The sequence below is a fragment of the Helianthus annuus genome, chromosome 7 (assembly GCF_002127325.2).
Source record: "Helianthus annuus cultivar XRQ/B chromosome 7, HanXRQr2.0-SUNRISE, whole genome shotgun sequence".
In the NCBI taxonomy this organism is placed as follows: Eukaryota; Viridiplantae; Streptophyta; class Magnoliopsida; order Asterales; family Asteraceae; genus Helianthus; species Helianthus annuus.
Window position 1 is genome coordinate 22,095,841 of NC_035439.2, and position 72,089 is coordinate 22,167,929.

General features: G+C 38.5%; 2 protein-coding genes and 1 non-coding gene across 4 annotated transcripts; 1 reads left to right on the forward strand and 2 right to left on the reverse strand.

The window, feature by feature from the left end:
• The first annotated feature begins 2,612 nt into the window (after window positions 1-2,612).
• LOC110868078 (soluble inorganic pyrophosphatase PPA1) lies at window positions 2,613-6,057 on the forward strand. The gene is made up of 9 exons (XM_022117166.2): window positions 2,613-2,883; window positions 3,457-3,564; window positions 3,935-3,963; window positions 4,074-4,139; window positions 4,378-4,485; window positions 4,609-4,674; window positions 5,441-5,561; window positions 5,639-5,720; window positions 5,828-6,057. Exons 2-9 carry the CDS (start codon window positions 3,465-3,467, stop codon window positions 5,868-5,870), a joined length of 615 nt encoding a protein of 204 aa, XP_021972858.1. The 5' UTR covers window positions 2,613-2,883; window positions 3,457-3,464; the 3' UTR covers window positions 5,871-6,057.
• Window positions 6,058-7,730: 1,673 nt separating this feature from the next.
• LOC110868077 (serine/threonine-protein kinase AFC3) lies at window positions 7,731-12,187 on the reverse strand. 2 transcript variants are annotated; one of them, XM_022117163.2, is made up of 13 exons: window positions 11,899-12,187; window positions 11,721-11,832; window positions 10,448-10,474; window positions 10,207-10,360; window positions 10,068-10,116; window positions 9,774-9,888; window positions 9,590-9,681; window positions 9,352-9,499; window positions 9,109-9,173; window positions 8,906-9,003; window positions 8,630-8,732; window positions 8,258-8,422; window positions 7,731-8,022 (listed from the first exon to the last, which is right to left on the reverse strand). In XM_022117163.2, the coding sequence occupies exons 1-12, from the start codon at window positions 11,971-11,973 to the stop codon at window positions 8,276-8,278; spliced, it is 1,185 nt and encodes a 394-aa protein (XP_021972855.1). In that variant the 5' UTR covers window positions 11,974-12,187; the 3' UTR covers window positions 7,731-8,022; window positions 8,258-8,275. The 2 variants fall into 2 exon arrangements, with proteins under 2 accessions (XP_021972855.1, XP_021972857.1); XM_022117165.2 differs by having other exon boundaries at window positions 11,721-11,855.
• A 36,253-nt stretch (window positions 12,188-48,440) lies between these two features.
• LOC118480623 lies at window positions 48,441-48,547 on the reverse strand. Its single transcript, XR_004863603.1, has one exon. It is a non-coding gene; the product is annotated as a small nucleolar RNA R71 (small nucleolar RNA).
• Window positions 48,548-72,089: the final 23,542 nt, after the last annotated feature.

The following is a 72,089-nucleotide window of genomic DNA, read 5'->3' on the forward strand; positions in this document are numbered from 1 at the left end:
GTGTGAATTTCTGACACAGCCCGAAAACCCGACACGAACCTAACACGAAATTCGCGGGTTTAGGTTTAGTCTAAACAGGTTCGGGTCAGTTTCAGGTTGAACCCGCGAACCCGTTTAGGTTAACGGGTCGGGTTCGGGTCACCCTGGTCGGGTTGACGGGTTGACCCATTTAACACATTTATACTATATTATATTTTTACAATATATTTTATGTCATAAATTAAATGAGGTGTGCATTTTATGCCATGATTATAACTTAAAAAAAGAAATTAATATAGATTTTATAATTTAAATATGATATTATTATATACATTTGTGTTTTTTAAGTAAATTTTAATTTAATATATTAATTTCAGAAAAAAAAAATTAAAAAATTCGGGTTGAACGGGTCGTGTTTGGGTCAACCCACGAAACTTCGGGTTGCGTTCGGGTTCTTATGTATGATACGATTTTCGGGTTCGGGTCGGGTTTGGATTTGTGTAAAATTTTCGGGTTCGGGTCGGGTTGAACCTGCTAACCCGCGAACACGACCCGTTTAGCACCCTAGGATGAGTTTATTAAGAAATGGGTTAGAATGGGTTTAGGTCAAGATGGATTTGAGCATGATAGGCTAAAAATATAAATAAATAAAAAAATCAAAAAAAAATTAAAAATCAAAAATCAATATTGTCATGTCTTTTATCACAACATTACTGAAATAAAATCAGCCCAACCCAAGCAATCAGCCCATCCTGGCCCATATTTAATTTTATATAATCTCAATACAACCCATCCTGACCCATTATCAAAATTGCTCTTACCCAGATTGACCCAACATGTCATTTACAAAGACCCATATTGACCCAAATTTGGTTGTCCGGGTTGAATTTGCCAGGCCTATCAAATCATTAAGTTATCCCACATTTGTATTATTATATACGATTCTTAGTTACATGTTTTAAAATAGGATAAATTACACTTTTCGTCCTTTATGTTTGTACTGAATTACAATGGATGACCTTTAACTTCAATAATTACAGTCACGGTCCTTTATTTAAAAAACTCAGTACACTTTTCGTCCTTTAGTAGTAACAAGGTTAAATTTTTCGGTTAAGTCTAATCATGTGCCTTACACATGAGGGCAGATTGGTAATTTTACCCATATATTAAAAAAAAAGATTAAAAAATATAAATGTATGCACATAAATCCATATGTGGTCATCTTCTTCCTGTCTTCAACCCCACCTCTCCCTCCTCAACCAACCTCTATCACCACCACCACCATATCCCAGCCGCCGCCATCAAATCGAGCCACAACACCACCACCGACTGCATCTTCTCGACCCTCACACCAAGCATCTCGCTGGAGCTTCAATACAAACCGATTTTAGGGCTCGAATATGATACCGGAGATGATAGTGGAGAGGTTGTTGCGGATTACGGCAGCGATGAGGTGGTGGGAGTGTCGGAGAGATTGTTGCGCAGATCTGAGGCAGGTTGAAGGAGGCCTGAAACATATTTCTCTGCGCAGTTCTGAGGTTTAGATCTGATGCAGTTTGAAGGAGACCTGTCACCTCTCTTGCCACAATATCATCTGCTTTCGGATCTTGTTGAGCCGATGATGGGATGTGAATGCTCTCATATGTTACACTCTTTCCCTCTCTCTTCTAGATATGTATCTATATCTACACATCTTAATCTCTCTAGGCCAATGAAGATCTTGTTCTTGTTCTGCTTATAATAATATTTTGCAATTCAACGATACCCACAAAAGTTTCAACAATATTTTGCAAAAATTGGATCTTTTTTATGAGTATTCAACAAAACCCATAAATATGTCACCCAATTTAACAAAACCTACAAACAATTTGAACAAATATTTATAAAAATTGGTTCTTTTTTATGAGTTTTAACAGTTCTTTGATTGATGGTGAGAATATTAGGAGCCCTAATCTTGCGTCTCTCAACATCAACAGATTTACTCCGGCGAAACTCTGGCGCCGACATCATTGAGGGAACCGATGGAACCGATGGAGGTGTGTAACGCAGATAACTTTCTCATTGGGCTTCTGTATGAAACTGATGTAAAAGGTAATTTGGTGGTTAGCTGGTGATTTGGTGGAGGTAGGGGGTAGCTGGTGATTATGGTGGTAAAGGTGGTGGTAGCTGGTGCTTTTATGGTCAGGTGGTGTTCCCTGAAGAAGAAGAAGAAGAAGAAGAAGAAGAAGAAGAAGAAGAAGAAGAAGAAGGAGAAGAAGGAGAAGAAGGAGAAGAAGGAGAAGAAGGAGAAGAAGGAGAAGAAGGAGAGAAGAAGGAGAAGAAGGAGAAGAAGAAGAAGAAGAAGAAGAAGAAGAAGAAGAAGAAGGAGGTAGTTCTTGAGAGAGATTGAGTTATATGTTAAAAGTTTTATTGTTCAAATTTATTAAAGATAAATAAATGAGTAAAATTACCAATATACCCTCATGTGCTAGGCACATGTCAAACTTAACTGAAAATTTTAACCAGGTTAGGGCTAAAGGACGTAGAGTGTAATGGGTTTTCCAAATAAAGGACTATGATTGTAATTATTGAAGTTAAAGGCTATCCACTGCAACCCGCTACAAACATAAAGGACGAAAAGTGTAATTTATCCTTTAAAATATGACAGTTGTTATGAATGGGCACGTCTGCAATTGGTGGCACTTGGACGAGTGGGATAGTCATGGAAGACAAAGTCTATGATCCAATGTTTTTTAGTACTAAACCCTAACCTAACCTAACGTAGCCTGCCTTCCGTCATGTTTCCACGTTCATTTGACTTCCTCTCTCAAACTTCTATATATATATATTTCCCCAAATCTTCTTCCCCTTCATCTGTGACCATTTCAAAATCTTTCAATCATCTTCTATCCTAATACAACCCAGGTATGAACCACTCATCTTTTTTTATAGTCTCTTTGTTCACATTAGATCTCAAATATTTATTTTTCCATACCCCATAAGCTGTAGTGGAAACAAGATTGTAAATTTATTAGATTAGAGAAAAGGGTATTAATCTTTATTCATGATGACTGCCTTTTGATGCTGATAATGATACCATTTTAATTTAAAATCAGTTGTTTTTGATGATTTGTTGTTTTATTGGGTGTGAAAAGTGTTGTGATGCAATTTTGAACTCAAGTCTTTTGTTAGTTTTTTTTTTTTTTTTTTGAAATTTTATGAAAGATATAATGATGGTAACAGGATTGTAAATTTATCAGATTAGAAAAAAAGGGTATTAATCTTTATTGATGATTACTGGCTACTGATGCTGATAATGATACTATTTTAATTTGAAATCAATGTTTTTGGTGATTTGTTGTTTTATAGGGTGTGAGTGCAGTGGTACCATGTTGAACTTAAGTTTTCCATTAGTTTTCTTTCTTTCTTTGTTTTTTTATTTTTTTGGAGATTATGAAAGATAGAATGATGATATTGATATCTCTTTTTGTGATGTAGAGAGAGACATGAGTGAACAGAAGCGTACACCCCGTTTGAATGAGAGGATCTTGTCATCCTTATCAAGGAGATCTGTTGCTGCTCATCCATGGCATGATCTTGAAATAGGTATCCGTATACGTGTTTTTGAAAGTGATTATGTGATGTTAAATAATTAAGATCGGATTTTCGGATTAAAAAGAATATCTTTGGATAGTTGTAATGATTAGATGCAGAGTGTTTGACAACTTCTGATTTTTTTATATGAAATCACCAAAAAAGGACAACTTCTGTTATTTTTATATTTATTATGTAATTATACATTTAATAAAAAAAAATTACTATATCTATTAATAGGAGCTTAGTGAAGCTCGTGCTCAGGCCCGTTTAAGCTCCGCTCAATTCGAACTTGTAATTAGTAGGTCTCGAGTAGTTCAAGAGCGACTCTGTCCATTTACACTCTTTTTTTTTTATTACTGACACTTCCTTGCCTACACAGGACCTGGAGCTCCCCAGATTTGCAATGTGGTATGTAAATCTTGTCATATGTATATTTTATTCTATTTATGCTCACTAATAATAACTTCCCTTTGTTTGGCTGGGTTCATATTGAGATGTAATTTTTATTTTTTATACAGGTTATTGAGATCACCAAAGGAAGCAAAGTGAAATATGAACTTGACAAGAAAACCGGCCTCATTAAGGTAAATTACCGGCACTTTGAAGGTTGATGCACAACGTATATCTTGTGGTTATATCAGTGCCGGACCCATGATTTTTTTACCGAGTCGCTCCTCCAATATATGTGGTGTATCGGATTACTATTTGTATATTACACATTAATGAGTTTTGGATAACACATATGTCACTTAACCCGGTTGCCTGTGCCCGAGTCCGCCCCTTATATTAATCTAAAATTAAATCGTTAATATTAATGAGCAGGTTGATCGCATCTTGTATTCATCTGTGGTTTACCCTCATAACTATGGATTCATTCCTCGTACGCTATGTGAAGATAATGACCCGATGGACGTACTAGTCCTTATGCAGGTATTTATACATGTTTTATTTTTCATGGAAAAACTTGTATTGTCAGGTTGACCCTTATACATTATCTCTATTATTATTGTGATCACTTTAATCAGAACATCTCCTAAAACTTGTGCGTTGTAGGAACCTGTGCTACCTGGATGTTTTCTTAGAGCCAGGGCCATCGGACTAATGCCTATGATTGATCAGGTGCGTCTATCATCGTCATCATAACGGTTAAATATATGGGCAAAAGATCAAATACAAATAATCTTAACATACTAAACATACAAATTGAAGGAAAACCCAAAAAGACAAGGTGGCATTTTTGTAATTACCACCAACTATCAAAGTTACAACAAAAAATACCTAAAAAAACACAATTTTTTTTTTAACATTTTTTATTAAAAAATCGCTACTTTTAGTAGCAGCAAAAAATAAAATAAAATAATTTGTGTGTTTTTTTTTTATTTTTTTAGATTTTTTAGGTTTTTTGGGGGTTTAGTTTTTAGCATTTTAGCTTGGGTGGGTGGGGGGGGGGGGGGGGGGGTTAGGTTTTTTTAGGTTTTTGGGGGTGGGGGGGGGGGTTAGGTTTTTTTTTAGGTTTTTTGGGGGGTTTAGTTTTTAGCATTTTAGCTTGGGTGGGGGGGGGGGGGGGGGGGTTAGGTTTTTTTTAGGTTTTTGGGGGTGTGGGGTTAGGTTTTTCTTTTTAGGTTTTTGGGGGTGGGGGGGGGGGGGTAGGTTTTTTTTAGGTTTTTCGGGGGTGGGGGGAGTGGTTAGGTTTTTTTAGAGGTATTTGTAGAGTAACTTTGATAGTTATTGATAATTACAAAAATGCCACCTTGTCTTTTTGAGTTTTCCTTCAATTTGTATGTTTAGTATGTTAAGATTATTTGTACAAGAACTTTACCCTAAATATATGTCAATTATGATTTTTTTTTTTTTTTTTTGTAAAAAAACATGTTTTTGGATTTAGGGAGAAAAAGATGACAAGATTATTGCAGTATGTGCTGATGATCCAGAGTACCGCCACTACACTGATATAAGCCAGCTACCTCCTCATCGTTTGGCTGAGATCCGACGATTCTTTGAGGATTGTATCCTTTTAATTTTAGAATATTTATTTAATTTTTTTTGTTTTACAAAATAAAATTTTCTTGACAAATGAAATAAGATAAGAAGAATGAGAACAAAGAGGTTGCAGTTGATGAGTTTCTGCCTTCAAACACTGCTCATGATGCCATCCAGTACTCCATGTAAGCCTCATTTTGATTAATTTGGGAAGATTTATATATATATATATATATATATATATTTATATGATGATAATTGTGACTAAAATGTTTGATTTCGGGCGTCACAGGGATCTTTATGCCGAGTACATCATGCAGACTTTGAGGAAATAGACGGACCGGTTCGATCTAATGAGGATGTTATATTTTTAACATTTCAAATTGAAGATGAAAGACCAAATTATTGCTGTTTACTTTTACTGTTATTGATACTGTAATATTTTGAGAATTTTGTATGAAATTACTCGATGGATTACTGGTTATCTTTTTTACTTATTGGCATAAAAAAATTCTCAAAATAGTTCAAAAGAGAAACAGGTAAATATGATTACAACTTTTAAATTACTTGTTTACTTGGTGGCATAAAAAACTCTTAAAATAGTTAGTTCAATAGAAGAGTAAAACAGGCTAATATAATTAAAACTTTCAATTGCATTAATAAATAAGGTTAGAAAACTGATTTTAAAAGTATGCTTTCTAGTCAATAGTTGTACATTTACATTTACAATACATACAAACATAAGTTTGTAATGTAGGCGGGAATAGTTGTGTTTGTTGGTTGGCCAAAAGTGGCGGCCAACTTTTCTTTCTTTCTTTTTTTTTTTTTTCATAAAATAGTTATTTATAGGTCCTGCCAAAGTACGATTTTATTCTCTGTTTAAAATAACGATCTTACCCCCTGCCAAATTACGATTTTATCCCCTGTTTAAAATTACGATCTTAACCCCCAATTAGAAATTAAATTTATGCTTTGCCCCCAGCTTAAATTTACGATTTTGCCTTGGTTAAAAAAAAAATTATACTTTTGCCCACCGATACAATCCTGCCAAATTACAATCTGGTTCCCAGTTTAAAATTACAGGTTCAAAATAAAATTTTTGTTTTGCCGCCAGCTAAAAATTACGATTTTGCTATCAGTAAAAATATTACGATTTTGCCCCCAATTCAAAATAAAGAAATAGTTTTGCCCTCAGTTCAAAATATTATTTTACCTCCATTGCAATGTTGCCATAGATTTTTTGGGCAAAACTATGGTAGTGTTTTATTTTACTTGATTTACTCAATTTAGTTTTTATTCGTGTCAAACAGCTGCATAGCACTCGCTAATTGGTCCTGACAAATTATTGTTTTGCCCCCAACTCTAAATTACACGCTTGCCATCGTTTTGTTTATTTTTTATCATAACTATCATAGTGTTTTTCTTTATTTGGTTAACTTGATGCATCTTTTTTTATATCGTGTTATAAGTAGCATGTATAACTAACCGAAATAAATGCATACATGTTATTAAAGTAAGAAATATTTGGTTTAGCGTCCCGCAACGCGGACGGTGCATAACTCTAGTTATATATATAACATGACGAAAATATTAAAAGGCCAACCCAACATATTTGTGTGTTAAAGCAACTCCAAACAGTACCCCTCATTTATCAAAATGAGTCTTTAACCGTTGTATGCGGTCATAAACGAACATGGTAAATGAAACATGTCAAACAAAACAAACTGACTTTTAACACAATCAGAGGCCAGTGTCTAGCGCACCAAAGCGTCTCAAACATACACATAGCAATGTTGTTACCAGGTGCATGTGAGGCGAGAGGCGGGGTGAGCGCCTTCATCTAGTGTATCAAACAGACGCAATCAGAGGCGAGTGTCTAGCGCACCAAAGAGTCTCAGACATGCACAAAGCAATGTTGTTACCAGGTGCATGTGAGGCGAGAGGCGGGGTGAGCGCCTTCATCAAGTGCATCAAGCAGACGCAACTCGCAAGGTGATTTTCTTATCAGGTGCATGTGAGGCAAGACAATGTGATCGCCTTTGTCCAGTCTGGCGCCAAACCTAGAAAAAAAAAACCAACCTGAAGCAGACCAAACTAGACTTAACCAGCCATATGGCTCCTTGTGCCAAGTGAAGACAACTTGGAGAAGATAAACAAAAATGAGAAGAAAACAAAGAAAAGTAGTGAATACTGAATGGTCAAAAAAACACTTGCTAGATACAAGTTTGGAATTTCTTATATTTTTCTAAACATGAACAAAGTCTACAACAACTACAGTTCAAAGATAAAAACATGAAACCCTAAAAATATAATCAACACAATGATAGTTACGCACAGACACTGGTTATCAAAACCGTGATTATATCATCTTTAAACCAGATAGACTACGCCATGCGTGCAGCAAGATCATCTCGTCTATGATCACTCGATTGTCCATGTCACCGCGACTGCTCTGAGGCTCATCATCAGTTGCAGAATCATAAGGACCTGCAACCAACAAAGTTGGAAGGACAGTGAGATACAATCTTGTATCTCTAACAAGTCAAATGGGAACGATGAAAAAAGTAGCTTAATGCGTATATTTACGAAAATGAGGTCAAACGGGTTGAATTCAGAAAACACTAATATTACTAGTATTGACGAGTTTTGTATATACCTGATACACTATATTAATTAAAATTTACAACCCACAAACAAATTTAAAAACAGCTGTTTTGGGTACCAGAAAACTGCGGTCAGCTTATGCAGGACTGTTTCTGAAAAATGGATGGTCAAGAGCTTGTTGAGCGGTGAGACGGTCTGCGGGATCAAACTTCAATAAACCGTGTAGCAGATCAACAAAGTATGATCTTGATCCTCCAACTGTCACACACTGTGATATCATATTCTACATTGTAAGGAAACAGATAGTTAGTGAATCTGTATGCCAAAAAATAAAAATAGTAAAACATACAAGCATGTAACAGTTAAGCGCTAAAAGCCTCATGAAAAACATATATAAAAACAATTGATGGATCCTTTCACTTTCTATCGTATATAAAACTTTAACAAATGAGCTATCTTTATGGGAAAAAAAGGCAAAGTAAAAGGGAACCTTGAGCCGATCTAGCTTCCTTACTGCTCTAATACTCTCCCTAGAGACAGCACCTTCCGGCCAGTTTAATCTTGATCTTCGGAAGTATTTTTCAGCACCCCGACTGTTTTCACAATTAATACAAAGATATAATAATCACAAAATTGATAAAAAAGTAAGAAACAGTGTCTAACAAAAAAGCACGTTTTCAAGCATGCTTTGTTTTTTTTTTTTTTTTCTGCAAAATGCGTATATACAAAAAATAAAATATTTAAAATTTATAAAATTAAACCTTACCTTGCTTTTCGAATCATGTGCTCCGGTAAAGGTCCCAATACTCGCTCCATCATTGCCAGATGTTCTAAATTCTCGTGAGTCTGAAACAAAGCTTCGCCCTGAAAAAAAAAATTACGTATTACAAATACCTTACAAATAATATTAGATGATTTCACTTTATAATAGCACATGACCGAAAACACGAAGAAAAGAAGAAGACAAACCGAGCATAATTCAACAAGTATACACCCCACACTCCACATATCACACGGGTAACTCCATCCAAGTCCTGAAATAATAATCATAAATATAAAAAATTGAAAAAGAATGCAGAAACGTCTCGTAGAGTTGTACGTGAGATGATGAAAACCTCAATCTACTCTAACTAATTATGGGTTTAGGGATATAAACTTATGGATTAGGGTTACAAAGATCAATGAAAAGAACAAACACGTGTGACATTTCACCTAGAATAACTTCAGGTGCTCGGTAGTGTCTTGTAGAAACAATGGAGCTATGATTTTGATTATCATAAGCAGTACTGCCAAAATCAATCAGCTTAATCTCACTCGATTTTGGCAACCACCTATAACTAATTTCACCCTGTGAATTTCTCTGCAACATTTCAAAAACTTATTCAAAACTTTAAAAACCATCCACCATCTGTAAAACAGGTCCAACCTCAAAAGTCAAACGGTCAACTACCTTGTGCCCCGGAAGCTTTATAAAATCAGAAGACACAAGAAGTATATTTTCCGGCTTCAGATCAGTATGGATTAAGTGTAAACTATGCATATCTGCCAAGTATTATATATAACAAAATAATGTTACCCAAAAAGATCGTAATAACTAACAACTCTTTCGTTTTAGGGCTAAAAAATCTACACACATGCTACAGACTCCAAAAGCTGACGTCCGATTTCCCAAACAAGATCCACGGGAAACGGGGAGTATTTATTTCTCTTTAGAAAATCAAATAAACTCGGTCCAAGCTTCTCAAACACCTGATGATCACCAGTGAAAATGCATGCTTTCATATAGCAATCAGCCTCCATAAATTTATATTTAAAGTATCACATACACTCAAACTGTAAAGCACCTTATCATCATGCAGAGAATGACAAAAAAAAATGAAAAAAAAAAGTACGGAATCAGAGAATAAGGTGGTCATTGAGGCACTTACTATGCAGATATGATTGCGATAATCAAACCAGTTCCTGATTTGCACACAGCTGCAAATATAAACGAACAAACGAATCAGACGATATTACATTATTGCCGATGAACTATATGAGATCTGATATGAAGTGAAAGAAACATACAGTGATCTGCCTTTATTGTTCTTAGCAAGCTGTTCGAGCACATCAACTTCGATCATTGCAGCATCACGATACTTTCTTATGCTCCGGACTACTTTGATAGCTACATATTCACGGGTTTGGCGATCCCAACACTCCAAAACTCGACCAAATGTGCCTACAGCACTAGCAATTTGCTGATACCCACAAAAGAAGAGTGATAAAAATATAAGATTTTGCAGACACCGGACACTTTACTGCTAACCTTCACCCATCTTGCTTAGTATTTTATCTGAACAAAACGTTTAAAGAGACTCCAATGGTTAGTTGCTAAAATAAAAGATAAAGAAAACAAGCAAAGGGTCAGTAAATCATGTTCTATTCTTATATTATTTGTTCTGATTTCCCCTTAGTTTTAAACAGCGCGAGGCACACCGAAGCGATAGGGTCTATAACCGAAGTGCAAAAGCGCACCCCTTTACGTACGCGAGATGCAATTTATTTAAACAACTTTTTTTAACTCTCATAAGTCTGTAGCATCAGTTACCCAAATTTTAGACATAAACAAGCAATATATGGTTTAGTTATATACAACCTATATGTACAATCTAAAAGGCTATATGTACAACATCCTAAGGCACAAAACCTTCCCTGTACACTAAGCGCACCTCATGCCAGTTATTGTGTGCCTCGATTGGGCTTTTCGTACACCCCTTAACTTTTTTGTAGTCTAAAGCTCAAGCCAATGAGCCTTAGGTCGCCTTACGCCCCTCAAGAAAGCTTTTTAAACTACATTCTTACTGGCTACTACCTAAGTATAGATTTAAGTTGCCAAGTTAAATGTCATTTTAGTCCCTGTGGTTTGGGCCATTTTGCCAGTTTAGTCTAAAGGTTTCATTTTTCGCTTGTGGGTCCAAAAAGGTTTCACTGTTGCTATTTTAGTCCACTAGGTTAACTTCATCCATTATTTCTGTTAACGAGAAGGGCGATTCGGTCATTTTATATCGCCGAATTGCCTTTCTAGTTAACAGAATTACATATAAAAATGACCGAATTGCCCTTCTGGTTAACAGAAAAAATGGATAAAGTTAACCCAGTGGACTAAAATGGCAACGGTGAAACCTTTTTGGACCCACAGGAGAAAAATGAAACTTTTGGACTAAAATGGCCCAAACCACAGGGCCGAAAATGGCATTTAACTCTAAGTTGCCCTATGGTATATACAAATAATCTATATGTACAATGTAAAAAAACTATATCTACAAGTACAACATCCTGATTCCCCGCACGAAAGGCGCAGCACAAAACTGCACCTCGTCGGCTCATCCCAAATTTCTGTGTGCTTTCTGTCCACCCAGGCTTTTTGTGTTCTGAAGGATTTCCCCAAATATATAGATTTGAGCTGCCCTATGGTATGCAATATGCATTAATCTCTAATATTACCATACTCACATTTAACTTACAAAAATGTTCTCAACTTCAACATATCATAAACTTTAACAAGCAACACAGCCGAACATTAACAGCAGAAAACTCACATCGTGGAGTTAGATTCTCCCCTAAAGTATACGTATAATGTCCCTCTCGATCATCCTCTCGTTTTGGAGGCGAGTTGTGGCGACACAACACAGGCTGCTGCCGCACTTGACCCTGCAAACATAAACACAATCAACCTATTATTCACGATATAATAATATTCACAAGTCAAAAACAAACCTCTTGCTGTGTAGGGACATCCCATGCAAGACGGCGTCGTTTGGTGTAGCGTTGCTGCTCCTTCTCCTCAACCATTGCAGGATGAATCGCTTTCTGCAACCAAAAACAGATTATAATAACATGGAGGAGGTTTGTTGCCTGTAAATTGATTTAGGGTTTGTAAGGAAGAAGGAAATAGGGGTTTTGGAGAGATAAAGTGGCGGTGTGTGCATCGTAGTCGAGTGACGTAACACGGTCGGGTCTCGAGATGGGCCTGTCATAACCGACTAGACCAGCCTCATGTCATACGGACACAAGCCCACAAACTACCATAACGTAATGTCAAACTAGTAAATTTCCTCGTGCGTCACGGCGAGTTCAAATCAATCGTACTTGTACCGTCAAGTTCTGAATCTTTTCTGAACAAAAGTTATGTCAAAATTTAAATAAAATGAAAATGTACATAAAAGAAGCACGAAAACTTATTATGTTTGACCTGACTTTTTGTAAAACAAAATTTATGCTAAAACTGAAAACGTACATAAAAAAAACATATTATATCTGAGCCAACTCATTTTTAAAGAAGCGTAATCAATTTTAATTTATACCGACATGTACATTAAAATAAGCATGTAAAAAATGATTATAAAGTTTTTAGAAAGTTGAAAGGTTGTAAGTGACAATACTAAGACCACCGGTAATGGTGAACAAAAATAATGCCCCCACCATGGGGCATTATCCGACATGTGTCATCCTAGTCAGCGTTGGGCATTATAGCAAAAGAGGTGTAGTGGGGCATTATTCCAATAACGCCCATATTATTTTTAATGCAAAAAAAAAAAAAAAAAAAAAAACGAAATGTGGGTAGCTCAAAAAGTTGTCAGAGACATGTGGGGTGGCTCAAATGTCATTGGGTGGACAAAAGTGATTGTCAGATACCACAATGTTGGAGACTTTTGATTGGCCCTTTTCAAATGTGCAAAGCGTTTTAATTAAAACGCCAATTTGATTTTTTTTTTTTCCAAAATAACGCCCGGAAACGCCAGGTGTAATGGGGTGGGGGGCGTTTTCCGGCGTTTTTTTTGAATTTTTTTTTAAAACGCCCCACTACGGGTGGTCTAAGCGTTGAATGGTAAAGGTTCAAAAAACAAAAAAAAAAACCATACTAAAAGACAAAAAAAAAACAAAAAAAATTGGCCCACTTGAAGTTACTCTATATGTACTTCTTAATTGCGGCGGCGTTCAAACGTGAAATAACTCAAATTTATACGTCTAATGAAAACATATTATATTTGACCCGACTCTTTTCTGATTAAGATTTATGTTAACACGTAGACCAACCGAAAACATATATAAAAATAAACACAACAACTTATTATATGACTTATTTTTTGAAAGAAACTTATGTCGAAATGTAAACCAACTTAAATTTACACTGACACGTAAATAAGCATAAGCCCACAAGAATATAATGTTCTTTTAAGTTAAAGAATGGTAGAGCATGTTGCAGCGACGTTGAAAAGTAAAGCAACTTGAATTTATACCGTCAAATGAAAACGTATTATACTTAACGTGACTCGTTTTCGAACCAAATTTATGTCAAAACTTAGACCATCTGAAAACATATATAAAAATAAGCACGAAAACATATTATATTTGATTTGAGTGGTTTCCAAAAAGAGCTTACGTCGAAACGTAAATCAACTTAACTTTATAGCGACACGTGCATAACAATAAGCACGTAAAACTCGATTACAAAGTGTGTAAAAAGTTGAAGGGTTATAAGTGTCAATACTGAAAGTTGAAGGGTAAATATACATAAACATAATAGTAAACTGCCATTTTGGTCCCTGATGTTTGGTCACTTTTGCCACTTTTATTCCAAATTTGAAACCTTTTGCATCTGGGTCCCTGTGGTTTCATTTTTTTGAAATTTTGGCCAAAAATGAAACCAGCTCATATTTCTCAAATTAAATCATGGTTTTTGTCCTTTTCCCCAAGGGAAAATGGTCATTGTGAGTTTTGATATAACAAATTATTAATTAAAATTATAAAATTAATTAACCCCTCTCTCAACTTACTCTTCCCCCCCCCCCCTCTCTCTCTATCTCTCTTTCTATCTCTAACACCACCGCCACCTCCTCCCCTTCTCACCACAAATCCAGCAAATCTAGTAAACTAGCCCTAGGGTTTCATCATAGTTTGCAGCATAATTACCGACAAAAAATCGAGAACTTGCATGTATTAATGGCGGATGAAGATGATGATTACATGGGTGACCTCTCAAAGTTTCGATCTTCCCAACTGGAAACCTCCACAAACCTTCCAGGAAAAAAAGGTAACCTTTTTCACACACATAAAAAACCATATGTTTCAACTTTCAAAACCCTAACTTTTCAATTGGTATCAGGTTTATAACACCAGTAGCAGTAGTAAATCAACTAGTTTAGGGCCTTCAAAGAAGAGACAAAAAACCCTAAATTGGCAACAACAAAGAAAACAAAAGTGAGAAATTAAACAAGCACAAGAGGATGAACAAACCCTAGCTAGCTTAGAATCAGCAATACCTCAATCCAACATTGGGTTCAAGATGTTGAAACAGATGGGTTATACCCCAGGGTCTGGGTTGGGTGGGTCAGGTCGGGTTGAGCTGGTGGAGATTGAGATACGGAGGTCGAGAGCTTGGATCGAGCGGGAGGATCCGATAAAGGAGAATATGATAAGGGAGGAGGAGTTGGGGTTGGAGAGTAAGGGGGAGGAGGTGGCGGTGGTGGAGTTCATGGTGGCGGTGGTGTTAGAGAGAAGGAGAGAGAGAAAGGGGGAGAGAGTAAGTTTAGAGATAGGTTAATTAATTTTATAATAATAATTAATAATTTGTTATAATAAAACTCATAATGACCATTTTGCCCATGGGGAAAAGGACAAAAAACAGGATTTAATTTGAGAAATATGAGTTGATTTCATTTTTGGACCAAAATGGCAAAAAAAAAAAAAAATAAACCACAGGGACCCAGATGCAAAAGGTTTCAAATTTAGACTAAAGTGGCAAAAGTGACCAAATCTCAGGGACCAAAATGACAGTTTACTGTAAACATAAACATGTCACAAAATGACAAAAAAAAGTTGCCACTGTACACCAAACTTGTTATTGTAACTGTATACAATATGTCTAGTCGGTCACATCAAAATTTGATAAACGTATTAAAAATACTTATTTTACCTTCAACCCTAAAAACCTTACTAATATTTACATTTCCACCTCATACCTTTTACATTTATTAATACTCAACATTTTTTTATAATTTATAATGATTTAGAAATCATTATTACTAGGATTTTGACCCGTGCAGCGTGTTGCGACGGCTACGCCGCGTTATTGAATTTGTTTCACCCGACACAATGATGTCATTAACGTGTAGTGCGTGCACGTAACATTACGCGTTTTTTACCTTGTTACACATGTTACTTCGTGACATTAACGTCATTAGACATAGATAAAAAAGAGTAGGGGTGAGCAAGAAAACCGAAATAACCGAACCGTAACCGAATAACCGAAATAACCGAACCGAAAAAACCGAACTGAAACAAAAACCGATGGTTCGGTTTTCGGATTTTTAATAACCGAAAATTTCGGTTCGGTTTTCGGATAAACTTTTTCAATAACCGAAAAAAACGAACCGAACCGATAAGTTACAATCCATATATTTTTATGTTTAAGTTTAAATTGTTTAAGTGTTTAGCCCAATGCTAGTAGAAAATGTTAATTTTATTCTTGAATGTTAAGTGTTTATAATAAAAACATTATAACTGAAATGATTTATTATTACCTATAAGATATAACAAAATTTAATAAAAACTTTGAAGAAACATAAAAAAAGATTAGAAGGTTAGGTTTATGTAAACAATATTAATTAAAGAGGTTAACTATAATAAATTAAATGTAAACATATAAAAAGATTGTTATAATATAATTTATACTTTTTATTTTTTGAATCTTACATAATTTTGTTCCAAAAACCGAAATAACCGGAAAACCGAACCGAACCGACGTAAAAACCGAAAAACCGAAACCGAAAAAAACCGAAACCGAACGGTTTTTAAAACCCGAAAACCGACATTTCGGTTTCGGTTTTGATTTTACCCAAAAACCGAACCGAACCGAACCGTGCACACCCCTAAAAAAGAGTGTCTCGGACGTTGCAGTGTAGTCGTAAAAGTAATTTTGACATTAACGTAGTTAAGCAAGTAATATAAACTTGTCGTTGTTGGCAAGCAAGTTTGCAATTTTAGTTTCTTGTATGGCAGACATTATATATATATATATATATATATATATATATATATATATATATAGAGAGAGAGAGAGAGAGAAAGAGAGAGAGAGAGGAAGGTTAACGTACATTACGGCTTAACGTATATCACGTACGACAGGTAATTACGCACGTTCATTTTAAAATCACGCACATTATAACTCAAAAATCCAAAATCACGCATGTTGAAACACAATAATCACGCATATTGAAAACAATAATCACGCATGTTATAGAACAAATCACGCATGTTGTTGTACGTGAAGTACGTTAAGCCGTAATGTACAATATACTTTCTATACATATATATATATATATATATATATATATATATATAGGCTAATTAAAATGAGAAAACCCACCCCGATTCAGAAAACTAAGAAAATTCTTTATATGGACAAGGTTAAGCCACATGTCCATTGTTACATATGCGCAGAAGGGTATTATAGGAACAATTTTTGTGTGTACATAAGAATGGCTGACACTTTTTTGTTACACATTACTTTTGCATTAAATAGGTGAACTTGTATTAATTTTTTTCATTTTCTTTTTCTATTTTTTTTCTTTTTGCACATTCCACACATTTTAAAGAGATTTAATCTCATCAACTCCTTTTTTTCCATTTGCAAGAGACATGTTCTCCTTATTCCTTTCCTTTATCTCTCTCTCTCTCTCTCTCTCTCTCTCTCTTATTCCTAAAGCAAAACTCATGCTTTTTCACCTCAATTTCTTCTTTCGATCTAATTGCATTTTATCAAATACCATGATTGTATCAACAAAATCTCAACAAAACAAGGACAATAATAGTAGTTGAAAACAACGAGATTGATGACGGTGTCTAGGTGGTCAGTGGTTTCGGTTCAAATGGCGGAGTTCAAGCCGGTTTGAGTCGTGGAGGTGACGGTGGTTGTGGTTGACACTTGGATCACATGGTGGTTTGGTTCCATGGCTACATATGGACATCAAAAGATCATCATCCAGATGCTCCGAACCAAAAAGATGCTCCGAATCAAAAGATGATCCAGATCCAAACGATGATGTTTTATATGATGGTTGAAGATGCTCCAGATGCTCCGGTTGAAGATGCTCCGGAAAGATTCTACCGGATCTAAAAGATGCTCAAGATCCGGTTGAAGATGTTCAATGTTGAAGATGATGTTTTAGACGACGGTTCGATGTTGAAGATGATCCAAAAGATGTTCGATGTTGAACATGATGTTCTAGATCTAAAAGATCCTACAGATCCATAAGTATGTTTGTTTTCAGTTTTTTTTTTCAGATTTGCAATTTTTGTGTTTTGTATATCTTATTTTTTTATGTTTTGTAGATCTACAACTTTTTTTCTATTTTTTATTCAAGAAGATGAATGTTTTTAATTTCTTATTTTCTGGATATGTTGTTTTTTTATTACCGATTTTATCATTTTTTTTGTTTAAAATTTGTTTTCAGATTTGAAAAATGGAAACAATTTGATTTAAGTTCCTATGTATTGGATTAAAATCTAAGTTACTTTTCTTGTTTATTGTTATGATTATTGAATCTAAAAAATCTGTTGTTATTGGATTCTTGTTAATGAGTTATATTTTTATATACATTTTGTAACATTGCTAGTTACATTACTTATGTTGGATTATTGTTAATGAAGTTTATATTTGATATAACAATTCTCATAACAATTCTTTGCGTCTTAGTTACGAACCTCCAAGATCAGTGGCGAAGCTTGAAATTTTTTACGGGGGGGTCGAAAACGTATATACTCAAAAATTTCTATAGAACCGAGGGTCGAAAACATATACACCTAAAAATTTCTATACGAAAACTACATATATAACACTACTGGCCGAAAAGTTCGGGGGGTCGGGCGCCCCTCCCGGCCCATTCAAAGCATCGCCCCTGTCCAAGATCTAGACATTTTTTATGTAACACTACGTAACCGGGTCCTAGAAATGTAACAATTGAAGCAAAAAATGGTTGTTACATTTTACGTGTTATAAAAATAATTGTAAAGTGCGTTGTTACATTTTTTCATATTATTGTAAAAATAGAGTGCGTTGTTATATTTTTTGTGTTGTTACGAAAATAAAGTGCATTGTTACATGTTATTAGATTTTTTATGAAATTTAAGTGCCTGTTACAGAAATAAAACACGTTGTTACATTTTTTGTGTTACATAAATAACTTGTACCTAATCATGTAAAAATGTATGTTACATTTATGCAACATAAATGATATAGTTAACATTTTTTTTATATTACTGTAAAAATAGAGTGCGTTGTTACATTTTTTTGTGTTTGTTGCAGAAATAAAGTGCATGTTACATGTTATCAGAATTTTTATGAAATTTAAATGCCTGTTACAGAAATAAAATATGTTACATTTAAAAATGTATGTTACATTTATAAAATTTGTGTTATAGAAATAATTTGTATCTAGTTATAAAAAGTATGAGAGAGGATATAGAAAATGAAAAAATGGAGTACACATGAATTTTTTTTTTATGATTGTCAGTGATTTGAAAACAACAAATTTTTTTATTCCCATATTACCTTTATTGTACTTTTTGATATTATTTTAGTAAAGTGATATCACTTTTTACAGAAATTTATCACAACCATCCATAGCAATTAATCAAGGGTAGATATATGGTTTTCAGAGTTTCTTTATCTCAAGGAGGTTTTCGATTTGTCCTTGCCATATATATATAGAGAGAGAGGCCGGTTATCATACAATATATGCCTAATCGTACATTACGTACACTATAACCACAACAGTCAGATCATCTCAATTAAACCCCGTGCTTAACTATTAAATTAATCAAATTAAAAAATATATATATGAAATAGCCAAGGTTAAAATCGTCCATTACGAAATAAAAAACCCCTGATAATCAGCAAACAAAACCTCAAAATCATACCGTAAGATTCTTGTTCAAAATCGTATTCGAAAATCCAACAAGTAAACAAAAATCGATCGATTCTTATTCACCAACTCCTTCTGTGAATTGAACTTCTGCTGAATTTGGAAGTTTAGAACTGAAACAAATCGATAGACCATCTATCGAAGAAGATGATGCAGGATGAAAATCTAATAAAAAATGCGAAATACATATTAAACGTGCGAAAAACATTTCAGACAAAAAGAAAGGTTGTGTTTTTTGTAAAGTTTGCGATGTAACACCCCGTGTTTCGAAAGTCAAAGCCAAAGTCAAGATTGAAGTCAAAGGAAGAAAAGATTGCTAATTGCGATCTGTCACTCCTTGCTCAATTCCTGTTTTGACTTCTTTGACTTGTAGTTAACCTAGTTAATTGTTTATGTTAGTTGTATTATGTGAAGTATTTATTAAGGATCGAGGTTTATTCGCTATTTATCGATATTCATCGCTGTTTATCGCTTTATCGCTTATCGCAATCGCGCTCGCAACTCGAATTATGTGTTCTGGATATTGTTTTACGTGTGTGTGTCTATTATGTGTTACTTGTGCATGTTTACTTATGTTTATGTGTGGTGATTAATCGAAACGCAACCGCAATCAAATCGCAAACACTAAACGCAAGTTATTTAGAATGATTGTATGTTAGATATAGTAGTTGAGATTAAAAGTAATTTGAATAGGAAACTCTATCGCATCGCAACGCTCAACACGCGAATCGAAATCGCAAAACTCATCGCGTCGTGCCCTCCAATCGAGTGGCCAGCCGATCGAGCTGTCACCCGATCGGGCTGCCACCCGATCGAGGTGCTACTCGATCGAGCAGCCACCCGATCGGGTTACCACCCGATCGACCAGCCTTTTTCCCCCTTTCCTTTTATGGAAAGCCTATAAATACCACTCATGTCAACATCATTTGATGTTGACAGCACTCTCTCCCTCTCACTCGTTCCAGCTCGCTTTTCTTCAGATCTCTCGCGATTCTTGTAAGTTTTCCATCTAAATCTTGTATTTTCGTAATCTACATGCACTCCTACACCTTTCTATCTTTTGAATCTTAACTTTTAACCGAGAAATCACTAGATTTGAGGTGTTCTAGGATGATGTCATCATGGTGTTCTTATGAACTTCATGTTTTGACTTCAATCCACCAAGAACAACTTAGATCTGAACAATTTCCACACAAATAAACAAAGATCTTTCATAAATCTGAACATATTCAAGGTGAAAGTGATTGAAAGATGGTTTTCCAGCCTTCTTTCAACTCTTTTACACTCAATGCACTCAAAATTGATAGAATCGGAGCTCGTTCTGATCTTCTACTCTCTCTTGTCGAAGTGTTGGTTCAAGATTTGGATTCTATCCATGAGATTACCGATTTCGGGTTAAACATGAAACACCGTCTCGAACAGTTAACTGGTCGGATTTGGGTAGTTCCTGTCCGATCAGATTACCAAGTGTGGACGAGGTTTCTGTTGTTCAGCACGTTATCAAATCATCTCGATAAAATTTCAAAACTATCAAAACAACCAAGGAAGAAGACGATCAGGCCGACCAGGACGGAGTGTCGCCCGATCGGGCTGCTATCCGATCGGATTGTCACCCGATCGGGTTGCCACCCGATCGGCTTGCACCTTGGGTCCCACACTTAACTTTCATTTCCAACATTTAAGGTTTGAACATTGAACGAATTGCTGTCCGATCGGATTGTCACCCGATCGGATTGCCACTCGACTATGTGATGTTTAGACCTCAACACTTAAACAATTTTCAAACATGTTCAATACAAGCGGACTGCCACCCGATCGAACTACAATCTGATCGAGTGCCAAACTGCTGTGAACTTGTTCTCACTAAGTGTCCAACCTACCGGATTGTCGCCAGATCGAACGGTCGTTCGATCGATCGACATGAAAGGTAGAGATACTTCTATGTTTTCAAAATGCTACAACAAAAACTTCAAAAGTCAAGCCATCATACACAAACCCATCCTTCCCAAAGGAGGAAACAATCCACTCGAAAGGTCACTCGATCGGATGATTGTCCGAGCGGATTGTCACCCGATCGACCGGCCACCCGATCGGAGTGTCGTCCGATCAGAGTTGTAACACCCCGTGTTTTCGAATGTCAAAGTCAAAGTCAAAGTCCAAGTCAACTTTGACTTTCTTTGACTGTAGATAGTCGATTTTATGTTTTAGTTGTATTATGTGGAGTAAGTGTTGTAATCAGCAAGAATCGAAGTAATCAAATGTGTTTTAAAGTGAACCGATCTACGACTGTGAATAGTATTTAGTAACAATGCGATAAAGTTAACTAATCAGTAATCAAACCGATCTAACAATCATCGAACTCGAGACTCGAATTATGCGAATTTTGGTATTGTTAAACGTGTGTGTGTGCCTTATGTGTTACTTGTGCGTGTTTACTTTATGTTGGGTATAGTATTCAAGCAAATCAATCGAAAATCGAATCGAAACTCGAAAGGCAATCAAACTCAATCGAAACCGACATCGAAACGCAAAAAGTAGATGCTTGTATGTAGATATAGTGGTTGGGATTAAAAGTAATTTGACTAGGAACCCTATCGTATTCGTATCAGCGTCCATCGAAATCGAAACGTCGAAAATCGTCGCAAAATACTCGAAGTGGGTCGCGGATCGAACAGGAAGCATCTGGATCGAACAGGCCAGCCGATCGGCTAGGATCTTGCCAGCCGATCGAGCAGCCCACTCGATCGGAGCTCCTGGCTGATCGGTTGCCACTTTCCTCTTTTGAAGCCTATAAATAGGGCTGTCATTGTCATACTTTCCATTTTTGGAAAGCTCTGACCGAACCAGCTATCTTCTTCACCTTTTCTCAGATTTCTCTCAATCCCGGTAAGATTTCACTCTAATTCTTGTACGTTTTTGATCATTACTTGATTCTACACCTTTCTATCTTTCAAAACATGGATTCTAACCGTGAAATCACCAAGATCTAAGTGTTCTTGGGTGATGTCATCATGGTGTTCTTGAAGAACATCATGTTTTGGCCTCATTCGACTATGATTAGCTTAGATCTAACCGATTTCCACATAAACAAGTTAAGATCTATCAAAGATCTAAACATCCACAAGTTGTGAAGGATTGAAAGAAGGAATCCCAACTTTCTTTCAACTCTTTTACACTCAATGCCTTCAAACCGATAGAAACGAAGCTTGAACCGGCTAACTAATCATTCTAACAAGTTAAAAGGTTCAAGATTCGGATTCTATATACAAGGTTCACCGATTTTGGGTTAAACTCTAAGCCGACGTTCCGAACCGCTCAACGGACGGATTTGGGTGATTCCTGTCCGAGCCGGAGAGACAAGTAAGGACGAAGGTGTCATAGTTCAACTCATTATCAAACTACCTCGATATAACAACAAGTAACCAGACAACCAAGTGTTAGACGAAAGGCCGACCAGGTCAGACTGCTGGCCGAACAGCTAGGCTGATCGAACAGCCCAGCCGATCAGACACACCAGCCGATCGACCGGGCCAGCCGATCGGCTAGCACATGGCGTCTCACCTTTCCAAACTTTTGAAGTATAGTATTAACGAAGTAGTGTTCGATCGAATATGTCACTCGATGGGTGAACATTACTGTTCGGATCATGAGATACTATGCTTCAACACTTAATCGTTTTCACAACTCGTTCGTAGTAGGGAATGCCAGCCGATCGAAGACATTCAGTTGAGGACCAATTCTGAAGTTTCTAGCCGATCGAGTGAGCTAGCCGATCGAACGAACCGTTCGATCGATCGACTTGAAAGGTAAGAACACTTCACTGTTCTCATATACTACAACGAAAACTTCAAAATTTCAAATCCCCAAACACAAACACACCAGAGGAAGAAACAATCCACTCGAATGGCCCAGCCGATCGAGCCTACCGGCCGATCGAACAGGACTGTCCAACCAGACATACCAGCCGACCGAACAGCCCGTTCGATCGAACCTGCCATTCGATCGACCAGCCCATTCGATCCATTTACACTTGTTTACCTTTCCGCATTACTTATTGTTGTGCTATCGAACTATTCAGACTAATCTTACTCTCAGCGCTCCCTTCAATCCACAATCAATCACTGTGAGTATACTCGATCCCTTTTTGCTTTTAGCACTTTTGGGTGTTACATACGTTACCTATCAAATCACAATCAAACACAAACTATTTGAACGCTAACCAAATTGCATGTGCTACTTGACTAAATGAATGCTGTTTATTATGTTTACACGTGGAGTGCTATCTACCTGCCTTAGCAACATAGTACTATAGTTTAGACTCAGCACCCGTTCACACGGGGGTTGTTAAGGACAATTACTTGCATGGATTACGGTGGTTATCATGTATTGCGAACCGTCTCGGACGGTCAACTCGCAGTCGTTGGTATCAATGGTCCCATGTCGATAATTAACATGCATCGTTTTCCTCTGTGTACGTGCCTGGTTATGCGTAAACTATTCGAACTCTATATGCTATTATTAAACTTGTGTGCTCACCTTTACATTTTATGTATTGACTTTATTTTAACGTATGTGACAGGTAATTAGGATGTTTATTTGCTAGGAAAGCGAGGCTTGAATAAGTTTCTAGAAGAGAGACCGACGCCTCGCTGCGATCATCTCCAAAACCGTGGCGAAAGCTGTGAGTGAGGTGTATGAAAACGCTAGTAAGTCGTCAGAAGAATCTCGAGCTGAATTCCCTAAGGATTCAAGCAGGGCTGCTTTCAGCTTCAAGCAGTTCAAAGCATGCGGACCAAAAGAGTTCACTGGCGAAGATGGTCCAACAGCCATGTTTCACTGGTTCGACTCAGTCGAAGTCACTCTACGCCAGAGCGGATGTCCTAAACACCTCCGCACCCTCAATGCTACAGGCGTCTTCCAGTCCCGTGCTCTAGACTGGTGGACGGCCGAACGAAACAAGCGCGGAAATGATGCAGCTTACGGGCTATCATGGAAGGAGTTGAAGGCGATTATGATCGAAGAATTCTGCCCTCCTCATGAACGCCAAAAGCTAGAGGACGAGTTCTGGGGAATCAAGCAGAAGGATGGAGACAACGCTGCTCTCACTGCTCGCTTCAAGCAGCTCAGCATCATCTGTCCTGATCAAGTCAAGACCTCAGATCAAGCCATCAAGAAGTACATTCGAGCCCTGCCCGACTGTGTAGCCGACTTTGTTCACGCCGCCAAGCCAGCAACGATCGAAGAAACCTACCTACTCGCCGCTGAGATCAATGATAAGCGAGTAAAGGCTGGTTTCTGGGATAAGCCAACCAAGTCTCTGCATCAAGCCACTGCAACACCCACCGACTCGTCTGCTCAAACCTCCAAGTCTTCAAGAAGGAAGAAGAAGAACAACAATAACAGCTCCAGCAACAAGAGCTGTGCTGCCGCAACCACTGCTACTCCTCTACAAGCCGTACCAGCTCAACAGCAGCAGCACCAGCGCTCAGCTCCAGTGATCAATGCACCGCCAGCAAAGCGTGCATACACAGGCCCTCACCCACTCTGCCCGACATGTTCGTATCATCATCCAGTGGGTCTAGCTTGTCGTTTTTGTGCTCACTGCAACCTCTACGGTCATTTCACTGCGAACTGTCGCTATGGTCCTCGTCAAGCCCCAGTTCAAGCTATTGCCAACCAAGCTCTACTCCCTGCCCCTCAAGGCCAACAAGCAGCTCAAGCACCAGCAGTCAATGCTCGAGTCTGCTTTGCATGTGGTGACCCTAACCACTTTGCAAACAGGTGCCTGAACAGGGTGGTTAAGCAAGAGCCCCAGCAGCAACAACAGCAGCCTCAGCAACAGCAGCAAGCAGCCCATGCCCGAACCTTCAACATCAACGCCCGTCAGGCTCAGGCGGATAACAACGTGGTTAATGGTACGTTCCTTGTGAATGGTATTTATGCATCATGTTTGTTTGATACTGGAGCCGATAACTGCTTTGTGTCATTTGAATTCGAGAAGCTACTTAGTCGTAAGCGCTCTTATCTATCCTCGTCATTCGAAGTCGAAGTTGCTACAGGAAGAACTATTGCCGTTAATTCAGTACTCCGTGATTGTACTCTCGAACTCAACAATCACATCTTCCCAATCGACCTTATTCCGATGCAACTCGGAAGCTTTGATGTCATTATAGGCATGGACTTTCTTCGTGAAAACCATGCTGAAGTTGTGTGCTTCGAAAAGATGATTTGATTCTCACTCGCGAATGGTGATCTTCTATGTGTGTACGGTGAAACAGCGTCGAAAGGTCTCAAGCTTATGTCGTGTATTCAAGCCAGCAAGTATCTCCGCAAGGAATACCAAGCTTTCTTGGCCAACATTGTAGTAGCGGAGAAGGGAAAGAAAAAGAAAGCTGAAGTCGCAGACGTTCCAGTGGTTCGTGAATTTCCTCAGGTGTTCCCTGACGATCTTCCCGGACTACCACCAAGTCATGATATCGACTTCCGTATCGACCTCATTCGTGGAGCTAACCCCGTCTCCAAAGCCCCTTATCGACTCGCTCCATCCGAAATGAGGGAACTCTCGAACCAACTCCAGGAATTACTCGAAAAGGCTTTATTCGCCCAAGCACCTCTCTTTGGGGCGCGCCAGTCCTTTTCGTTAAAAAGAAGGACGGATCGTTCCGGATGTGCATCGACTATCGGGAATTGAATAAGCTAACCATCAAGAACCGATACCCCTTACCCCGAATTGACGATTTGTTTAATCAGCTACAAGGTGCAGCATGCTTCTCTAAGATCGATCTACGTTCAGGATATCATCAGCTACGGATTCAAGAGGAAGACATACCTAAAACTGCTTTTCGAACCCGTTATGGCCATTACGAATTTGTAGTTATGCCCTTTGGTCTAACCAACGCACCCGCAGTTTTTATGGATCTAATGAATCGTGTGTGTAAGCCTTATCTTGACCGTTTCGTCATCGTGTTCATTGACGATGTCTTGATTTATTCCAAATTGAAAGCCGAACATGCGCAACATCTACGTTTGGTTCTCGAGTTACTCCAGGGGAACCAACTCTACGCCAAGTTCTCCAAGTGCGAATTCTGGTTGGAGGAGGTTCAATTTCTGGGTCACATAGTGAATAGTCGGGGTATCCATGTCGATCCTGCGAAGATTGAAGCTGTCAAAAACTGGATTACGCCTAAGAACCCGTCTGAAGTTCGTTCTTTTCTCGGACTAGCGGGCTATTATCGACGATTCATTGAAGGATTCTCCAAGATCGCTGTGCCACTTACTGCTCTTACTCATAAGGACAAGCCTTTTGTGTGGGGAAACGCACAAGAGACTGCCTTTCAAACCCTTAAGCATATGCTGTGCAATGCACCGATTCTTACGCTGCCCGACGGAAGCGACAACTTCATTGTCTACTGTGATGCTTCTAACCTTGGTCTCGGCTGTGTTCTTATGCAGCGAGACAAGGTTATAGCCTACGCATCTCGTCAGCTCAAGATCCACGAGAAGAACTATACAACCCACGACCTCGAGCTAGGCGCGGTTGTCTTTGCATTGAAGATCTGGCGACACTACCTGTATGGCACTAAGTGTACGATCTACACTGATCACAGGAGTTTACAACACATCTTTAATCAGAGAGAGCTTAATATGCGTTAACGCCGATGGGTAGAACTTCTCAACGATTACGACTGTGAGATTCGTTATCACCCAGGCAAGGCGAATGTGGTTGCTGACGCGCTTAGCAGAAAGAGTTACGTGCTCAGTACCCGAAACATCCAAGCCCAGCATAACCTCGAAACCCTTATCCGCGAAGCCCAACATGCTTGCTTTAACGAGCGTACATTGAAGAGAGAAAGAATCTATCACGACGGAGCTCAGTTAGTAAGCAAATCGGATGGGATATTCTATTATCTGGACCGAATTTGGATCCCTAGGGGGACCGATTTGCGAAAGATTATCATGAACGAAGCCCACAAGTCCCGATATTCTATTCATCCCGGTGCAGACAAGATGTACCAGGATCTTCGTTATAAGTACTGGTGGCCGGGTATGAAAAGGGATATCGCTCTTTACGTTGGAAGCTGTTTAACTTGCGCAAGAGTCAAGGCTGAACATCAAAGACCTTCTGGCTTACTCGAACAACCGCCGATACTTATATGGAAATGGGAGAGTATAGCTATGGATTTCATAACGAAACTCCCGCCCACGCCATCAGGTCACGACAGTATTTGGGTCATAGTTGATCGTCTCACGAAGTCAGCCCACTTTTTTCCGATACGAGAAGACTACAAGGTGGAACGACTAGCCCAAATCTACACCGACGAGATCATTTGTAATCATGGTACGCCTCGTGATATCATTTCAGATCGTGACGCTCGGTTCACTTCGCGATTGTGGGAAACGTTTCAGGCGGCCCTTGGTACGTCGCTTAATCTGAGTACTGCATTCCATCCTCAGACCGACGGACAAACTGAAAGAACGATCCGTACTCTTGAAGACATGCTCCGAGCGTATGTTATAGATTTTGGTGGTAGTTGGAACACACACCTGCCATTGGTGGAATTCTCGTACAATAACAGCTATCATGCCAGCATCCAAATGGCACCCTTCGAGGCTTTGTATGGTAGAAGATGTCGATCGCCTATTGTGTGGCACGAGATCGGTCACTCGCAACTAACCGGTCCCGAGATTCTACAATAAACAACTGACAAAATCCACCAGATAAGAGACAACTTGGTAAAAGCTCGGAACAGATAGAAAAGTTACGCCGATAAAAGACGCAAGCCCCTGGAATTCGCCGTTGGTGACTACGTACTCCTAAAGGTATCACCTTGGAAGGGTGTAGTTCGATTCGGCAAGAAAGGGAAACTAGCGCCTCGATATGTTGGACCTTTTAGGATTCTGGAAAGAATCGGAAAAGTCGCCTACAGACTCAAACTACCGGAGGAACTTAGTAACGTCCACCCGACTTTCCACGTCTCTAACCTCTGAAAATGCCTTGCTGATCATGATCTAATCGTACCGCTCGACGATCTTCAGGTCAACGAAACGTTACACTTTGTGGAAAAGCCTGTCGAAATCATGGATCGCCAAACCAAGCAGCTCAGGCGCTCTCGCATCCCGATCGTGAAGGTCCGATGGGAAGGCAAACGAGGCGCGGAGTTCACTTGGGAACTCGAAAGCGACATGAAGGCCAAGTACCCGCAGCTGTTTAAATAAATAGATCTAAAGCATCAAATTGGTAAATCACGACGTTGTGTAGCCTTCGAGCCTAATTTCGGGACGAAATTCCCTAAACAAGGGGAGGCTGTAACACCCCGTGTTTTCGAATGTCAAAGTCAAAGTCAAAGTCCAAGTCAACTTTGACTTTCTTTGACTATAGATAGTCGATTTTATGTTTTAGTTGTATTATGTGAAGTAAGTGTTGTAATCAGCAAGAATCGAAGTAATCGAATGTGTTTTAAAGCGAACCGATCTACGACTGTGAATAGTAGGAAGTAACAATGCGATAAAGTTAACTAATCAGTAATCAAACCGATCTAACAATCATCGAACTCGAGACTCGAATTATGCGAATTTTGGTATTGTTAAACGTGTGTGTGTGCCTTATGTGTTACTTGTGCGTGTTTACTTTATGTTGGGTATGGTATTCAAGCAAATCAATCGAAAATCGAATCGAAACTCGAAAGGCAATCGAACTCAATCGAAACCGACATCGAAACGCCAAAAGTAGATGCTTGTATATAGATATAGTGGTTGGGATTAAAAGTAATTTGACTAGGAACCCAATCGTATTTGTATCAGCGTCCATCGAAATCGAAACGTCGAAAATCGTCGCAAAATACTCGAAGTGGGTCGCGGATCGAACAGGAAGCATCCGGACTGAACAGGCCAGCCGATCGGCTAGGATCTTGCCAGCCGATCGAGCAGCCCACTCGATCGGAGCTCCTGGCTGATCGGTTGCCACTTTCCTCTTTTGAAGCCTATAAATAGGGCTGTCATTGTCATACTTTCCATTTTTGGAAAGCTCTGACCGAACCAGCTATCTTCTTCACCTTTTCTCAGATTTCTCTCAATCCCGGTAAGTTTTCACTCTAATTCTTGTACGTTTTTTATCATTACTTGATTCTACACCTTTCTATCTTTCAAAACTTGGATTCTAACCGTGAAATCACCAAGATCTAAGTGTTCTTGGGTGATGTCATCATGGTGTTCTTGAAGAACATCATGTTTTGGCCTCATTCGACTATGATTAGCTTAGATCTAACCGATTTCCACATAAACAAGTTAAGATCTATCAAAGATCTAAACATCCACAAGTTGTGAAGGATGGAAAGAAGGAATCCCAACTTTCTTTCAACTCTTTTACACTCAATGCCTTCAAACCGATAGAAACAGAGGTTGAACCGGCTAACTAATCATTCTAACAAATTAAAAGGTTCAAGATTCGGATTCTATATAAAAGGTTCACCGATTTTGGGTTAAACTCTAAGCCGACGTTCCGAACTGCTCAACGGACGGATTTGGGTGATTCCTGTCCGAGCCGAAGAGACAAGTAAGGACGAAGGTGTCATAGTTCAACTCATTATCAAACTACCTCGATATAATAACAAGTAACCAGCCAACCAAGTGTTAGACGAAAGGCCGACCGGGTCAGACTGCTGGCCGAACGGCTAGGCTGATCGAATAGCCCAGCCGATCGGACACACCAGCCGATCGACCGGGCCAGCCGATCGGCTAGCACATGGCGTCTCACCTTTCCAAACTTTTGAAGTATAGTATTGACGAAGTAGTGTTCGATCGAATATGTCACTCGATGGGTGAACATTACTGTTCGGATCATGAGATACTATGCTTCAACACTTAATCGTTTTCACAACTCGTTCGTAGTAGGGAATGCCAGCCGATCGAACAGACTGTTTGATCGAGTGACATTCAGTTGAGGACCGATTCTGAAGTTTCTAGCCGATCGAGTGAGCTAGCCGATCGAACGAACCGTTCGATCGATCGACTTGAAAGGTAAGAACACTTCAGTGTTCTCATATACTACAACGAAAACTTCAAAAGTTCAAATCCCCAAACACAAACACACCAGAGGAAGAAACAATCCACTCGAATGGCCCAGCCGATCGAGCCTACCGGCCGATCGAACAGGACTGTCCAACCAGACATACCAGCCGACCGAACAGCCCGTTCGATCGAACCTGCCGTTCGATCGACCTGCCCATTCGATCCATTTACACTTGTTTACCTTTCCGCTTTACTTATTGTTGTGCTATCGAACTATTCAGGCTAATCTTACTCTCAGCGCTCCCTTCAATCCACAATCAATCACTGTGAGTATACTCGATCCCTTTTTGCTTTTAGCACTTTTGGGTGTTACATACGTTACCTATCAAATCACAATCAAACACAAACTATTTGAACGCTAACCAAATTGCATGTGCTACTTGACGAAATGAATGCTGTTTATTATGTTTACACGTGGAATGCTATCTACCTGCCTTAGCAACATAGTACTATAGTTTGGACTCAGCACCCGTTCACACGGGGGTTGTTAAGGACAATTACTTGCATGGATTACGGTGGTAATCATGTATTGCGAACCGTCTCGGACGGTCAACCCGCAATCGTTGGTATCGATGGTCCCATGTCGATAATTAACATGCATCGTTTTCCTCTGTGTACGTGCCTGGTTATGCGCAAACTATTCGAACTCTATATGCTATTATTAAACTTGTGTGCTCACCTTTACATTTTATGTATTGACTTTATTTTAACGTATGTGACAGGTAATTAGGATGCTTATTTGCTAGGAAAGCGAGGCTTGAATAAGTTTCTAGAAGCCCCCAACAAATAGTTGTCTGCCAAGAACAAGCGTCTAAGGCATAGTTGTCTGTAGATCTTGTCCTCTGGCACTACAGCCAGAAAGTCAACAGAATAGGGGTATAGAAGCAGATAAACAATTGCTGTAATACTATTTGAATCTGAGTTGTCGGAACGGAATTTATTTGCCTAGTTGCTTTCTATGATAACTTGTTTATTTATTTGGGATACAGTATGGGACGTATCATTTAACTGAATTTGTAATAATAGTTGTTGTGGAAACTTCTGGACAATCTGTTTCGCTCAGTGCCGCGCCCCGATGATTACGCCATCGGTTGGGGTGTGGCAGGAGTACCGTCTGATCCTTGACACCTCTTTTCATTTACGAATCGCTTATCGTTATGCTATCGTTCTGATCAGGCTAATCTCACTCTAAGCGCTCCCTTCAATCCATCATCGCTGTGAGTATACTCGATCCCTTTTTGCTTTACGCACTTTTGGGTGTTACATACGTTACTTATTCTAAATCTCATCAAACACACTACGCAATACTTTAAACGCTAACTTTTACCGCATGTTATACGTGACTTAATGAATGCTTGTTTGTTATGTTTACACATGGAATGCTGTCTACCTGCCTTAGAAACGATAGTACTATTAGTTTGGACTTTAACACCTGTTCACTCAGGGGTTGTTAAGGACAATTAAATACATGGGTCACAGTGGTGATCATGCATTACGAACTGCCTTGGGCAGTCAACCCGCAGTCATTGGTATCGATAGTTTCATGTCGATAACTAACATGCCTCATTTTACAATGTGTACGTGCTGGTTATGCGTAACGATTTCGAACTCTATTATTGTCACACCCCAACCGATGGCGGAATCATCGGGGCATGGCACTGAGCGAAACAGATTGTCCAGAAGTTTCCATAACAATTATCATCACTATTCAGTTTAAAATAACACGTCCCATACCGTGTCCCAAATAACAAACAAATTATTACAGATAACAACTAGTCAAATATTCTGCTCTGACAACTCAGATTTAAATAAGACAAATAAATATTGTTCAAATGCTCCTAAAGACCCAGTCTGACAAGATCTACAGACAACTATGCTCTAGTTGCTCTTTCTGACAGACAACTATTTGTTGGGGGCCTCTAGAGCTTTATTCTAGCCTCGCTTTCCTAGAAAGCAAACATCTTAAACACCTGTCACATACATTAAAATAAAGTCAATACATATAATGTAAAGGTGAGCATACAAGTTTGATAATAGCATATAGAGTTCGAATAGTTTACGCGTAACCAGCACGTACACATAGGAAAACGAAGCATGTTAATTATCGACATGGACCTATCGATACCAATGACTGCGGGTTGACCATCCGAGACGGTTCGCAATACATGATTACCACCGTAATCCAGGCAAGTAATTGTCCTTAACAACCGGGTGCTGAGTCCAAACTATAGTACTACATCGTTAAGGCAGGTAGACAGCATTCCACGTGTAAACACAATCAACAAGCATTCATTTAGTCACGTAATACATGCGAATCGGTTAGCGTTCAAATAATTGAGTAGTGTGTTCGATAGTGATTTTGATAAGTAACGTATGTAACACCCGAAAGTGCTAAAAGCAAAAAGGGATCGAGTATACTCACAGCGATTGATTGATGGATTGAAGGGAGCACTTGAGAGTAGGGTTAGCCAGAACAGTTCGATAGCATAACGATGAATAACACGTAGAATGGAAAACAAGTGTAAGTGGGTCGAACAGTCTGGTCGATTGATCAGCAGGTTCGATCGGATGGGATGTTCGTACGGTTAGACAATCCGTTCGGACAGTCTGTTCGATCGGCTGGACTGTTCGAGTGGATTGTTTCTTCCTTTGAGTAGGATGTGTTTGTGTATGATGGTTTGAACTTTTGAAGTTTTCGTTGTAGTATTTGAGAACATTGAAGCATTCTTACCTTTCAGGTCGATCGATCGAACGGTCTGTTCGATCGACCGGCTTAACCGATCGGTTAGGAGCTTCAGTAGTAGTCCTCAGCAGGATGTCACTTAATCGAACAACATACTCGATCGAACATCATGCTCGATCGTGTGGCATTCCTATACGTCCAACAAATTTGAAAAATCGACTAAGTGCTGAAGCATAGTATCTCATGATCCGAGGAGTAATGTTGACAAACGGCTGTTCGATCGAACATCATTTTCGTTCAATACTACACTTCATGAAATTGTCAAAGTTGTAGGGCCATATGCTAGTCGGTCGGCTGGCCCGATCGATCGGCTGGCATGTCCGATCGGTTGGGCTGTTCGTTCGAACAGCCTAACCGTTCGGCCAGCATCCTGACCTGGTCGGCCTGTCCGTCTAACATTTGACTGTTCTGATTATTTGACGTGATATTGAGGTAGTTTGACAATGAGCTTAACCAGGGAACCTTCGTTCTTACTTGTTTCTCCTGCTCGGACAGGAATCACCCAAATCCGGTCAGTGAACGGTTCGGAATGGCGGTTTGACGTTTAACCCGAAGTCGGTGAACCTCGTGGATAGAATCCGAATCTTGAACCGCACAACCATTAGAGTGTTTAGTGAGTTGGCTCAAGCTCCGTTTTTACCAGTTTGAAGGCATTGAGTGTAAAAGAGTTGAAAGAAAGTTGGAATTCCTTCTTTCAATCCTTCACAACATGTAAATGTTTAGATCTTTGGTAGATCTTAGCTTGTTTATGTGGAAATCGGTTAGATCCAAGCTATTCATGGTGGATTGAAGTCAAAACATGGTGTTCTTGAAGAACACCATGATGACATCACCCAAGAATGCCTAGATCTTGGTGATTTCACGGTTAGAAATCAAAAATTGAAAGATAGAAAGGTGTAGGAGCATGTTTTGATCAAGAAAGTACAAGATTTAGGATGAAAACTTACCAGAATCGGAAGAAATCTGAGAAAAGAAGGGGAGCACGAGCTGGTCGGTCAGAGCTTTCCAAAAGTGGTAAAGAATGACAATGACAGCCCTATTTATAGGCTCCAAAAGAGGAAAGGGCTGGCCGATCGGCCAGGCATCCCGATCGGACAGCCTGCTCGATCGGACAGTCCGTCCGATCGGCTGGGCTGTTCGATCGGCTGACAGCCTGATCGATGCACAACGTGGTTCGAGTGTTCGGTGCGACGATTTTTGATATTTCGGTTTCGATTGAAGACGATACGAGTACGGTAGAGTTTCCTATCCAAATTACTTTCAGTCCCAACTACTATATCTAACATACAATCACCTATATTTCACCCTATCCTTACGTTACCATTCGTCGTAATTTGATTTCGATTGCATTCGAGTTTCGATTCGAGTTTCGATTGGTCACCACACAAAACATAAAGTAAACACGCGCAGGTAACACATAAGGCACACACACACGTAAACAACAACCAAAGTTCGTGTAATTCGAGATTCGAGTTCGATGATGGTTAGATCGGTTTGATTACTGATTAGTTAACTTTATCGCATTGTTACTTCCTACTATTCACAGTCGTAAATCGGTTCGTGTTAAAACATTCGATTACTTCGATTCTTCCTTGATTACAACACTTACTCCACATAATACAATTAAAACATAAAAATGACTAATTACAGTCAAAGAAGCCAGAGTTGACTTGGACTTTGACTTTGACATTCGAAAACACGGGGTGTTACAATTATATCTATTAAACTTGTATGCTCACCTTTACACTATGTGTATTAACTTTTACTTTAACGTATGTGACAGGTGCTTAGGATGCTTATATACTTTGCTTGCTGTGAAATCGAGGCTAGGAAAGGTCTAGAAACAAATAAACAATTGTCTGTATTACGAAATCTGAGTTGTCAGAACAGAACAATTTGACTAGATTTTGTCTGTAATAATTATGTTATCTTTTATGACATGGTATGGGACGTGTTGCTTTAAATAATTGGTAATTATAGTTGTTATGGAAACTTCTGAACAATCTGTTTCGCTCAGTGCCGCGCCCCGATGATTCTGCCATCGGTTGGGGTGTGACATGCAAAATCATATAACATTACATGTGATTACAAAAAAAAGGTAATATGTTTAAGATGTTTTATGATGTGCGAATTCATGATTTTACACATGCGATTTCATAAAAAGTTAATAATCTTTGAAATTTCTTATAGTTTGCGAATTCATGCTTTTACACATGTGATTTCAAAAAAAGTTAATTATCTTTGAGATTTCTTAAAGTTTGCGAATTCGTTTTCGAATCAAACGCGAATTTGAATAAAATGCTGCTAATACTTTCAAATTACTTTGTCCTAAAAAATGCAAAAAAAAAACACGAATTAATAACTAAAATAAATAAAAATTAACTATTTTATATAAAAAAAACTTAATTTATTACCAATGTGACAGTAATTTGACATGTAATGATGAATTTTACAATAAATACCACTGAACTTACCACCCTACCTACATAATAAATTTACTATTTTAATATAAAATACCCAAGTAACTACCTTCCATATTAAGACATAGAATACAAAAACACACACAACACACCCACAAAAATGGCATCTGAAGATTCAGAAAAAATAAAAAACATTGCAATAAAAGAGCTATTGTCAACTCGCACGTTGACAGAAATAAGCACCGATGTCACCTCTTCTTATTTGATTCTTGATGTGCAGGGGAAAATTCTTGAAGAAATCAAGAAAAATCAAGAGATGTGGGAGAGACTACTTGAAGAACCACCATCAAACTTCAGAGACGCAGCTTTGAATCACATAAAGGAGCAATCTCGAGCTGATGACTTAGCCTTCTCTTTCCTGAAAGATGCTCTAAACACTGTGAAGGAGAAGATGGAGTTCAGCTCTGCTGAACGTGACAAAATCTTTGCTTCAAGTAACTAAATTTCTGTTTAATCGTTTTATGGTTGTAGCTGTGTTAGACAATAACAACTATTTTATATTTTGGGTACATGTTTTGAACACATCTTATGCTTGATTATAATATAAAATCGCATGAATGATTTAGACATCTTTGTCACAAAAAAAAAAAAAAACAAGATAACTCAAAATCGCATGTACTAAAAGTGAAATTGCATGTAAAACTAATTATAAACTGATGCATATAAAATTGCATGTTTATATACTAAAATCGCATGAAAAAACGATATAAACAGATGAATATAAAAGCGCATGTGTTTCGTATAAAATCGCATTTACATTTAAAAAAAAATTAATCTTCCTCATCATCTTCAGAAACCTCCTCCCACTAATCTTCTTCTTCAGTTCCATCATCACTACTGTAATCTTCAAACTCATCTTTCTCTTCATCGTCTTCGACCTCGTTGTCTTTGTCTCTGGGATCTTTTTCAATCTGGACGCGCTTCATCTTCTTCTTTTGCTGTTTGCCTTGTTGTTTGCCTTTCAGTATCTCACAAGTCCGAATATCATGACCTTTTTCATTGCATACACTACATGCCCTTGACCTTTTTCCTTTGCGGCTGATCATTAGTTCCTTCTTGGATTTAATCCTTTTATGCCAGCCACGACCTTTGTTTCTTATAACAGCCGACACACGGACAGTAGGAGGAGCATTAGTTACTGGTTGTTGATAACCAATCAACTTGGAAAATCGGTCAAATTTTGGATCAAGTTGCTTGGTTATACGACTCTGATCAACTCTCTCTTTAAGCTGCATCATTTGATCCCTCACTAAAATAAGTTAATCAAGGTCGGAAATCAAATTGCTAACCAAATACTCCCCTGTGTGGATGATTTCACGAGCAATCCGTTTAGCCTTGTGTTGCACATCCTTGTCATCCACCCTTAAATTGTACTTCACATTTAATTCATTTGGCACCATATCCTTTGTCCATCTCTTCATAACATATTTGTTTGGTATTTCTTTAACACCAAACATCTTGAAAAGAAAATAGATGTGTTTACATAGCAGCCCATACTGCTCAAAATGCAAACAACTACACTTGTTACATCATTTTCAAGATTCTTGAACCACACCTAAGAAAACCAAAAGGAAAAATATATATTAAAAACTAAAATCGCATGTGTAAATTAACAATTTCGCATGTCTAAAAATCATTTAATTGTATAAATTTAAAATCGCATACGTACATCAAAATCACATATTGCAAAATCATGTTCTGAAATTTAAATTCACATATAGGTTTTCAAAATCGCATCTTTGAACTATATATAATACCTCTAATAAACCATCTCCATGGGCTTTAAAGTCTTTCAACAATATCCTGATCTGTGGACCCTCGATTTTGGTGTCCATCGGCAGACATTCGGAAATTGTTCCATGAATCTCTATTTGCTGATCAAAGAATATAGACCTGGTGTATATGTTAGCAGCATCTTTTTCCAAAGTAGTTTCGCTCCAATCAACAGGCTCAATATATCTTGAAATATGATTATTCTTTCTATGATTGAACCTTTGGATATCCATTGCACCGTCAAAATGATTCATAAACTCTACAAGAGTGAGTTGTGAATTTGACACCTAGCAAAAAAAATGATTCTCGCTCTCTGATTTCGAAGTTGTTCTCATGAGACCAGACATGGGCTCATGCCGGTAAAAGCCGGAATCCACATGTTTCTCATCGAAAACATATCAACAATCCATTTGTTTTCAGTGAGACCAAACTCAATCATCACCAACTTCCACTGTCTCTCGAACTCTCCATTCTCAATGGAATCAGTCGATACAATGTCGCACATCCTCCTTTTAAACTCATCGTTATTGCACAACTCGTGTCCAATCTATACCGATAAATGCTTTTTTGTAACATCCTAAAAATATAAAACTTTATAATATAATTATAAAACGTTGAATAAACAAGAACAAAATAACTAGGAATAGATAACCCAGTTAGATACGAGTCTTGTGATATCAAATAAATGGATGGAAAACTCCTAACATAAAGAAAACAATGATTGAGGGACTAAAATGGTTAAACTTGAAACTTGGGATGTTAAAACAAAAGAAATTACACCAAACACACACAAAAGTCTGTGTCTGGTCGATCTCTACACAGGGGCGACATAAGGGTTTGCCCCACAACCCTAATCCAATCAATTTCCATCAAATTGAAGCCCCTAATCAGTCTAAAATCAAGTTTCAAGCACGAATTAGTGATCACCTCGCTGAAAGGATCACAAGGTATGCGAAATTCTAGTATTTTGATTCATCTCAAGTTCTAGGTTAATTATGAAAAATCGAAATTGTGCTTGATTGTGTCTTGCATGAATGTAATTAGAAGAGATATGGTGTCTAGGGATAAACCCTAGGTGAAATCTTGTTAAAAGATTGCATGATAATTATAGAATTCATAACCACCATTGTAGGTGATTAATGAGCTTGAAGAAAACTTGATAAACCCTAGAATTATGATCTTGTTCTAGCATAATCTGAATTTAAGAGTAATTTCAGAAATATTGATGTTAAGACATGTGTAGAATTGTCTAATTAAATTAATTTGGATGATAATTACAAGTCATGAACTTGGTTTTGATGATATAAAAATCGAAGCCGCTAGGCGTTTGATGAAACGCCTAAGTGAGGATTAAAATGTTAAAAGTTGGGTAAAAACGCAGATTTGACTATTATAGAGAATTATGCGTTAAAGCTTATGAAAGGGTTCTAAACTTATTGTGAATTGAACTCTTTAGGCAAAGAAACCGGACCGTCAAGCGGACACGCCGGAGGAGATACGCATTTGAAGGGTGTGCTCTAAAGGTACGTGACTTTAGTTCCGTCACATTACGTATACATGTTTTGTAAATAGGCTACAAATGGTGTTATAGTGTAATATACGCATTTGATATGTCATGGAAGTGGCGAAGCCCACTCGACAATCAAACGAGTCAATATAATGGTTAGCAATAGTTTGGCTTGTCAACAAAGTGGTGGATATCACTTGACAACCAAACGGGTCAAAACTATGTTTTTGAAATAATCTAGTGTAAAGAGACTTGAGAGTCTCATATTTTGTTAGTGTTGTAGTGTAACATACATGTTTGACATGTCATTGAAGTGGCGAATCTCACTCGACAATCAAACGGGTCAATATAATGGTTAGTAATAGTTTGGCTTGTCACTAAAGTGGTGGATATCACTTGACAACCAAACGAGTCAAAACTATACCTTGAAATAATCAAGTGTAAAGAGACTTGAGAGTCTCATATTGCGTTAGCATTGGATAATAATACGTCAATGAGTTGGTTATGTTGTTTAAGGTTTACGAATCCGAGATATCGGATCAGGCGATAGAAGTCAATTGTAATTATCGCTTGAAGCGGTTTGCTTGAATTTAGAGAAACAAGCATGATATCCTAATGGGAGCGTAAATCCATGGAATGGCGTAAATACGCCAAGATTTATAAGCCCGGGGAATTGGGTAATTACATCTAAAAGGTTTTAGAATGAGAAATTGGTAATAGGCACATATAGCTAATGGGTCGAATAATTGAAACAAGGATTTTGTAACCGTTGTTCGTAATTCGGTTTTTATAATATGAAATTTACATGGTTGGTTCCGTAATTTTATTACAGACTCATAGGAAAAAGAATCACTTAAAATGGATAACCGAGTAAAAAGTTATGAGGATTTAAAGTTGGACTTAGTGAATTTCCAGAGCTGGGAAAAATGCAGGTCCAGAAACTGGACCTGCTGGAAAACGCACTCCCCCGCGCCACGCGAGGGGAGCATAAGGCACTGGCGCGACATGCGGGGCCACCCGCGCCATGTGAAGGTCCTTCGTGACACGCGACAGGACGAAAATTGGAATTTTATTTTATTTTTGACGATTCGATACCAGAACTTGTTTATATGCATTATATTTATGTCAAGACTAACTTTCTAAGTGGTTTTGACTCTAGGTAAAGATGGGGTCTTTCTGGATGGTGATCAAGCAAGTTATCAAGAACCGAACACGAATTTTTGAAGCTTCCACGTCAACTTAACTTTGTCTAGACAATGTTTTTGATGTAAATGATTTGCTAATCATGTTACGAATGTTTAAACTAGTCGGTAGTTGACTAGTAGGTGTTACTTTAAAACTTTGATTTTGTACTATGTTAAACTAAGGTACTTTATATATATAATTAAGTATATTTTATTATATAAAATTGGTAATTAAACGGTTGTTACAAGTTGGTAATCAGAGCTCAAGGTTGTTAACAAAGTGTGTTCGGTTCAAGCATCCGGTAAGAGTTAATTGTTCTAAGTAGAGTTATTAAGTATAAAAAGGGAAAGATGAATAGGCATGCATGGGAGGAGCGTGTTAACACACTCAAACCCGGAAAGTGCATTAAATAAGAGCGGTGAAAACAATTTATGAACTTGAATAAACCGAAGTAAATAAACCATATGCTATGGATGAAATGTTTAACGATCGATGTAAACATTTCAGTTTAAAGATGACGGATAGAGATAAAGATGATGCGGTGCCAAGGGACACCGAGCAAATGAGAGAAGCGATTGTTGAGGAGGTAGGAAAGGCAATCGAAAACAATTTGTCGGGTTTCATCGATAAAATCCAAAACACGGTATTATTAGTGGTGGATGAGAGAATCAAGAAATTGGAGGATAATACCAATTTAGCAAAGGAAAAGTCGGGAGGACGAAAGCCTTGTTCATATAAAGAATTTATGGCGTGCAAACCGCCAATTTACAATGGGGAGGTTGACCCGATAGTATGCCAACGGTGGCTAAGCGATATGGATGGAGTGTTTGAAAGGACCCATTGTGACGCAGATGACTACGTAGCCTATGGCACGGGTCAGTTAAGGGGTCAGGCGAAAGACTGGTGGATAACAAGAAGAAGGAAACTGGAAGTGAAGCGGCTAAGGCTATGACATGGGATGAGTTTAAGACACCGTTTCTTAAACATCATAGTCCCAAGGCAGTCATTAACAAAATCAAGGAAGAATTCATGCAGCTTCGACACAAGGGTGAATCTATCGATAAAATCACGGGAATATTCATGGATGAAATGAAGTTTTGTGATGAACTGATAACAAACGAAGAGCAGAAAATATATTATTACTATAATATGTTGAGCTCCGAGTATAGGGAGTTTATGACTCCTTCAAAGTATGAGACCCTCACCGAGATTATAAACGTTGCTCGGGAACGGGAGATAGAGTTGAAGAAACAGATTGAAAGAGGTGAAAGAAGGGCGCAGGTAGTTAATCCAAGCCCGACGAAAAAGGCGCACACGACCGAATCATCGAAGAAACAAGAGGGAAAAAGCGGGTCACCAAACTGCAGGGTATGCGGGAAAGGGCACAAGGGTGAGTGCCGGTTTAAGGACAAACCGTGTCCTATCTGTGGGAAAACAGGGCACACGGCTGCGTTGTGCCCGGGGAAAGTGTCGGTATGTTATAAATGTTACCAGCCGGGTCACAAGAAGTCTGAGTGCCCGGAGTTGATTGGAAAGAAAGAAGGCAAGGATACACATACTGAGACACCAAAAGCAAAAGCTAGATCTTTCCAATTAACAGCAACAGAGGCGAAAAGGGAACCTGATGTGGTTTCAGGTATATTTGCTATAAACTCAATTCCCGCACATGTGTTATTTGATATGGGTGCGAATAAATCCTTTATTTCGCATGGATTTATTCGACATCCTCCCTTTGTACTAACAAAATTACCTATGCCATTAGAGGTAGAAATAGGTGACAACAAAAGTTTCATTGTGTGTGATGTATGCCAAGATTGTAAGATAGATATTGGTGGTGAAGAATATTCAATAGATTTGATCCCGATGTCGGTGGGAGAATTTCAAGTGGTTGTCGGGATGGATTGGTTATCCCGACATCACGCGAAAGTGGTGTGTTTCCGCAAGGAGATAAAATTGACATCTCCAAGTGGAAAACACGTTACCATTTATGGCGAAAAAGGGGGTAATCCTGTTATGTGCACAATACTAATGGCTCACAAACTCATGAGGCGTGGGTTTAGAGCATTCATGATATATGCAAACAAACCGGATAAAGAAACGCCAAAGATTGAAGATGTACCGGTCGTACGTGATTACACCGATGTATTTTCGGAAGATTTACCGGGACTACCGCCGGAACGGGAGGTAGAGTTCAGAATTGAATTGATTCCGGGCGCGAAACCTGTGGCCATGGCGCCGTATCGGCTCGCACCATCAGAATTGCAAGAGTTGATGACCCAAATTCAAGACATGCTTGACAAGGGGTTTATTAGGCCAAGTGTGTCTCCATGGGGTGCACCGGTGCTGTTCGTGAAAAAGAAGGATGGGAGCATGCGCATGTGTATCGATTACCGGGAGTTGAACAAACTCACGGTGAAAAATCGGTATCCGCTTACAAGAATTGACGACCTATTTGACCAATTGCAAGGCGCAAGTTGGTTCTCCAAGATTGACCTTAGATCGGGGTATCATCAATTGAAAGTCAATGAGGAGGATATACCAAAAATGGCATTCCGTACACGGTACAGGCATTACGAGTTTCTCGTAATGTCCTTCGGATTAACAAATGCGCCCGTGGCTTTCATGGATCTCATGAACCGGGTTTACAAGACGATGCTGGATAAGTCGGTAATAGTATTCATTGATGACATTTTGGTATATTCAAAGGATGAGGCAGAACACACCGGTCATTTAAGTGAAGTATTGGAGACGCTCAGAAAAGAGAAATTGTATGCAAAGTTTTCAAAATGTGCCTTCTGGTTACGAGAGGTGCAGTTCCTGGGGCACGTCATTAGTGCAAATGGGGTGTTAGTAGATCCGTAAAAAATAGAAGCAGTGGCAAGATGGAATCCCCCAAAGAACCCTTCGGAGATCAGAAGCTTCCTGGGGATTGCGGGTTATTATCGGAGATTCATACAGGATTTCTCCAAAATTGTTATGCCGTTAACCAAACTAACCCGTAAGGACGAAAAGTTTATTTGGGGCGAGGATCAAGAAAAGGCGTTCCAAACGCTTAAGGAAAAACGATTGATGATATGGTAGTTTACTCGGATGCATCGCATTCGGGGCTTGGCTGCGTTTTGATGCAACGAGGCAAGGTTATAGCCTATGCCTCGAGGCAGCTAAAGACTCATGAAAAGAAATATCCTACACACGACCTCGAGTTGGCAGCTGTAGTGTTTGCCTTAAAGATATGGAGGCATTATTTGTATGAGGTAAAATGCACTATCTTTGCCGACCATAAAAGCTTGAAATATTTCTTCGATCAAAAGGAATTAAACATGAGACAGAGGCGGTGGTTAGAAACTGTCAAGGATTTTGATTGTGATATACATTACCACCCGGGAAAGGCTAACGTGGTGGCTGATGCGTTGAGCCGAAAGACAGATTATACGCCTATTCGAGTGCGATCGATGCAACTAATTATGACATCGGGTTTGCTAGAGCAAATCCGGAAATCTCAAACTGAAGCAATGAAGGAAGAAAATGTGAAAAAGGAAAGAATAGTTGGCCAGTTAAATGACTTGGCGGATGGTAACCAAGGATTGAAAACTCGATTTGGGAGGATTTGGGTTCCAAATTCATGTGGAGCCAAGGCGCTCCTACTTGACGAGGCCCATAAATCTCGTTATTCGATCCATCCGGGGGCAACCAAGATGTATAATGATTTAAAACAAAACTATTGGTGGCCTGGAATGAAAAGAGATGTTGTGAAATATGTGGAGAAGTGTTTGACTTGTTTGCAAGTCAAAGCAGAGCACCAGAAGCCATACGGCAAATTGCAACCATTGGACATCCCAGTTTGGAAATGGGAACAAATTACAATGGATTTGCTGACCAAACTGCCCAAAACCAACCGTGGGTTTGATGCTATATGGGTAGTCGTGGATAGATTAACGAAAAGTGCTCACTTCATTCCGATTCGTGAGACTTATACATCCAAGAAGATGTCAGAGGTATACACCAATGAAATCGTGGCACGTCATGGAGTACCGATATCCATTATGTCTGATAAAGATACTCGGTTTACTTCAAACTTTTGGCGTGAATTCCAAGAACAAATGGGAACTAAACTGTTCATTAGCACTGCTTACCATCCACAAACGGATGGGCAAAGTGAAAGAACAATTCAAACATTGGAGGATATGTTGCGGGGTTGCATTATCGACTTCGGAGGTAGCTGGGATGTCTATCTACCCTTGGTCGAATTTTCATATAACAATAGTTATAACGCGAGCATAGGAATGGCCCCGTATGAGATGCTATATGGTAGAAAGTGCCGAACCTCGATGTGTTGGGGAGAAGTGGGTCCACTTGAACTAGCACATACTGATATAATCCGAACTACTAATGAGAAAATCGACTTGGTCCGAACTCACTTAAAAGCAGCTCAGGATCGACAAAAGTCGTATGCGGATAAATGACGGAGGCCGATTGAATTTCAAGTGGGCGATAAGGTGATGTTGAAAGTATCACCATTGAAAGGAATAATTTGGTTTAGAAAAAGAGGAAAGTTGAGCCCAAGATTTATTGGGCCATTCAGAATCATCAAACGGGTTGGTAAGGTAGCATACCGTCTCGAACTGCCCGAGTAGTTGAGTGGGATACATAGCACATTCCACGTGTCACATCTCCGAAAATGTCTAGCCGAAGAAACTGCTCATATCCACTACGATGACATCGAGGTGGATAACAGTCTCAACTATGCAGTAAAGCCAATTGCGATTTTAGATCGTAAAGTGAAGAGTTTGAGAAACAAAAAGATCGACCAAGTAAAAGTCAAATGGGAGCATAGGAAAGGCTCGGATACCACATGGGAGTCCGAGGAAGAGATGAGACGCCTCTATCCTACTCTTTTTGGTACGTATTCTGGTTTCGAGGACGAAACCCCTTTTTAGGGGGGTGGACTTGTAACATCCTGAAAATATTAAACTTTATAATATAATTAAAAAACGTTGAATAAACAAGAACAAACTAAATAGGAATAGATAACCCAGTTAGATACGAGTCTTGTGATATCAAATAAATGGATGGAAAACTCTTAATCATAAAGAAAACAATGATTGAGGGACTAAAACGGTTAAACTTGAAACTTGGGATGTTAAAACAAAAGAAATTACACCAAACATACACAAAAGTGTGTGTCTGGTCGATCTCTACACAGGGGCGATGATGTGTGTTAGGTGTAATATAATTTAGGTATATATTTTAAGCCCTTTTTACACTTTTTAGCCAAGTTTTAAATTTATAAAACACGATATTTACTAACACTAAACACACATATGGGCAAGTGCACCCATCGTGGACGTAGTATAGTGTTGGTAAGATACCGAGGTCGTCCAAGGACACAAGAGCTTTTAGTACCGGTTTATCCTCAACGTCTAATCAAATCAAAATGTTAGAAAAAGGTTTTAAACTAAGAAAATAAAACTAACTAAAGTGCTGAAAAATAAAATAAAAATAAAAACAGATAGACAAGATGAATCACTTGGATCCGACTCGTGTGTAGTGTAACCTTTGATTATTTTCGCACTTTTGCACTTGTTTAAGAGATTATCTTAGTTATTGTAGTAGGCCCCTCTTTTGAAGGCGACGTTACCCTCAACCCAGTAGTTTGAGTCAGCAAGGATACAATCCTAAAGGGTCGGATTATTGAAAGATAATGAATTAAGTTATTAATGCATAATGTGGTAGGCCCCTCTTTTGAAGGCGACGTTACCCTCAACTAAGTAGTCTGAGTCAGCAGGGATACAGTCCTAAGTAGCTGGGTTAAAGTTTTAAAAGTAGTTTAACTTATGAGGGGATCAAAGAGTTTGGACCCCGCTATCCAATACCTTTGGGTACTGAAGGAGGTCCTACTAAATTTGACCCAGGTCCTTTGCAGGATCTATACACTGAACAATGGCAAGACTGTTACCAAACCGTTCCCTTAACCCCCGACTAGGTAGCCAACATACCTCCATATAGACCGTGGAGATATGAATGGTGAAAATCTTTTATTTTATATATACAGTAAAATAATGCTAAGACACCACGGACAAACGATAAGGAAGAATCACCTTCAACATAAGAAACTAGTAATTAAAGTCATTAATACAAAACCAATTAAAAAGTGCAAAAGATTAAAAATAAAAAGTATTACACTAAACACTTGTCTTCACCAAGTGATGTAAGAGACTTAGGCAAACATGGCCTTTGATTGTCAAGAACTCTTACGACCAATCTTGGATCCCGAGACGACTCACACACTCTATGATGGACAATGGATGATGGTGGTGGTTGATGGTGTTGTGATGGTGGTGGGTGGTGGGTGAAGTGTGAGAGAGGTGGTGTGCCAAGGGATGAGTTGCAAGAGCTCCAAACACTCCTATTTATAGGCTGAACAGAAGCTCGGGCACGGCCCCGTGTCCGCTGGGCACGGCCGCGTGTCCATCTGACTCTTTCTCTTCATTAATTGTAATTCGCAATTACAATAAATGCGCCTGCAGGAAGTTGACCATGCCCCCGTGTCCGCTGGGCACGACCCCGTGGTGGGCAACATAAGCTTCTATGAGTTTTTCTTTTCTGCTGGCACTTGGGCACGGCCCCGTGTCCGCTGAGCACGGGGCGTGTTCAGTCTTCTGTCTTCTTTGTTTTGCTTGGTGATGTGTGTAAAATGCAACATATAAATTACATCAAATAAGGCATAAAACTAACCCTTTTTGAGTACTAATGTTGGAAAAAGAGTGTTTTTGTCTTCCTTTTGTATTTTCAGGATGAAATGAGCTCAAATTCACAAAAGAAGCAAAAAGACAGCTAATTCTAACATAAATACAAGAAAAGGGACAAAAGTGGATTGCCCGAACCCTCAACGGCATCCTTTCAAGCAGAGAAGAGAAAACAGAAGACTGAACACGCCCTGTGCTCAGCCAGCACGGGGCCGTGCCCGAGAAGCAGCAGAAAAGACAAACCTATAGAAGCTTCTATTGCCCACCACGGGGCCGTGTCCAGTGAGCACGGGGGCGTGGCGAAAGTACAGCAGGCGCATTAATTGTAATTGCGAATTACAATTAATGAAGAGAGAGAGTGTCAGACGGGCACGGGGGCGTGTCCAGCGGAGGGTAACGTCACCGCCAAAAGCGGGGCCTACCACAATTTGCATTAATAACTTAATTCATTATCTTCCAATAATCCAACCCTTTAGGATTGTATCCTTGCTGACTCAAACTACTGGGTTGAGGGTAACGTCGCCTTCAAAAGAGGGGCCTACTACAATAATTAAGATAATCTCTTAAACAAGTGCAAAAGTGCGAAAATAATCAAAGGTTATACCAATACACGAGTCGGATCCAAGTGATTCATCTTGTCTATCTGTTTTTATTTTATTTTTATTTTTCAGCACTTAGTTAGTTTTTATTTTCTTAGTTTAAAAATCTTTTCTAACTTTTTGATTTGATTAGACGTTGAGGATAAACCGGTACTAAAAGCTCTTGTGTCCTTGGACGACCTCGGTATCTTACCAACACTACACTACGTCCACGATGGGTGCACTTGCCCATATGTGTGTTTAGTTTTAGTAAATATCGTGTTTTATAAATTTAAAACTTGGCTAAAGGTGTATAAAGGGCTTAAATATACATTAAAAATATATAACACCTCGCACACATCAAGTTTTTGGCGCCGTTGCCGGGGACACAAGGATTTTAAGAAAGTTAGGAATCAACGGCCTAATCATATTTTTATTTTTCTTTTTAATTTTTAGAATTTTCTTAGTTTTTCAGCTTCTGCAGAGCTCAGCACGGGCCGTGCCTGGTCGGACACGGGCCGTGCCCAGCATCGTTACTGGCAGTTTTTAGTTTTTCAAGTTACAGAAGGCTGAACACGGGGCCGTGTCGGTGCAACACGGGGTCGTGTCCAACTTTCCAGTAACTGGGATCTGGAAAACAATTATTGTAACTCCGACCATGGGCCGTGCTCGCTGAGCACGGGGCCGTGGTGAACCTTCTGACCAGCATTCTTTTCTGTTTTTATTACAGGACTTGGAACCAGACGCCAATCCTACATAGTGTATGAGCTCCAGTTCTAATAAGGACATAAAAGAACCTCTAGAAGAACCCGAACGCTTTCTCAGAAAACGATTAAAAGCTAAAAACCAAGAGAAAGTTTCGGGTGATCCACCTCCAATGGCGGACCAACGTACCCTCATGGATTATCTACGACCCACCGTAGGTAACCTAGGCGCCGCTATCAATGCACCGAACGTTGAAGCTAATAACTTCGAACTTCGGCCGCATTTGATACAAATGCTCCAAAACTCCGCAACCTTCCATAGGCTTGCAGACGAGGATCCCCATCTACATATTACTAATTTCTTAGAAATATGTGATATCTTTCGGATCAATGGAGCATCAAATAACGCCATCCGCCTCCGAATGTTTCCTTTTTCACTAAAAGACCGAGCAAAAGCTTGGCTCAACGCCCTCCCAGCTGGATCGGTAAACACCTGGGATGAACTAGCCCAAAAATTTCTATATAAGTATTTCCCTCCCGCAAAAACGGCTAAATTAATGACTGAAATTAATACATATTCACAAGAGGACGGGGAATCCTTATATGAAACTTGGGAAAGGTTCAAGGAGCTATTACGCAAGTGTCCACATCATGGCCTTGCGATATGGCAACAAGTATCCACTTTCTATAATGGACTGTTGCCCCACACAAGGCAGACACCTGATTCTAGCTCCGGGGGACTTTTAGGTAATCGCCGCCCACATGAAATATATAACCAAATTGAGGAAATTGCTCAAACCAATTTTCAATGGCACACTCCCCAAGGCAATAAATCTATTGCCCCGGGCGCCCATAAGGTTGATGAAAGCACTTCTTTACAAGCCCAAATCAAGGCCCTTTCTTCAAAAATAAAAAAATTAGAAATGACAAAAACAGTCTCGGTTATGGCTTGTGAAGGGTGTGGTGGGCCACATGAAAATTGGAGTTGTATGAAAGAAACAGAGGATCAGCAAGAATCGGTAAGCTACATTGATAATAGACCTAGGCCGTCGGGTCCTCCAACGGGCACTTACAACCAAGGATGGCGAAACCACCCAAACCTTGGTTGGAGAGAACCCAGCAATAGTAGTAACCAACAAACCCAACGAACAAACTTTCAACAACCAAGGAATGAGTCACAAAATTTCACTCAACAACAAAGTGGACGAGAAAGGCTTGAAGATACTGTATCTCGCCTCATCTCCGACACTGAAAAGAAAAACTTAGAAAGATTTCTACAATTAGAATCAAATTTTAGAAATCAACAAGCTAGTATTCAAAACATAGAAAAACAATTAAATCAAATAGCTCAAAATTTTGCCGAGAGACCACAAGGTGCATTACCCAGCAATACCGAAACAAACCCAAAAGCGCAAGTTCATCTCATCACGCTACGAAACCGCACCGTGGGGCCTGCAGAAGCACCACCGCCGACAGAAGAAACGGTACCCCCGCCTCTGCAGGAGAAGAACTCCCCTCCGTCACCAGAGCCTACCAAGGCTCCTCGAGTCCCGTACCCCGGTAGGTTAGTTCGTCAAAAGACCAATGAGCAATTCGCAAAGTTCAAAAGTCTATTAAAACAATTGCATGTCAATATTCCTTTTATTGATGTCCTAACCCAAATGCCCAAATACTCTAAATTCATGAGGGACTTCCTCACTCATAAAAAGAAAATTGAAACTTTGCAATTAGTTAACTTAGGCGAAGAGTGCTCTGCCCTCGTACTCAATAAACTTCCCCAAAAGAAAATCGATCCCGGAAGCTTCACAATTCCCTGCTCCATCGGGGAGTCCCCCGTTCATAATGCACTAGCCGACCTTGGGGCTAGCATTAACCTCATGCCCTCATCAATGTTTAAAAGACTCGGCCTAGGAACAACGAGTCCTACAAAAATGAGCATACAGCTTGCTGATCGATCCGTCAAATTCCCGCAAGGTGTCATCAAAAATGTCTTGGTAAAGGTAAGCAAATTCGTCTATCCAGCCGACTTTGTCATACTCGATATGGAGGAAGACACCGAGGTCCCCCTCATACTAGGGAGACCATTTCTTGCCACCGCACAAGTAGTGGTAGATATGAATGACGGAACACTCACCTTGAGGCACGGGGATAATGAAGTAAAATTCGGAGTTGGGAAGAGAATAGAAGACGACGACCCGGTCAACTACATGAAGGTTATTGATTCGAGTTTGGATGCTGCTCTCCGACGGTGTAACATGGGACGCCAAGCATCCCACTCAGAAAATATATAACCTCACATTGGGTCTAGCCAAGGACCCTTATAAACATGGCGCACCACGGAGGCATTCCGCGGAACTATCCTTAGTTTAGTTTAATCTTTTAGTTTTAATTTGCATGAATAAAACACACTCATGGTGGTAAAGGATGACAAAGGGAACGAGAAAAATGGCCCCATGCACAAGAACAAGGCAACCCGACACAAAATTCTCCATTACAGAAGGCTCAACAGGGGCCGTGCCCAACCAACACGGCCCCGTGCTGAACCCCCTGCAGAAAAATACCCAGTTCAGGTAACTGGACACGGGCCGTGTTCACCAGACACGCCCTCGTGTCCAGGCTTCTGTCTCATTTCTTTAATTTTTGTTACTGGCACCTGAACACGGGGCCGTGTCCGGTCCCCACGGGGCCGTGTCCAGACTGCCAGTAACATAAATCTTTGCTTTTTAACACCACATTACACATCCAATCAACCTAAAAATTTATTTTTGGGACACATTGAGGACAATGTGTAATTTAAGTGTGGGGGGGGGGGGGAAGCTAACACCTTGAAATTTTGCAAGTCCTAACAACAAGCCTTACACAAAACTCTATTGGAACCGCTAAACACCCCAAATTTTTTCAAAAATTTTCATTTTTTTTACTTGTCTAAAGTTTAAGTTAGGAATCCTAAGATTAATAAGGTTATATTTTTACAATTTTACAACCGAGAGCGTCGTGATAACAAGAACCAACATAAGAAAATTATGAAACGGCATAACAAGCTTAGTTAAAATTTGATTATATATGCTCGATCACATAAAAATCCATTCCCACAAAAGTGAGTTTTGAGCCTTTATTGAGCATACAAATTCACATCTTTAGACTAAATGCTCATTTTTCATTTCTTGTGTGAAATAGCCGCTTGGTTCTTACAACTCTAGAACTTGCCACGACGATTCATTCCCGGTCCTTACCAACTTAAACCCAAGTAAGTAAATGATGGAGGCATTAGGACTAACTTTTTTTCTTTCTACACCATTATTTTTCATTTTTTTTTACCACCTACCCAAAATCCCCCTAGTTAACCCCTTTGAGCCTAAACCTTTCATTTCTTTACCCTAAAACCCTTTTTACCCACGAAAAACCCTTTTTATTTTTTTTCACCCTTTATTTTAGTAACAAGCTCGGTTTTTCGTAAGCTCGGTTTTTTTTTGTGCTATCAAAAAAAAAAAAAAGAATGATGAAGTTAAAAACAAACAAAGCTATGAAAACAAAAGCTTGTTTGGAGAAATACTTCAAAATAAAAAGTCACTAAAAACAAAGTGTTTTACGAAAACCGACGCTTTTTACGCTTTTCGCCCTTTTACTAACCACTAACCCAACCACCCACCTTTAGCCCAAGCCTAACCCTTCACCCAAAAAGTCCTCTTGATATTTACAAAGGTATATAGTTAAAAAGGAGGAGGATTGATTGCTTGGCAAGCTTATGGTAGGAATAAGTTCCATGTCGCTCTCGAGTGATTCACTAAAAAAAATACACCTTCGGCCGAGTGTTGAGTGATTTCTCCCGTGAGGTATGTGAACTTGTATATAAATGAAATTTTAAAAAGGCATGCTAAGCCTAATAAGTAATTTCTCTTATGAAACGTTCTAAATAAATCATAACGAATAGGATTGTAAATAAATAAAAATAAAACCCAAAAAGATCTTGGATTCCCGACACTCTATGACAAGCCAAAAACCTTCTCTTCTACCCATTCCATTTGGGAGTGTAAGCCTCATATTTAAAGAGTTTTGCTTGAGGACAAGCAAAAGTTCAAGTGTGGGGGTATTTGATGTGTGTAAAATGCAACATATAAATTACATCAAATAAGGCATAAAACTAACCCTTTTTTAGTACTAATGTTGGAAAAAGAGTGTTTTTGTCTTCCTTTTGTATTTTCAGGATGAAATGAGCTCAAATTCACAAAAGAAGCAAAAAGACAGCTAATTCTAACATAAATACAAGAAAAGGGACAAAAGTGGATTGCCTGAACCCTCAACGGCATCCTTCCAAGCAAAGAAGAGAAAACAGAAGACTGAACACGCCCCGTGCTCAGCCAGCACGGGGCCGTGCCAAAGAAGCAGCAGAAAAGACAAACCTATAGAAGCTTCTATTGCCCACCTCGGGGCCGTGTCCAGTGAGCACGGGGGCGTGGCGAAACTACAGCAGGCGCATTAATTGTAATTGCGAATTACAATTAATGAAGAGAGAGAGTGTCAGACGGGCACGGGGGCGTATCCAGTAGACACGGGGCCGTGCCCAGCCTTCTGTTCAGCCTATAAATAGGAGTGCTTGGTTTCATTTCAACCCATTCCTTGGCACACCACCTCTCTCACACTTCATCCACCACCCACCACCACCATAACACCATCATCCACCACCATCATCCATTGTCCATCATAGAGTGTGTGAGTCGTCTCGGGATCCAAGATTGATCGTAAGAGTTCTTGACAATCAAAGGCCATGTTTGCCTAAGTCTCTTACATCACTTGGTGAAGACAAGTGTTTAGTATAATACTTTTTATTTTTAATCTTTTGCACTTTTTATTTGGTTTTGTATTAATGACTTTAATAATTAGTTGCTTATGTTGAAGGTGATCTTTCCTTATCGTTTGTCCGTGGTGTCTTGGCATTATTTTACTGTCTATATAAAATAAAAGATTTTCACCATTCATATCTCCACGGTATATATGGAGGTATGTTGGCTACCTGGTCGGGGGTTAAGGGAACGGTTTGGTAAGGGTCTTGCCCTTGTTCAGCGTTTAAAGGTCCTGCAAGGGACCTGGGTCAAATTTAGTAGGATCTCCTTCAATACCCATAGGTATTGGATGGCGGGGGTCCAAACTCTTTGATCCCCTCATAAGTTAACTACTATTAATACTATAACCCGGCTATTTAGGACTGTATCCTTGCTGACTCGGACTACTTAGCCGAGGGTAACGTCACCGCCAAAAGCGGGGCCTACCACAATTTGCATTAATAACTTAATTCATTATCTTCCAATAATCCAACCCTTTAGGATTGTATCCTTGCTGACTCAAACTACTGGGTTGAGGGTAACGTCGCCTTCAAAAGAGGGGCCTACTACAATAATTAAGATAATCTCTTAAACACGTGCAAAAGCGTGAAAATAATCAAAGGTTATACAAATACACGAGTCGAATCCAAGTGATTCATCTTGTCTATCTGTTTTTATTTTATTTTTATTTTTCAGCACTTAGCTAGTTTTTATTTTCTTAGTTTAAAAATCTTTTCTAACTTTTTGATTTGATTAGACGTTGAGGATAAACCGGTACTAAAAGCTCTTGTGTCCTTGGACGACCTCGGTATCTTACCAACACTATACTACGTCCACGATGGGTGCACTTGCCCATATGTGTGTTTAGTGTTAGTAAATATCGTGTTTTATAAATTTAAAACTTGGCTAAAGGTGTAAAAAGGGCTTAAATATACATTAAAAATATATAACACCTCGCACACATCACTTGGGAAGATGCTGTTGGGAGGTCGGGCATGCCACTTTTGTTCCTTTTCTTGTATTTATGTTAGATTTAGCTGTCTTTTTGCTTCTTTTGTTATTTTGAGCTCATTTAATCCTGAAAATACAAAAGGAAGACAAAAGCACACTTTTTCCAACATTAGTACTAAAAGGGTTAGTTTTGTGCCACAATTGATGTAATCTATATTTTGCATTTTGTGCACATCAAATACCCCCACACTTGAATCTTTGCTTGTCCTCAAGCAAAACTCTTTATAATGTGTCTTTATTCACTCCCAAATGGAATGGGTAGAAGAGAAGGTTTTTGGGCTTGTCATAGAGTGTCGGGATTTCCAAGATTATTTTAGGTTTTATTTTTATTTATTTACAATCCTATTCGTCATGATTTATTAAAAATGTTTCTTAAGATAAATTACTTATTAGGGCATAACATACCTCTTTTAAAATTCTATTTATATACAAGTTCACATACCTCACGGGGAATCACTCAACACTCGGCCGAAGGTGTATTTTTAGTGAATCACTCGAGAGCGGCATGGAACTTATTCCTACCATAAGCTTGCCAAGCAATCAATCCTCCTCCTTTTTAACTATATACCTTTGTAAATATCAAGAGGACTTTTTGGGTGAAGGGTTAGGCTTGGGCTAAAGGTGGGTGGTTGGGTTAGTGGTTAGTAAAAGGGTGAAAAGCGTAACAAACGTCGGTTTTTGAAAGACTTTTTATTTTTCATATTTTTATTTTATTTTATTTTGATGAACCAATTGTTTTAAACAAAGTTATTTTTGATGAACTTGTTTGTTTGTTTGGTTTCATCAAAATGTGTATATATATATATATATTTAAGGAAGAGTCATTAAAAAACCGAACGTTGTTACTAAAAGAAAGGGTTAAAAATAAAAAGGTTTAGGTGGGTAAAAAGGGTGATTGTTTTGCGTTAAGAAATGAAAAGGTTTAGGCTCAAAGGGGTTAACTAGGGGGATTTTGGGTAGGTGGTAAAAGAAATGAAAAATAATGGTGTAGAAAGAAAAAAGGGTTAGTCCTAATGCCTCCATCATTTACTTACTCGGGTTTAAGTTGGTAAGGACCGGGAATGTATTGTTGTGGCAAGTTCTAGAGTCGTACGAACCAAGCGGCTATTCACACAAGAAACGAAAAATGAGCATTTAGTGTAAATATATGTATTTGTATGCTCAATAAAGGCTCAAAACTCACTTTTGTGGGAATGGGTTTTTATGTGATCAAGTATATATAATCGAATTTTAACTAAGTTTGTCATGCCGTTTCATAATTTTCTTATGTTGGTTCTTTTTATCACGACGCTATCAGTTGTAAATTTGTAAAAATATAACCTTTTTAAAATTTTGAAATTCCCAACTTAAACTTAGACAAGTAAAAAAAATGAAAATTTTTGAAAAAAAATTGGGGTGATTAGCGGTTCCAATAGAGTTTTGTGTAAGACTTGTAATTAGGACTTGCAAAATTCAAGGTTTTAGCATCCCCCCCCCACACTTAAATTACACATTGTCCTCAATGTGTCCCAAAAGTAAGTTTTTCGGTTGATTAAAATGTGTAAAAGTGGGTTAAAAACAAGATTTTATGTTACTGGGTAGCTGAACACGGGGTGGTGTTGGCTGAGCACGACCCCATGTCCAGACTGCCAGTACCAAAACTAAACAGAAGGCTGGGCACGGGAGTGTGTTCAATGAGCACGGCCCCGTGTTCAGTTACCTGAACTGTGCATTTTCTGTACCAAAAGTAAACAGAAGGCTGGGCACGGGAGCGTGTTCAGTGAGCATGGCCCCGTGTCCAGTTACCTGAACTGTGCATTTTCTGTAGAACCTTGGGCACGGGGCGTGTTGGGTGAGCACGACCCCGTGCTGAACTTGCTGTAATGAAGAAAAATTGTCGGGAGGCTCTGTTTTTGTGCATGGGGTGTGGGTTCAAGCTTCCCTTAGTAACCTCCACCATTTCGAGTGTGTTTTATTCTTGAAAATTAAAAACTAAACTAGAAAACATAAAGGTTAATCTAAACTAAACTACGGATAGTTCCACGGAATGCCTCTGTGGTGCGCCACGTTTATAAGGGTCCTTGGCTAGACCCACCTTATCGGGTGGTTCTGGCTCATCTTCAATTAGGGGGTCGTCATTGCCGATTGGATATTTCATCGATCGTTCAAGATCGACACATCTTTTGCAGGCCCCTAATTGAATAGATAGATTGTCGTGCTTACGGTTTTTCAAAGCTTTGTGGATTTTTACAAAGGGTCGTCCCAACACTAGAGGAGCGTCATCGAGGATGACAAAGTCGGTTGGGATTACCATTTGATTTGTTTGGACCAAGACATCCTCAACTACACCGATTGATTTTATTATTTTCCGATTAGATAGAAAAATGGGTATTTGAAGTGGAGAAAAATCACTAATACTTAATTTTTCGAAAATGTAGTTTGGCATTATGTTAACACAAAGATCTTTATCAATTGTGACGTTACTAATAAATGAATTTTGAAAGTAACATGGAACCGATGTAATGTTAATTTCAAATGGGTCTTCTTTTATTAGCGAAGTTTGATCATTAGTTAACTTAACCCTTATCATTTCGTCAATTTTAGTGTTAGTGTTTAACTCTTTTAAAAACTTAGCATGAGTGGGTACTAAACAATGATTTTCGAAAGAAGGTGACAAGAGATTAATTTCTTCAAAATTAGACTCTTCTTGAATTTTAACGTTTTCGGACTCACCCTTTTCGTTGTTTAACTCATGTGTAAGTTCTTCACTTATTTGTTCTTCCACTTTTACCTCTTCAACTATCTTTTCTTTATTTAATTCTTCTCTTGCGCGGGACTCCTCTTCCCTTGCGCGAGATTCTTTTATGCAACGTTCGATAGTTTTAATGTGTTCTAATATCCTATCGGTCACTTCGGTGATAGAGAAAGGATCGGGATCCTCAAAGCTTGAATCCGGTTGTTCGATCCTTGGTTCCTCATAGTATTCATATGAAGTAGATGGTTCATACCATTGTTCTTCATTGTAAGTATATGATGGATAAGGGTCGTAATTTTGTTCTTCATAGTGCTCATATAAGGTGGGTTGTTCACACCATGGTTCCTCATAATAAGTGTATGAAGGTGGTGGTTCATATCTTGACTCCTCAAAGTATGAGTATGAAGGTTCATACCTTGGTTCATCAAAATATGAGTATGAGGAGGAAGGTTCATACCTTTGGTCTTCATAAGATGTGTATGAAGTCGATGGCTCGTACCTGGGCTCCTCATAATAGTTGTATGAAGTGGATGGTTGAAATAAGTTACAATATTGTACTGGGTGCGGGTTTCCATAATTAGTGCAATAGTCTCCCCTATAATCATCCTCCTCATAGGTGTAGTTGTAGCCTCCTGAGTATTGATCCATAAGAATCACTCAACAGACCACAACTGAGTCTCGGGACCAGAAAACAAGAATAAAGACGGAAACAGAGGCTGGACACGGCCCCGTGTTTGGGGAACACGGCCTCATGTTCAGGGTCTGTATCTGGGCGTTTTATTAAAGGTTACTGGTCTTTTTGAGCACGGGGGCGTGTTCAGTGAGCACGACTCCGTGTTCAGACTATGTATCTGGGTGTTTAATGAAAAAATATGCAGCACGGCCCCGTGTTCAGGCTACTGTAAATGCAAACTAAACTAAAATGCAGAAAAATGTGCGCGCGTTTTGAAAAAGTTTTGAAAAACAGATTAGGCCGTCGATTTTAAGCTTTCTTAAAATCCTTGTGTCCCCGGCAGCGGCGCCAAAAACTTGATGTGCGTTAGGTGTAATATAATTTAGGTATATATTTTAAGCCCTTTTTACACTTTTTAGCCAAGTTTTAAATTTATAAAACACGATATTTACTAACACTAAACACACATATGGGCAAGTGCACCCATCGTGGACGTAGTATAGTGTTGGTAAGATACCGAGGTCGTCCAAGGACACAAGAACTTTTAGTACCGGTTTATCCTCAACGTCTAATTAAATCAAAATGTTAGAAAAAGGTTTTAAACTAAGAAAATAAAACTAACTAAAATGCTGAAAAATAAATAAAAATAAAAACAGATAGACAAGATGAATCACTTGGATCCGACTCGTGTGTAGTGTAACCTTTGATTATTTTCGCACTTTTGCACTTGTTTAAGAGATTATCTTAGTTATTGTAGTAGGCCCCTCTTTTGAAGGCGATGTTACCCTTAACCCAGTAGTTTGAGTCAGCAAGGATACAATCCTAAAGGGTCGGATTATTGAAAGATAATGAATTAAGTTATTAATGCATAATGTGGTAGGCCCCTCTTTTGAAGGCAACGTTACCCTCAGCTAAGTAGTCTGAGTCAGCAGGGATACAGTCCTAAGTAGCTGGGTTAAAGTTTTAATAGTAGTTTAACTTATGAGGGGATCAAAGAGTTTGAACCCCCGCCATCCAATACCTTTGGGTATTGAAGGAGGTCCTACTAAATTTGACCCAGGTCCTTTGCAGGATCTATACACTGAACAATGGCAAGACTCTTACCAAACCGTTCCCTTAACCCCCGACCAGGTAGCCAACATACCTCCATATAGACCGTGGAGATATGAATGGTGAAAATCTTTTATTTTATATAGACAGTAAAATAATGCCAAGACACCACGGACAAACGATAAGGAAGAATCACCTTCAACATAAGAAACTAGTAATTAAAGTCATTAATACAAAACCAATTAAAAAGTGCAAAAGATTAAAAATAAAAAGTATTACACTAAACACTTGTCTTCACCAAGTGATGTAAGAGACTTAGGCAAACATGGCCTTTGATTGTCAAGAACTCTTACGATCAATCTTGGATCCCGAGACGACTCACACACTCTATGATGGACAATGGATGATGGTGGTGGATGATGGTGTTGTGATGGTGGTGGGTGGTGGGTGAAGTGTGAGAGAGGTGGTGTGCCAAGGGATGAGTTGCAAGAGCTCCAAACACTCCTATTTATAGGCTGAACAGAAGCTCGGGCACGGCCCCGTGTCCATCTGACTCTTTCTCTTCATTAATTGTAATTCGCAATTACAATAAATGCGCCTGCAGGAAGTTGACCACGCCCCTGTGTCCGCTGGGCACGGCCCCGTGGTGGGCAACAGAAGCTTCTATAAGTTTGTCTTTTCTGCTGGCACTTGGGCACGGCCCCGTGTCCGCTGAGCATGGGGCGTGTTCAGTCTTCTGTCTTCTTTGTTTTGCTTGGGAAGATGTTGTCGGGAGGTCGGGCATGCCACTTTTGCTCCTTTTCTTGTATTTATGTTAGATTTAGCTATCTTTTTGCTTCTTTTGTTATTTTGAGCTCATTTAATCCCGAAAATACAAAAGGAAGACAAAAGCACACTTTTTCCAACATTAGTACTAAAAAGGGTTAGTTTTGTGCCACAATTGATGTAATTTATATATTGCATTTTGTGCACATCAGGCGACATAAGGGTTTCCCCCACAACCGTAATCCAATCAATTTCCATCAAATTGAAGCCCTTAATCAGTCTAAAATCAAGTTTCAAGCACGAATTAGTGATCACCTCGCTGAAAGGATCACAAGGTATGCGAAATTCTAGTATTTTGATTCATCTCAAGTTCTAGGTTAATTATGAAAAATCGAAATTGAGCTTGATTGTTAAAAGATTGCATGATAATTATAGAGTTCATAACCACCATTGTAGGTTATTAATGAGCTTGAAGAAAACTTGATAAACCCTAGAATTATGATCTTGTTCTAGCATAATCTGAATTTAAGAGTAATTTCAGAAATATTGATGTTAAGACATGTGTAGAATTGTCTAATTGAAGTTAATTTGGATGATAATTTACAAGTCATGAACTTGGTTTTGATGATATAAAAATCTGACCCGCTAGGCGTTTGATGAAACGCCTAAGTGAGGATTAAAATGTTAAAAGTTGGGTAAAAACGCAGATTTGACTATTATAGAGAATTATGCGTTAAAGCTTATGAAAGGGTTCTAAACTTATTGTGAATTGAACTCTTTAGGCAAAGAATCCGGACCGTCAAGCGGACACGCCGGAGGAGATACGCGTTTGAAGGGTGTGCTCTAAAGGTACGTGACTTTAGTTCCGTCACATTACGCATACATGTTTGGTAAATAGGCTACAAATGGTGTTATAGTGTAATATACGCGTTTGATATGTCATGGAAGTGGCGAAGCTCACTTGACAATCAAACGGGTCAATATAATGGTTAGCAATAGTTTGGTTTGTCAACAAAGTGGTGGATATCACTTGACAACCAAACGGGTCAAAACTATGTTTTTGAAATAATCTAGTGTAAAGAGACTTGAGAGTCTCATATTTTGTTAGTGTTGTAGTGTAACATACGTGTTTGACATGTCATTGAAGTGGCGAAGCTCACTCGACAATCAAAAGGGTCAATATAATGGTTAGTAATAGTTTGGCTTGTCACTAAAGTGGTGGATATCACTTGACAACCAAACGAGTCAAAACTATACCTTGAAATAATCAAGTGTAAAGAGACTTGAGAGTCTCATATTGCGTTAGCATTGGATAATAATACGTCAATGAGTTGGTTATGTTGTTTAAGGTTTACGAATCCGAGATATCGGATCAGGCGATAGAAGTCAATTGTAATTATCGCTTGAAGCAGTTTGCTTGAATTTAGAGAAACAAGCATGATATCCTAATGGGAGCATAAAGCCATGGAATGGCGTAAATACGCCAAGATTTTTAAGCCCGGGGAATTGGGTAATTACATCTAAAAGGTTTTAGAATGAGAAATTGGTAATAGGCACATATGGCTAATGGGTCGAATAATTGAAACAAGGATTTTGTAACCGTTATTCGTAATTCGGTTTTTATAATATGACATTTACATGGTTGGCTCTGTAATTTTATTACAGACTCGTAGGAAAAAGAATCACTTAAAACGGATAACCGAGTAAAAAGTTATGAGGATCTAAAGTTGGACTTAGTGAATTTCCGGAGCTGGGAAAAATGCAGGTCCATATTGGAATTTTATTTTATTTTTGACGATTCGATACTAGAACTTGTTTATATGCATTATATTTATATCAAGACTAACTTTCTAAGTGGTTTTGACTCTAGGTAAAGATGGGGTCTTTCCGGATGGTGATCAAGCAAGTTATCAAGAATCGAACACAAATTTTTGAAGCTTCCGCGTCAACTTAACTTTGTCTAGACAATGTTTTTGATGTAAATGATTTGCTAATCATGTTACGAATGTTTAAACTAGTCAGTAGTTGACTAGTAGGTGTTACTTTAAAACTTTAATTTTGTACTTATGTTAAACTAAGGTACTTTATATATATAATTAAGTATATTTTATTATATAAAATTGGAAATTAAACGGTTGTTACATTTTTATGTCAGCCTATAACAAAATCTATATTACAAAAAAAACGCTAACAAAATACAATATAGCATGCTATACCTTATCTGCCACTTTTTTCACTATGTGCCACATGCACAATTGGTGTCTGCTGGTAGAAAAAACCTCCTCAATAGCCTGTTTCATAGCAGGGTCTTGGTCCGTCACTACAACCTTTGGCTGCCGACCAAATGACTTTACGAATGAATTCAGAAGCCATTTATAGGATTCAATGCTCTCCGATGATAACAACCCAACAACCCAGCTCCAAGGGTTACATTTCAACAGTGGTTGTCAATGCCAGTGAACGGAACAAACACCATCTTGTACCTGAACAAACACATGCGAAATACACATTAAAACATGCGAAATGGATAGATGTCACATGCGAAAATATACAGTATAACATGCAATATATTCAACACCAACTCTACAATGTCTACACATGCGATATTGCAAGTTCAGGAAATCATATAACATGCGAAAATAAATAAAAAAACATGTTTGTCTTGAAACACTTACCTGTTTGTCTTTAAAGTTGCATCGAACGATATCACATCCCCAAACTCCATAAAGTTCAGCTTGCATAACCCGTCAGCCCAAAACAAACCAGTTAACCATTTCTCATCATCAACAGAATATTCAAACGAATAATCAACTAAATAGTGTTTTTTATCGGTCATCCTATTAATCACCATGTCAGCGTCATATTCTCCTATATAGCTGTTAATTCGATTCCTAAAATTTTTGCAATCATCAACCGTGGCACCAACGTTCTCGAAACCACCATAACGTTTCCTCATTATATGGAAAGCTTTGACAGGACCAAGGTTTAAAGTGCCTAGTTCCCATACCATCTCCTCCTGGACATCTGACAATTGTCTGTAAGCTGGCAGCATATGAATATCATGTGGACATACAAACTTATGATTATGGCCATCAACAAATCTCTTTACTGTATATAATCTACCATCCACCATGCAAATCATAATATGAGCTTTGCATCCAGTTCTAATGGTCCCCATGTTCCTTGATTTGTATGGCTTTTTTGACTTCGAATAACGATCTTCAATACACACTGCCTTATGACCCTCTTTAGAACAAACAAAATACTTAGTTTTGGTTATACCACCACTGTGTACTTCACCACCCTTCCGAGTAGAAAAACCACCTAACTTAGCATATGATTTGTAAAACGCATATGCTTGTTCAATAGAGGTAAATTGCATTCCAACCACTGGTGTAGCTGATGCTTCAACCTCCGGAGTGTAAATCCTTTCATCTACATAAATCAAATAAAAAACACATGCGAATTATCATACTCCTTACATGCGATATATTAATAAATGCATAATTTCATCGTACGACAAACAACACGTGCGAATTGTATGAGCCATAACATGTGAAATGATGATTCAGATGAATATGTTTTACACATGCGATTTATTATATCAAAACATGCGAAAATCCGTAACAGAATAAACATCACATGCGAATTGAAAAACTCATAACATGCGAACTTATACATCTTGCTTTCAAATCAAAATATACTCAACAATCAAACTTCAAAAACAGCTACAACAATGCAAAATCATTGCTACGATTAAACAGAAACAAGTATACGAACAATTTAAAGATCAGCATTAACATAATTACCATTCGTCTCTTCGTTTACAGCACTTGTACTTGCATTTGGATTTGGATTTGGAATTGCAGGTTGCGGATTTAAAACATCCTCAATCGAAACTCTCTGATATGCAGATAATTGAGCATGATTACCGATCGGTCGAGTTTCTTCAAAATCAACATCTGTTCGTCCAGTGCTGCTCTGTGGATCCATCGAAAAAAATAATTGAATGAAACCCTAACGCAGAAGAACGAAAACTGCAATTGAGAATTATGAAAAAATTTGAAACTGATTCAAATGATTATTACCGGGATATTAGTGTAACGAACTTCTCGCTGATTGAATGAAGAGACGAATTTGCCCTCAGATGATTGAATTCATTATCTGATTTAACCTTATAAAAAAACGAATCAGGACACGTGTACGGCCACTACTGTCGCGTATGTAATGTAGGATTAGGGGATTTGTATTCTACACCTAACCTATATATATATATATATATATATATATATATATATATATATATAGAATGCGAGAACCACCCTTATTGCGAGAACCGCGAGAACCAATGTGAACAGGGGGCAATTTTGTAAATACATAATAAAATTCAAAACAACTACCACTCCTCCTTTTTATGGACTTCAAACAACAATTAAATCCTCTTTTTTATTCACTTCATGTCCAGATCCATCAGTTTCTACACAATTCATCATCTAAATTCACGTCACACTCCAAATCGCCCAAAATTCGTCATATCAATCTTATAATCCACACTCCAAATCCCCCAAAATTCGTCGTATCGATCGTATAATTCATCATGTCTCCATCGTATATTCAAATTAGGGCTATAAGAAAAGAATCATCCATCATATATTCATCATATATCCGAAATTAGGGCAATAATAACAGAATCGTTGAAGATTTCGTCACAAATAAGGAGAAGCTGAAGAACAAACATCAAATGGATTCATCGTAACATGATGCTACACAGTTCTGTGAATTTGTAAGTTTATACAATTTGTTTTTGCACTTTCATATGTTAACATGATGATTAATTATTGATTCAGATCCTTTATATGTTAATATGACGATTAAATCATAGTGTCATACCTGCATTAGCGAAAATGGTTTGTTGTATATGATGTTTTAGGGATTTGGGGTAATTGTTGTGATACACCGACTTGTAATGTGGTAGGTATGTGTGTTTTTTTTTTGTATGTAGGTTTTGTTACTGAATAATTTTAATTATATTTGGTGGTAATACAGAATTTGAGTTGATAATAGTTAGGTTATTCTATTGAATCAAACATTACCTGTTGATACTGTCAATCATGTTAATGCACATGTGCACATAGTTATGCACATGTGCATAATTAATATGGTGATGATAAAGCTGATGCATAGATTGTTAACAAGGTCGTTTATGTTGATGCACATGTGCATAGTTAATGTAGTGATGATAAAGTTGATGCATATGTTGTTAACAAGGTTGTTTATGTTTATGCACATGTGCATAGTGTATATGGTGATGATAAAGTTAACGTTAATGTACATATTTATTGATAATTTATGTTTATTGATCTTATTTTTTATTATTTTATTGTTTTTTTGTATATTATTGTATATCAACAATAGGAAAAAATCGAAGAAAATAACTTTTGTTTTGAAGTCAATAGATGAAGGGTCAAAAAAATGTCGGATGCAATGGAAGATGCTTATGTGACATGCAATGGAAGATGATCACGCGACAGTTAAACAAAGAGGTAAAAAATCGAAAAAAGAACTTTTGTTTTGTATATTATTTTTTATAGAAGCAAACCTGTTGATAAGCTCAATCATGTTAATGCACATGTGCATAGTTATACACAAATGCATATTTTGCCAGATTATTTCAATTAGGTCAGTCATATGGATACAAACGTGCAGTTAGGCACATGTGCATAATTTGCTAGAATATGTTAATAAGGTCATTCATGTTGTTGTACATGTGCATAGTTATGCACATGTGCATAGCTTGCCAGAATATGTTAACAATGTAATTTATGTTGATGCACATGTGCATAGTGTATATAGTAATGATAAAGTTAATGTTAATGCACATATTCACTGAGATTGTATGTTTGTTAATCGTATGTTTTTTTTGTTTTGTTTATTATCGTAGATCGATAACGGAAAAAATTCAAAGAAAGTAACTTACGTTTTGAAATCAAGGGATGAAGGGTCAAAAAAAGGTCGGATGCAATGGAAGATGATTATGCAACGGTTAAACAAAGTGGTAAAAAATGTTGATTAATATTCGATGATGCAGTTGGGAGTTTATTCCAACATTCCGTTCAGAATCCATTTCAACATTCCGTTCAGAATACACTCAATTGCGTGAGAATGAACACCGCCTAAGTTGAAAGTTATTCATTTGTGGAGGTTAAGTTTAGGAGTTTTATTTGTGTTATTGTTATTAGGTATGAAGGTACAAGTTGGGATGATTTGGCTCATAGGAAAGGTGTGTTTGAAGCTGAGCAATGGCTGGTCAGGTTCGGTTACGTTGTGTGCTTTATTGTCTTATTAGAAGTTATGTTAATAGAATGTGTTTGAGTGTTTGGTTCGGTTACGTTGTGTGTTTTATTGTCTTATTGGAAGTTATGTTAATACAATGTGTTTGTTGGGATTGAACCCTAACAGAGGAATAGATAATGTAAAGCCAAAACCGGATCCCATCAGTGGACACTTAATAAGCAGCAGTTTACTCTAATCTCTCCCCTTGACAGTGGTTATCTAACAGCTGATAATCTAAAGTGCTGCTCAACTACAACAACTAATAAACCAAACTCTGATGATTACCTAACAACTGCTGAAGACAAACTCTGTTGCTCTATCTAATGCTGTTTCCTAAGTGCTACTGAAGATTCAAGCACTGCCCTCTCAAAGACTGATCACCTTTGAAGAAAGCACTAAAGACTCAACATCTGTGCTAAGGCTACAACAGTGGAACGTGAAGCAGTAGTTTTCCTTATGTTTTGTATGTTAGTGAATATCAGATGTTACATAACAGTAGTTTGTATAGGACAGTATTTGTAGTTTGTTAGGTCGTTAGATGTCACTATCATGGTGACGTCAGCTGAAGTATATCAGTAGTTTGGTTTGCCTATAAGTATGACAGTACTCTGTACTGTTACACTTGATCGTTTTGAGTGAGTTCTTCTCCTCAATTCATCCTTTCATCTTGTGCAACCAACTCTGGTGTATCAGGCTGAGGGGGAGTTTAGATTGTAAGCTTTTACTGTAATCATTTGCTTTGTATTTCAATCATTTGACTCAATGAAAAGCAATTGTTTATCAATCTATACTTTCCTTTGTTTGTGTTTACTTTGTTTGCAACTCATTTCCGCTGCACTTATTAGTTTTATGCAAACAAACACGAATCATGACAGCCTCAGATCCCAACAATTGGTATCAGAGCCTGGACAGTCAAATTCGATCTTACAATCAATTTGACATAACAGTTCAGCTCAAAAGTTATTGATACTAAAGGGTTGGTTGTATCCGGTTGAAAAACAGAGTAACGAGTGAATCATGGTCAAAATGGTTATTCAAAAACTCTGTAAATCAACCAAGATGTCATATGACACACAAATCTCACACAACAAGTGTTTTCATGCATATGTCACTCATAGTTTTCAGATCTGTAAAATATCTGATAAATTATGGGATCGTTCGATGCTTTCAAAATTGATTTCAATTGTTGTTTTGATATTTGTGATGTTTTCAATAAACAACTAAAGTATGTACCTCAGTTCAGCAAAACTTGTGTTCATCTAAAACACTAGAATACTGCTGAAAAGGAAAAGAGGGAATAAAACTTTGGTCAAAATCTCTCATGTGCTCAAAGGCAAGTTGAGTAACTTCAAAAGGACCAAATCGACTTTGTCTAAACACATTGAGAAAATAAGGTGTCAAAACAGTCCTAATCATAGGTAATGTGAGATCTGTAATGAAACATGATCAAATATGGTCAGATCTCACAAAACATTGCTTCAAAGTGATTATGGACAAAGCATGTTCAAAATATAATCTCCTAGTGAGTATTTCTGAACATGTAAATAAACAGGGTAAAAAGGGAAAGTGAACAAATCTCCAAGTGTAGCTATCTCAAAACTTTTGAAATCAAAAGAAAAGAGCATAAGCAGAAAACACTTTTGAGGTTAAAATTAGATCTTCAGTGGTCATCATGCAACTGTGTGCATTCATCAATACAGAAATTGTTCTGGTAACAATGGCATATCCAGTGATTGTGCTCAAAAGAAATTTACAATCAATTGACAAGAAAATGACCCAAATAATGGTCAGAATAACTTGAGAATAATTTGATCATTTACTTGAAAAAAAAAACTGTCAGATCCTTTTGATTATATCCAAAACATCTTTTATTTTTTTAAAAAAAGGTGTTTTCCTTTTAATAAAACCAGATGCATTTTAATTTCTATAAAATGTATTTTGAACTTTTACTCATTTTTAATAGTGAAAGTTCATCTCTGGTCAGGATGTAATATCCTTTTTTTGTGTGAAATTACTATCCTTAAAACTGGTCAAAAGGAAATGACTCACACATCAAGGTCATGTTGAGTTCAAGTTTAGTTTGTCACAGATCAGAAATTGATTGTAAATTCATTTTTGAACTACTAAGACACTCATGTTCTAGTAATTAGACATAAAATGAGTTGTTCTAAGTAGAGCAAGACTTCATCATCTGGGATGCTAAACCACTGTCTGAAATAATAGACAGATGGCAAAACCTTGAACAAAATTTCTGAAAATGACTGCTGACAACTTAATCTTGATATAATACATCTAAAATGTATTTTGTTAAGAATAGCATTTTTGGTGCTCAACAGATGATAGATAAGATATTGTGTTTCCACAAAGACAAAAATCAATATCTACATCTAAACCAACAGATGCTAAAATTATTTGTCAAAAGTCAAAACACTGCTGCACAAACAGTTGTTAAACATATGATCTTCATTTTTATCCACTGCTGTATCTAAAATGCTGCTGTGCCTTAACATCTGCTTTCTAAAGTCTGTCCACTGCTAAAGTGTCAACCTCTGTTCTTCAAAAACACTGATGTTAAAATCATTGTTTCAACCACTGATACATCCACTGCTTCATTTTATTACCGTTGTAACTACTGATGCTTGATCCATCAGTAGTTATTAAAACAACTGTCTTCCATCATTTACCATTCCATCAGATGTTTGACACGTGGTCCGTTTTTAGCCTTCAGATCAAAATAACCGCTGCCACATCAGCAATCACTTTTTCCCTAAATAAAACCCTGATTAAATCCAAACAGAGGATTACACTGTCGAATTGAATTCCAAACATTCTCTTCACAAAACAGTTTCCCTCTCATAACTCCAAAAATCTTCTTCGATATTCATCATCAAAAATGACGAAGCCAAAATCGAAATCAAAAACAAAACCTTCATCATCTTCCTCCAAAACAGCAGAAGCCACTGAAATGGCCGCTGAAACCATGGAGATACGCTACAAAGCTCCACACAATTATGTGGGTATACTCACAAAACCCACCGATAACCACACATTCGACTCCATCCTTGACATTCTCTCTGCATCAAAGTACAAAACTTTGATAACAGCAGACGCTCCTATTTACCTTGATACCCAGAGAGAGTTCTGAAAAAATGCCACCCTTGAAAAACAAGGAGATATCACCGCCGCCATCAACTCCTCGATACAGGGTAAGAAGGTAAAAATTTCTCCGAAATCCATCTCTGAAACCTTTAAACTCGATGATTTAAATGGAAAAACCTCTTTTACAAAAGACGAGTTGGTAAAGGATTTCATGAACAGGGGTTATGCAGAACAACTAAAGGTAGATACTCTTCAAAAGGGTTACTTCCCTTCTGCACCCAGATTTTTATTTCACACACTACTCATGCGTGTTTCAAATAAAACAACGTCCTTCAATGAGATACCAACAAAAATTCAATGCCTAGGGTATGCAATTTTTAACAATAAAAACTTTAACTACTCCCAGGTAATATTTGATGATTTGGTAAAGAACGTTGATAATAAGGCTTTTCTGCTCTTTCTGAGATTTCTAAGCTATTATTTTGAACAAACATTTGTAGAGAAAGATGCAGAACTGCCCAAACAAGGTGTCTCATTCAAAATAAACTTTTTAACAAAAGAAACTTTTTCAAGAATGATGGCACCAATAAAATTAAAAACAAAAGAGGCAGAGCAGGTTTTAGAAACTGCCACTGACCCTGTAGCAACCACTGCTGAGCCCACTGCTCCAGGTGATCAAAGTAGCACACCCACTGCTTTGAAACCAACACCTGCCACCAAAAAGACCAAAAGAAAACCATCCAGAAAACCCACCAAACCCACACCAAAGGCAACTCTGGAAGATGAGATCCCAGAGTTAATGCCAGTGACAACACAAAAGTCACAAGAAACCACTGCTGCTACTTCCTCACAGCAGTTGGAAGAAAGATCTCATCCCCAGCCTAAAACTCCTCCTGCATCCTCACAAAAGGGTCAGGTTGTAAGCACAGGGACACCACATTATGAAGCTCTGTATCCACTCGGATCCATCTTCCACAGTCCTGATCCCAAGGACATGTCTCTTTCTACCCCCACACCCTCACCAATAATATTACCACAATCAATAATGCCCCTGTTGCATGCAGTTGATATGGCACATACACAAACCAGTTCCTCTCGATCACCTATTACTGAGAGTATACCTCCACAAGTGACTGGGTCTGATGTGCATACCTCTGCTATCCCAGCAACAGTTGAGGAGGTTACACCCCTTGAGTTCCAAGTAACTCTTGGTGGTAGTTCAAGTGGAGCAGCAACTACAACTGATGGATCAACAGATCTTCAGTTGGACAGTTGTTTCATTAGTAAGACTCCCTTGAAGGCAATTTCTTCCATAGCACCAATGAAAGCCACCAGTGAGTATGTTTTACCTACTGGTACTCTCCAAAGGCTAACAAGTGTTGAAGAAAGAAGTCCCCAGTACCAAGAACAAGGGGCATCAATGGATGAATTTTGGGATTCACTTCCTAAGTCAAACATTGATACAACCACCGCTGGTGGGGATTCAGATGATCCTACTCATGTAGGTGATGATTCAAGATATTAGGAATTGACGGATAGAGTTGAAAAAATTGAAAGTTCAGTTGCTGAAATCAAAGAAATAGTGCAAGAGATGTTGAAAGCTCAGAAAGCACAAACTACTGCTCCTCCTGCTCAAGCATTTGCTCCACAAGCATTTGCTGCAAATGAGCTTTGGAATATTTTTCAACCCATGTTAGAACAACAGCAACAAATGGCTGCTAAAAAGCATGATCTTCAAATGCAAATGCTGACCAACATGGTTGAATCTCGGTTCAAAGATACTCAAGCTGATATCAAGGCTATAAAGGCCAGCATTCAACAGAATGCTCAAAGTGAGAAAGCTCCATCTGCCATTTTCTTCATGGATACACCTCTGGCAGATAATGCCAAAAAGGGGGAGAAAAACAGGTTGAAAAAGAAAGGCATAGAAGATGGGTTGTATGTTGAACCAGAAAAACCCAAAACAGCTGATACATCAGCAGTTACAAAAACTGCTGCAAGTAGCCAAACAGCTGCCATCTCATCAACACACACCACCTCATCACACACCATCACAACTACTGTTCCACCACCACCTGTGTCTACAACACAAAAATCCTCATCAAAACCAAAAACCACCAAACCACCATCATCCAAAGCCACACCACCACTGCCTCCTGCCATAAAGCAGAAGACAGCAGATGTTACAACATCTGCTGTAGTGACAACAGTGATTGAAGCACCAGTTGTTGCAACCACTGTTAGTCAATCACAATCCACTGCCATCCAATCTCAAACCACTGATCCATCCAAAACATCATCAGCCTCTTCTTCTAAAAGGAGAAGGGTCTACATTCCTGATGATAACTCACCACCACCATCACCACCTTCAAATATCATTTCCCATTCTTCATCCCCTGCTCAAAAGCAGAAGACAACTACTGATACATCAGTAATTGTAATGACAACAGCAGTTGAGACACCAGTTGTTTCAACCACTGTTAGTCAGACATCCACAACTGCCCTAATTCTTCCTATATCTCTTCCTATATCACAACCACAGCTCCTAAAAAGAAAAAGAAAGCCAATCACTGCTGATGAAGGTAGTCATGATCCAAATGCTGCAAAGTATCCACTGGAACTAGAAGCCATCAAAGATGAGATGAGGCAGTTTTACACAGAAACAGATCCCTCAAAAAGAAAATTCTCCTCACTCATAGGCTATATAGCTCCAGAAGATATCAATGATTATCTCAAGATAAAGGCAAGGCAAGCTAAAGTTAAAGCCAAGGTTGACAGTGAGAAAGAAAGGCTAAGCGAAGAAGGCATTGCGAATAGACTGGAGTTCTACCTTGCAAAGGTTAAGCAGATGGAGGAATATGCACAAGAGCTAGACAAAGAAAAGGCTGATCAAAAGAAGAGATTGAGAGAACAACTTCTAGCCTTCATCATGAAAGAAAAGTTCTATTCTGCTGAAGAATCCCAGTTTAAAGAATGGCCTTTAGTAGCTTTGAAGCATGAGGCTGAAAGGATCCAAAGAATCAAAAATGATCCCTCAAAGAAGAAAACTGCTCCAAACTGGAGTAAGTACAAAAGACTCATTGCTGATCTCACTGCTGAGTATAAAAGAAAGAAAAGGGAGTTGGTGGATGCTAAGATAGGCACTGCTGAAGCCATATCAAAATGGTCTAGGCAACAAACTGATGAAGCTTATGAAAGACTTGAGAAGCAGAGGATGAAAGCCTCTAACTCTCCTAAAAGGTCTGACTACAAAAAGCTTCAAGAGCAAGTCAAACTTTTCGAAACACAGATCAGCACAGCAGAAGATTTTGTCACAAAGCTGAGTAAAGAAAAGAAGGAAATGCTATCTGCTGGAGTAGATAAGAACAAAGAAGCTGAACAGATTGAAGAAGCTATGAAGAAAATAGCTTCAGATAAAGAAAGATTGGCTAAACTACAAGTCCTTGCCAAAAAGGTTAAAGTAGTAAGCCAAAAGTCATCAGCAGGCATCACAAACAGTGAGCTGATTGACAAAGAAGTTGAAGCAGATATAGCTGAAGCCAACAAGATCATTGAACAAGCATTCATACAAGTGTCTGAAGCTCATGATGCTGCTCTTCACTTCTTCAGGCCAATCACTTCAAGTTCATCAGATAATAAATCTCTCCCAAGAAACCCATTGAGTTCAAAAATACTAAAGTGGATGTCTGATCAAAAGACCCACGTATTGACTTTG

What these genes read in the sequence shown, in the direction of transcription:
- LOC110868078 (XM_022117166.2), top strand. Translation starts at nt 3,465, where the DNA reads ATGAGTGAACAGAAGCGTACACCCCGTTTGAATGAGAGGATCTTGTCA. An exon ending in ATGGCATGATCTTGAAATAG is followed by an intron (nt 3,565 to 3,934) that starts GTATCCGTATAC and finishes TTGCCTACACAG; the next exon opens with GACCTGGAGCTCCCCAGATT. An exon ending in GATGCCATCCAGTACTCCAT is followed by an intron (nt 5,721 to 5,827) that starts GTAAGCCTCATT and finishes CGGGCGTCACAG; the next exon opens with GGATCTTTATGCCGAGTACA.
- LOC110868077 (XM_022117163.2), bottom strand. Translation starts at nt 11,973, where the DNA reads ATGGTTGAGGAGAAGGAGCAGCAACGCTACACCAAACGACGCCGTCTT. An exon ending in AACAATAAAGGCAGATCACT is followed by an intron (nt 10,117 to 10,206) that starts GTATGTTTCTTT and finishes TTATATTTGCAG; the next exon opens with CTGTGTGCAAATCAGGAACT. An exon ending in CACATGATTCGAAAAGCAAG is followed by an intron (nt 8,733 to 8,905) that starts GTAAGGTTTAAT and finishes TTGTGAAAACAG; the next exon opens with TCGGGGTGCTGAAAAATACT.